Genomic DNA, 53,328 nt, shown 5'->3' with positions numbered 1-53,328 from the left:
TTGTTCAAATCGCTACTCTTCCATTCAGGGTGAAGTTTGACTTACAAGTAACACCCCTGTTAAGTTGGTACGCTCCGCTTTGGTTCCTCCCCCTAGGCATTTACAATACTCGTGCCTCCTGTGTTTTTCATAGTACGATTTCCATTGATGTTAAAAGTGCAAATTAGTGTTGATGTCTCACTACAACAAGAAAAAGCTGTGATTAGTCTAAATCAAAGGTCTCAAACCTGAGGCCCGAGGACCAGTCGTGGCCCACCAATCGATTTCAAGCGGCCCTCCGCTTCATATCAAGTTATAAAGAAGTATTTACAGATTAATTTTGCTTCATAAACTCGATTTATTGTGAACTTTTTATCGTCCCATATCAAAAGAAACACTTTTATTTTTTGGAAATGACATGAAGTATTTGTCACAAATTGCGATATATGGTAATTGAAATCGAACCCCAGCTCTAAATGGACCAGCTGACAAGTAAAGTTGCCAGTAATCAGTTAAATTCAAACTTTATTAAAGATAAAGACATGGTAATTTGCAAGTAAAATAAGTAAGAGAGGGGAATATTATTACATATTATTAATGGCATATACTTCATATGAAGGTGCGTACCTTTCAGGTACGCACCAAGAAAAAAGCAAAGGAAAAATTATTTCTTTGCACTTATTATTTTTTATTTACTTATGATAACAATAACGACAATCAATATATATATATATATTTTTTTTTTTTTTTTTTTTTATTATTATTTTATTAGACCCTACAGTATTACAGCTACAGGCCTCTTCCAAACGGTTGAGACGTCTGTTCATAATAAACCTGGTTTGCGTAATTCATACAACAGTACAACATTCAGAACAAGTGACATTAAGTGTTAGTGAGTCATTTATTTATTTATCCATTCATTCATTTATTTATTATATTGTCATTCACGGTCCTCTGTATATTAGTACTAATAATGTGTCAATACCTTTATTTAAAAAAAACCTGTACTATCACTTTAATGATCCAGTAAGGGTTTACCGTTATTTACCATCTGACCAAGGTAGCTAAAATAATCTCAAACAAATCTTTTTCTTAGTATAGTATAAAATACACTTTTGTATCAATCATACATGCACAGCATGTTCTTCTATAGTGCAAAAGCAGTTGTCACTGGTGAAATAAGGCAAAGTGAAAAAGGTGAAAAGTGTTGAAGCAGTAGGCGTCGTTCCCATGTCCACATTGGCACCCGTGCCATGGAAAACTCCACTGCTACATGGTGGAGTAATTCGCTCAAACGAAAATCCCATTAGGAGACCTTCAAATGTGTTTCCAGGGCGATGGAGTGAAAAAAATACATATAAATATTTGCAGTATCACACTTGAGAGGTTAAAATGAAAGTGTGGTAGTCATGCTGCTCGGGCAAAACCAGTGGGATATGGCAGCAAGTCTGAAACCATAGGTTAACATTATGAGTGGAATAAAAAAAAAAAGTACAGCTTCAAACATGAAACTGCTGACGGCTCAGTTCAACTCCAGCCAGATGCATGGGGTTTTTTGTTTAACTTGTCTTCGTGGTGGACAGCAATAAAATATGTTATTCGTAAGAAACAGTTCCAACTTCCTTTTTTTTCCCATATATATAGAAATGGGTCTTTTTTTTTTTCAGTAGGACAGTAAGTTTTGATTTCCTGAATGAGTCTACAGTCAAAGTCAGTGTTGGACAGAGATCAAGGTTTCATCCATCTTCTACCACTTTATCCTCCACATGAGGGTCACGGTGGGGGCGCAGGGTGCAAATCCCAGCTGACATAGGGGTACACCCGGAAAGGTAGTCGATCCATCACAGGGCCACACAGAGACAAACCACCATTCACTTTCACATTCACACAGCTACGGTCAATTTAGAGCAGGGCTATTCAACTAAAATTTCCGGAGGGCCAACTTTTAGGAAGGCTGTCCAGCCAGCCAACCCCTGTACTACTATTTTGTGTTGCATGTACAGTAAACGGATACAAATAGATACAAAATGTTATAAATTATTTCGCACTTATTTATTGAAATGGCCACTGGTTTTGTGCTTAAAAGGTAAGTAACAAAACCACCAACATCCAGTTACAATACAATTTGCGTATAGTGCAAAAAGGTTACAGTTACAGTACCAACAACATTTGGGTAGAACAGTCACAATTGGCTCTTACAAAATTAGAGGTAACAATATAAACAACATTAAGGTGCAATGGCCACAAAAGGCTATTTTTGCAGAAATATAAGTAACAGTACCAATAATATTCAGGTACAACTGCTACAGTTGGCGCTTAGTGCAAAATATTCTGGTTCATACAGTACATAGGCTGCCTACAATTACAGCTGTACTAGTACTACTACTTTGCCAAAAAGGGACGCAAAGTGTCACAAAGTGTTGCAAAGTGTTGCAAAGTGCCAGAAATGGGCGAAGCTACATTTTTATTGGCTTTTTAACAATACATTCATTATTTATGGGGTAATGGGCCCCGGGACGGTCCAAATTGCTTGAAGGGCCTGATCTGGCCCCCGGGCCTTAAGTTGGATAGCCTTGATTTAGAGTTTCCATTTGCTCAATCCCCAAACCTGCACACACAGGGAGAACATGGAAACTCCATTCAAGAAGGACCCTTGTTCCGACTGGGTCGCAAAGCTGGGTCTAATCACTACAGAGATCAAGGTTCTGTAGTTAAACATGAAATGCAGCGTTATACTACCCAAAGAGTTGAACCTACCTTCAGTGATCCATCTACACAAGGATCATCTGTCTGTCGGTCTATCTGTCCAATGGGTCGCTTGACAGGCTTCAAACCTCCTCAGGGCACCAGTGTGTGCACTTTGACGTGAGAATAGGTAAGGATACTGCACTAGTTTAACCAATTTTACCAACTTTCCAAAAGCATAAATATTTTTTGTTTTCATCTTACAGCCTCAAGGTCTCATGATATTGTCCAGACTAAGGGCCGTGTCATACTTATCGCCTTCCCGAGTGAGCTGCTTTGCATTTACACAAGTGCATACATGCATTCTCATGGTCCTGTTCATACTTAAAGGACTGTTTGCATAAATCTAGATGCATGATGTCTATCTCACATTCCATTCCAATCCAATAACAACAGTTTCTCACCAGAATAACAGCTTTGTTTGTTGGGGTACCTAGTTGTACAGACTTCCTCTCATAACCTCAAGCAAGTTTCTATGGTTATTGTCTTCTTCGTTATGTATTTTGACCAAAAAAAACATAATTGGAGTGGGTTTTGGGCTACGAGTTGGGTACATACACTTTAGCGTGGACTCAAAATGGAGGTGAACACATATTCACTGGTTGGGCCATCACAGAAATGGGTGATTGACAAAAATCATGCAGAACCCAGCGAACTTTTGCAGGCCAAAGCTTCCAAAAGGATATAAATGCCGATAACCACTTTTATTGAGTTTTGAATGGTTTATTCAGGTGTTCCAAATAGGCTTTAGTCTAGGCCCCTTTATCTCCAATGAAGGACAATCAATACTTCAGCATATTAAGACATTTTGGATCATGCTCTGCTTCCAACTTTGTGGCAACAGTTTGAGGAAGGCCTTGTTCTAGTTTAACAAAACTGTGCCACAGTCCACAAAGCAAGGACTATAAAGACGAGTTTGGTGCGGAAGAACTTGACCGATCTGACCTCGGATGAATAGACACAAATATACAAAGAAACGCAACAACAACATCTTGAGGAAAGTCTTCCAAGAAGAGTGGAAGCTGATATAGCTGCAAAATGGAAACCAACTCCATATTAAAGTTCTGTATTTGTATTTAAATACATCATTATAGTCCATTATAGTGTTGCTGTAATGGTCAGGCGCCCGCATACTTTTGTCCATATAGTGCACATTCAGTCGGTCATATTTGACCGCAGACTCTGCAATAAGAGTTTGTGGAACCCTGGAGCTCTTCATGGACAAAGCTTAGTGAAAAATAACATATTGCTGTATTTTTTTTTTTTCATTTTTTTGTAAGAGTGCAGGATTCACTATTACAATTCATGGAAAACCTGACCAAAATGAAAGTGTTGACTAAGGTAAACAGGAGTGTGGTGTAGTCCGTCTCCTAGCAACGGCCCCAGTGTAGTGGAAAGGAGTGGACCGCAGCACATTCAGGACGGTGACTTTTCATACATATATATACAACGACATTTAAAGACAGTGATGGGGACAGTGGACACATGTAAAGAGTGTGTGTGTGTGTGGGGGGGGGGGTGTTTTTTCTGCAGTGGAGGAGATTTCACTTCATGGGAAAATCTCTGTGAGAGTTGTACAAGTTGGGCATATTCCGCACATCCAGGCAGGATATCCAGCGCCTTGTAAAATTCCACGCAGTAATTCTCGTAAAGCTCGCATGTGTTTACTCAACAGCATGCTCAGCATCGAAAGGCTCCCATTGGGCCACTGGCCCAGCCTGCAATTAGGATCCAGGGCTTGGCAGTTATTAATGATGCCATTGAGAGAGGAAATGGCAGACAAGCTCCTCTGCTCACAGATGCCATGGCCTCTTGTTTATTCATTATGTCAGAAGCTCTTAATCATGGTCCTCGGGACCCCAGGCTCTGCTGGATTCTAGTTTAGCCAATTAGGCCGAGGCTATTTTTTCACATGACGTGAAAGACGGATGCAATTAAGGACGTGGTCGGACAGAAGAGTGGGTGTCAGGTCTGTGGGTCAGAGCGCCCCGACAGCGTCCTCCACAAAGTCATTTAAGAGGGTTTAGCGTGATTTATGAAATAGGGAAATGTGTTCGGCTCAATTTTTGTTTTGCTTGTTAAATAATCAGCTTAAAGAAACAAAGCCAAGGATCGCTGCCGCCTGGCTAGTTAACACAAATATCCTGAGGAAAGCCGTGTTATATTCAAACAAGTGTCAGCGAGTGCACAGAGACGATGAGGAGTTCACGTATTTGAGGTTTTTTAATGCCACAGGCATGGGAATCTATAGATTACATCAAAGGCCAGGGAGAAGTCTTGGTAATCAGAGGTAAACAGTTTCATGTGAAAGCTTTTCTCGTTATCCAAATTTTAATTTTAAGTGACCAAAGTATCAGTCGTTTCTGGACTAATTTACATTATGCACTTTTTTTTCCAATGTGAGATCAATAAACACCAGGAACAACTTTCTAAAACAGGTTTCTGTTTCAGGGAAAAGCAACAGCCAGAAACAAGAGTTGAATTCAGTAGCGATGTGAATCTTCGGGTGGCTCACGATTCGATTCCGATTCTTAGGCTCACGATTCGATTCAATATCGATTCTCGATTCAACCGATTCAATTCATACGATTCTCGATTCAAACATTGAAACAATGCATAGTGTGTTAAGGCAAATTGTGGCATCAAAACAATACAGTTTGTATAAGATAATGTGATAATGTGATCACACAAAGGCAAACTTAAGACAAAAGTTAACATTTATTCATTCAAAACAAATAAAAACTTACTTAGTGTACAAAAAATAATTGGCATAAATAAAAGCTTAGGCTAGCTGCCTTAGTTACAAAAATAAACGGTACACAAATAACACAAACTGGTGTTTTGTGTGTTTTTTCAAAATAGAAACTTAAATTTTTTTTTTATAATAATAATACATTTTTATTTATTTTTAAATATTTATTTAAAAATAATTATTTAAAGTTTTTTCCCCCACCCCTAGTGTTCAGTAAAGAAGCATGTTTATTGCACAAAAACAATCTGGAAACTGGATTTAACAATTGATTGTGCTAAATAATCTGCACAGATGTATTAAACATTTTAGTACGACACCATTTTACACATTTTAAAAAGAAAAAAGTCCCACTCACCTATCCATTAATTATAGATTTTTATTAGTCTGTTGCAATGCCAATATTGAAATGAATTTCCGAATTTACAGATACCGATATCAGACCAATATCGCCTTTTATCTGTACCAAATAAATTAGCTGTGAATAAGACATTTATGCTGATGCATTAACAAACACGTTAGAACAACCATATGGACACCTGATCTGAACCTGTTTCACTCTGGTTTGGGGTTCAGTTCACTTGTCATAGTAATTTCAAGATCTTTTATTAAAAAAAGAGATTAAAAGGGTGAATTTAAATGGCTTGTTTCCCCCCTCCAAAATGAAAATATGGCATACAACATTTAATAAATATACATCTTATGCCACCATTAGATTTGTTGTTGCTATAATGACCATACAGTGCAAGAATTTCTCAATCACTTTATTGAAATGAGGGAAACATGTATGCGGTTTTTAAAGGAAAGAAACGGCTTCAACAGGTTTGAGTGTCAAGTATTTTGGTGTGACCTACCCTTACACGTGAACAACAGCACAACCGTGGCTCTCTTAAACCTGGAGCCGAACCCTGTTATAAGTAAAAAAAAATCTGAGTGTTCTTCTATTTTATATCGAAAAATATCTGCTGTGGAAAAACACCAGGTTTATTAAAGACGTACTCGAGCCTTACCTGCACATGCTATATGAGTTAAACTCATCGACCGTTTGCTAATATACGAGACCAACTTTCAGTCACATGATTCCAATCTGGAGATGCCAACGATCACAGACACAAAAAAAACAGCAAAGCTTCTTGTGCCCAGGCTGTGACTTTGCACAGTGCTTTATAACGTGTAAGAAAAAAAAAAAAAAAAAAAAAAAAGCGATAACAAGAAGACACTGATAAGTGATTGACCTAATGTTTCTGATTAGAACTGGGGTTTACTATTTACAATGGCACATTGAACACAACACACAGACTCAAACTCAAACATGATGGTTGGATTATGTAAACAGTTATCAGTTCAACAAGAGTTTATAAAGAACTGATAATGACTGTTAATGGTGCCATTTCGCTGGTGATAACTCAGAAGGTGCGTGGCCTGTGTGTATCTGTGTCTGTGTCTACATCATCGTGGATGTATCAATAACTTTTGTCATTTGACGCAACCATAAACTATGGCTAAAACCACCGTGACAGGCAGGAGTAAGGTTTTGCTCACTTTAACCGTTACAATACAGGACGTGGGTCAGGTTTGTGTCGGGTTCAGACAAAAAATATCACACTCTACTCCGGATAATGTCTGGAGAACTGATCATTTGCTCTCTGATCATTCTCCTCTTCCTCACATATACTTCACACACACTAGTAAAGTGAAATAAGTTTAAGATGGAGCGACAGATATGGTGAATTCATCTTTTGTTATCCGTTTAATTTTCTACGCGCTCCACTCGGAACACATACCCTGGTATACACAGTAGAACAGTATTTCTGATTTTCCTCCAAGTACCACCAGAGGAAGCTCACGTGTCACTGGCGGTAGACGCACCACAGTTTGAGAAGCGATGTGTCAAACTCAAGGCCCGGGGGCCAGATGTGGCCCACCACGTCATTTTATGTGGCCCACGAGTGATTAATTGGTCTTAAAAATGCGTGCGTTGACCATAAACTACATTTCCCACAATGCATGGCGATTGTGTTACCCCGCAAAGTGACCGCATCCCGCCACTAGATCGCAGCGTATCATTGTATATGCATCACGCGACGAGTGAAGTTGAATAAGTAATAAATACAGAAAGTTATTTAGCAATATGTCACGGAGTAGTTACCTTTATTTTACATTATATTTGGTTACATTTAGTTACATGTATTCTGTATGACAGTTACATCTGGCCCTTTGAGGGTAACCATTATGCTGATGTGGCCCTCAGTGAAAATGACTTTGACACCCCCTGCTCTAGAGAATGTGTGGACTTCAGTTCATGTCTGAAAGCAGCTCACGTCTGCCTCAGTACTCCGCTCCAACAGCTTGTGTAAAAAAAAAATGTACAGATATAATAAAAGAAAACAGAAAATAATCATCCTCTGGGGACATGGAAATCATTCTACTCGCTTGAAGATGAGCGCTGACACACTGTTGCCCGTCTTGCCTCCAAATTGGAAACTGGGTGTCGGCAACTCCTGCACAAACTGAAATCCTGAGAGGCAACACAGAGTGGAAAAAAGGTGCAGGTTAAGACATGTGCATTATACCAGCAGCAGAACACATCAACACACTCTCTTTCTCGAACGCAGATTCCTTCAGTCTCGTCTTGTGGACTATGGCTACGGAGCGCCGAGGAGAAGATCTTTAATTGAAGAACTATCAATCCACCATCTGTGCTGCTTCCCGGGGCCTTGAAAAGACAGGCTGTCAGGGTGACGGATGAGACCTCACAGCCCTTTGGCCCCCTGCAGGCTCTCCGGAGCGACTACACTGGGGATGAGTTACAAGGAATGGAAGCTCGCCCAAAATTCTACTAAGTGACTTTACAAGGCTGCTGTTGCCCTGCAGCCTAAAAACTTGCCAGGTAGCTGTCATGCTTGTGGAGTCGTCTGTGTGTTCATTGATGGTCAGACGACAAAACACACAGACGTGTAACAACTCACGGAGACAAAGTATAAATCACAGTGACTGATGTCCCCCCCCCCCCCCCCCCGAGTGTTTTCACCAAATTACAACACTCAACACACTTAATGACTTAAACAAACACACCATATATTATAGGTTTTGGATCAAAGAAGAATCACATAAGCATTAAAAACCTCATGTAATCTCGTGGACATATTGTCGTCTAATTACAGAGACGCATCAGAAACTGCAACTAATGATTATTTTCATAATCGATATAATCTGTATTTTCTGGTAAGTACTTGTTTGGTCATCAAACTGAGAAATGATAATGTTCTCAAATGTCTTGTTTTGTCCACAAATCAAAATGATTCAGTTTTAATGATTTCTTATGGAGCAAAGAAACCAGAAAATATTCACATTTAAGAAGCTGAAATTACAATTATTTAACAAAACTAATTTAAAACGATGTTTAGAACAAGCTCCCACTTAATTGTTCAATAAAATCGGTTTAAAAGATGAATTAACAGACCAACAAAACATAAACATAAACTGTCAGTTTCCCCTCACCTTCACTGAATCTGTTTAGCAGCTGCTCTTTTGTCCAGTTACAGGAAGTGATGGCAAAGTTTCCTTGGGCCTTGAGAGCATCTTTTAAAGCTTGGATGTAGAGTTTTTTGCACTCCTCGGCGTTGTCAGGGTTCAGGCTTATCGCGTCAAACGTCCCTTTGTCGATGCAGACGTCAAAATCCTTTAGCTCCCCGTGACAGTTTAAGAAATCCATCTCCTGAATCAAAGGGGGGAAAAAAAGCTCTGAGTCACTTAAAACATGGCACTGAGTGTTTAGTTTCCTGAAGGCTAAGCTACGTAGTTTACCTGGGCAAAAGTGTCTTTCAACATCAGCCAATATTAAGCGTGTTACACCTCACTGGTTCGCCCTTTAAAAACTAAATTCCAGCTGTCGACATGACAGCGTTTCATTCTGAGAAAGTTGCTTTGCCTTGTCGTCAGTGAAAGGAGCCCTTCATCGGGCACAAGAGGGCAGAACACCAGATCTCTGGGGTGAGCTTCGAGAGCCACAAACTCACAAATCACGGGTCACTAAATTTATGAGGTGGGGGGATTAACAGTGATTCACTGGAGACAGATATGTTGATATATTGAAGCAGCTGACCTGGGGTTCAATTTGAATGTGACCCTTAAAAGCAGAAAAAAAAATATGGGGAAGATGTCAAGGGAACGTAAAAAGGGAAAGTGTCGGAGCAGAATTAGGTAGTGACGAATGGAAACTTGGCATCAGCTTGAGACCAAAGGATGACCTCTGAGGTAAAGCCTGATGAGGTGGGGAAACCTTTTATATTATGCGGCTACGTGGGCACTCAGACACGAGCGCACTCGCACAAATCATTTCTTGACATTCTGAAGAGCTGGAAAAAAGAAAATGTGCCAGCAACATACCAGCTCTTTCTGACACACAACAGCACTCTGTGCTCCCGCTGTCCGGCTAAGGTCAATATTGACCTCGATGGCAGGATTTCTACCCAAGCGAAAAATACACACCGTCATAGGAGTGTTATGCATAGAACGTATATGCAACCGTTTTCAAAGGAAAACTCACTCATCGCATCCATAATGGAACAGACAGCATTTTATGACCCATTTTTCTATATAAACACACACGTCTATATGTGTGTATGTATCCTGCCACCTCAGTTGGGATTTGCGGAGGGTTAATCTCAATGGTGGGCCGACTTCCAAACTCTTTCAGGGCCTTCTTACTATCCAACTCTCCCACATGGTAAACACACACCGGTGGAGTTTCCTCCAACCTTCCAAGACCCAGGGAGACTCACTCACTCATTCACTCACTCACAGCACGCTGAAAGCATTATTGTGTCACTTTCAAATATTATTTTACAACACTTTAGTGAGGGGAAATTATACATTTTTATTTGCGAAAATATGATGATTTGTCAATAAAAAGCTAAGAGACCTTTATCACCACTCTACTCTTGGGCACTTACAGGTCCAGTGTGGAACATTTAGCAGGGTTTATTGGCAGAAATTGAATATGCTACCAATGAGTTTGTTTGTATAAGTGTATACTCGCGTTAAAAATAAACACTGTGTAGGTTTGGTAGCCTTGGAATAAGTATTTTTATGTGCTTTAGGCGAGGGCCTACGGAATATTAATATATTTAAAGGAGATGAAAAATCAATGCTTGTTTTAATTATTTAAAAAAAACTGATTATCAAAATAGAGAAAAGAGTTGTGAAATTAGTGTTTACATGCTTTCTGGTGTGAAAAGGCCTAAAACCCTGCTTTGGAAAGGGAGACTACCACTACACTGTCCTCTGTGCTCTTTGCACTCCGCAGTCTCACCATTAGATGTCACCATTTCTCACACACTAGACTTTTAAACATTTCAGTGACATACCTTGACAACCCCATAAACCTTCAAATTCCAGTTAGAAAGTATGCAAGTATTACATACATTTACTACCGTCAGTCCCTTCCCACCACAATAAACCTGTGAACCTGTCGCCCCTGTGGCTGCTCAAAGTGTTGTAATTATATTGTAAACAATATCCGTAGAATAATACCAGAGTTTAATAACAGAAAATGCCTGAACCCACCTTCACAGTGACATCTGTCAAACCCTCTGCCTGCAGCACATTTCTGGCCAATTCTACAGATGCAGGAGAATAATCTATTCCCATCAGATTCCTGTATCCGTGTCTTGCCTGGGAGAAAGAAGACAGATAGACGGAGAATAAATGAAGTAGGTCATCACAGCTGACTGTCAGTAGCACAGACATATTTCCACTAAACCATCAAGTTTAGTCATGCAGATAATATTTGGCAAAGTTTATAAATTGCTAAGATTTCTGCTGTCATCCCACCGCTGAGGCTACATGCATTCAAACTGTAGCAGGACTAAAACTATTGATTATTTCCTTTATATCCGATTAGTCGTTTGGTGCAGAAAACTAAATTCAGATTTATTTTTCTTCTGGGTTTTTTCCTACGGTATGGAGGAGAAAAGACACCAGAATGTATTCACATTTAAGAGAATAGACCAGATCTTTCTTTTACTTTAGCGACTCATCAATGCTCAAAATAGTCTGATATAGATTATATATATATATATTATATTATATAGATTGTACCTTATCATTAGTTGCAGCCATGCATTCAACTCAAGTACCTAAATAAAATCTAATTTACTTACCAGTTCAACTAAAAAGGCTCCATTTCCTGTGCCGATGTCTAGAATGGAAGCTTTTTCTGGGATCTTCACTTTGTCCATCCATCGCAGCACACGTGTCATGCTTTCCTCACCAAACCTTGTAAAGAATATGGAAATAGGCAGACTTAAGTCACAAAATAGGACAAATAATCATGTAACCAGTGAAAATGTTTGGTTAATTTTGCCAGTGAGCACATCGGTAAACTGTACTGACCATATCTCACCAACATCTCCAATGTCTTTGAAACACTCAAGCTCTCTTTGGTACGTGTCTTCCCAACTGCAGAGAAGGAAAATCACTGACAGTTAGATGTATACAAACTTTAAACACTGGGTTGCCAGGTTTGTAGGTTGCAGTGAGCGATCCCAAAGCATGTAAACAAGCAACTTTCTAATAGTAAATAGCTTTGTTGTAAAGTGTCAGGCTCTGCTGTCTACAAGATGAACAGGTAGTTGACAGTATGTTTAATTTAATAAATATACAGCCAATTTATACTTAAATGTTTGTATATCATATTAATTTGCTGTAGTTAATGCAGCATCTTTTTCTGCCGATACACTGTATATTAATCCACAACCACATTTATTGTTGTGGCTCATCTGTATACAGTAAATGCATGTGACATAAACTCGTTCAAATTCATGTCATTCAGACAGTTGTTGGGAGGGCTGACTACGTCACGCAGATCTGGCAACCCCGCTTTACTTTTCATGACAGTGGAGTGAAAACATAAACACACACGTTGCTTGGCTTTTAGAGTCACAACATGAAATTTACTGCTGTCATACACACAGCCAGATGTACAAAAAGCTCCAAAAACAAAAGGCGGCTTATGGAAACATGGTCTTTACATTTAGAAAACGTATAAGATCTGATGTTGTCACTCGTGGCTGTGGAGCTTGACAGGAAACACGCGGAGTTCACGTAAGCAGCGGCGGGTCGAAACACATACTGTTGTTTGGTTCCCAGCTTTGAAGGTTCAAAATCGTTGTCTGAGCAGTTCTCTTCCTCCTGGTCTGAGATGTTTTCACAGACATGAGGGTCTTCTGGGGTGTCATCCATGCTGCTGCTGCTGCTGCTGCTGCTGCTGGACATTCGCCTACTGTAGTTCTTCTTCGTCTCGGAATGAATGTGGCATAGTGGTACATTACCGCCACCTACTGGTATGGAGTGCATACCAGACCATCTGTAAAACTCTGTCAAATCACTGCCATTCATGGGCTTTACTGAACTGGCAGTGGTTTTACTTCAGTTTATAACATTCAGCAATTTCTTATCGACAACGTTTTTTGTTATCCTTCGTCCGTTGTGGGCTTCGCCTACACTTCCCAGCAGCCCCCGCGCTCGAGGAGCGTGCTGCTTGCGCTTGCAACCGCAGGGGGCATCGGGATTGATAGGGATGTTTCCATCATGGCGGCGTACATTTCGGGCTATACTTTTAGTTCTGTGTGTTATCACAGCGCCAACAGCAATTCAGATCACGTGAGTGTTCGAAATTGTGCTGACTAACTCCGAAATGTGGTGTTTTAAGTGAACGTGTGCGGAGCGCGGCGGTGCGTTCGCCCGTTCACCGGCGTCATGAGTTTGTGTTGTTTTCCACTGTCATCATCTTCATCATCATCCTGTTGCTGGCTAGTTAGCATCTGCCCCCCCGTCTATTTACCGGCGACGAGCGTTTAATGAACCTGTGAAGACACGTGAGGGTGTTTTAAGATAACCTCGCGTTATTCGGCTCACACGGGTGTAAAATGTCAGGTTATAACATCTAATTCTGCGAGCTTCAGGAAATAGTCAGGTGTTAGCCACTTAGCATACTGGCTAAGCTAACAAGTCAAGTGACTTCCGTGTGTCGGTGTTGACCTGATTACAAGCGAAAGCAGTTAAGTCTAAACAAACCAGGAAGCACTGAACCTCTTTATTTTCGTGAATTTCCGTATGTTAATATGAGTCCATTTTTACGAAGTGACTGGTAAATGTCTGTGTAAATGCTGGCTTTATTTTGGTTGTTATGTAGACACAAACTATGAGAAATGTCAAGTAACCAAAGGGAGAGAAACGCAAGCATATGGCAAGGCTTTTAACATTTAATCGCCAAGTTTGACGGTCTGGACTTATCATTACAGATATCTGTGAAGTTATTTTGACTAGTCGTAATTTCATGTGTCACTAGTACAGTTAGTATTTATTAGTGACGTCATTTTGCTATTTATGTGTGAGTGGTTTGCCATTGTCGATATCTAGAATTCAGACTCGAGAGATCTACACTTCATTCTATATATCTGAAATGTAATTCGAGATATCTAAATGGACAACGTTGATATCTTCAATTGCGGATAATTGAAGATATCTTGAATTTAAATTGCAACTAGTCATAATCATGTTGTTATTGAAGATATCTGATACTGGATATATTTACCTTTCACAACTGAATTGTAGATGTCGACAATGACTAACTGTAGAAAGACATTGCAGATATCAGTAGTGAAATCCTGTCCACAAGTTAAATGTTAAAACCGTTTGCCATAATCGCAAGCCTCACCAAGCTGTTTACATCTGTTTTACTCTGTCAGTGCTCGAAGTGGGAAAATAAGTGGCAGTTCTCCCCTCATCCACATGAAGCATGTATGTCTCTCGGTATCACTGTCATTTAAGACTAAGTTATGAAAATCTTCACTAAGTAAAAGATAACACAAGAGGTTAGTGACGTTCACAACATCTATTTATTTATTTATTTACATTTTTAGTCTTTATTAAAATAGCTAAAAGCTGGACCCGTGCAAAATACACATTTTGCCAATGTGTATATTTAGATTATCTTTTACATTTCCAACAATTATCTAAACTTCAAGCACGTCATGTCTTTCATGTGGTGTCCTGTTATGATGCGTCCTCCACAACACAAATGTGGCAAGACGTCAGTGAATGTAACAAAACATTCATGAAAAATTTTGTAAAAGATATTGTCCTCCTTCTTCTCTTTCTTTTGGTTTCTCCCTTTAGGGGTCACCACAGTGGATCATCTGCCTGATGGATATTGTTCTTGTTTAACAATAAAAAAAATAAAACTAGCCACTAGAAACAAAATGGGTGAACATCAGGTAGTACACCCTAAAAAATGATTATTCTGGGCCATAATAATGCTGATATGCAAATAAAAGTGCCGGTGCTTAAAATAGTACAATTAAAAATTGCCTGTAATGTGTGCCAGACAGTAACTGCCCACTTCAAGCTCTGTTTAGAGTCAAACTGAGCACATGGATATTTCCTGCATTCCTCACATACGCGCCACCAGAGCAAAAATGTTAGATTCGCATTAGATAAATAAGTGTCTTGGTTGACTCATTGTCACTGTCAGTACTGTGCAATAATGGCAGCTTTGTTTTGTTTTTAAAAATGTGTTTGCACAGGAGGGCTTCCTGTTTGGTGAAGTAAGGCAAGAAGAGACTGTCAGCATCAGTGACGCACAGATAAGCAGTTCAGAACTGCTCCAGGTCGTAGGTAAGCCCCGAAGCAGACCAAAGAAAGGAATCTGTGGCATCTTTACCATGAAGTAACAGCTGGATTATGTCAGTCTGTGACTGGAGAGAGACGTGTCAGAAGTTCACAGTTTCAGTGGTTTCTTTCTCTCAGAAACATTTTTGTCACAGCAATGCTAGAAAAGCACAGGTGTCGGCAATAAAAAATAATGATGACTGAATTCCATTTAGCTGACATTTGAAATCAACACGGCATTTGTTTGTGTTTGAAAAAAACACCTGTTTTCTTCTTATAATTAGTTGTGTGCTGTTAAAAAAAATGTAGCCTGTGTGGGGAAAAAGAGACAAACACCAAATTAAAAAATGGTCCACCAACCAATCCTTTTAAGTTATTAATGATTTATTTGTCAAATGGAACAATGAAACCAGAAAATATTCATATTAAAGAAGAAAGATTGTTTTCATTATAAAAAGAAGTGATTCATTGATTCATTTAGTAATGGATTAATAATGGAATAATCGTTTCAATAATTCATCAGAAGGCTTTCACTTGTTTGGGGTTTCCTTAATTTGTCTTTGTCCCGTCAGTATCAGGAGAATCTGAATGTGAACCATAACTTGGAAAGAGATTTGCTGAGCTTTTATTTCTCACTGTAATGTTTACTCTGCCACAGAAGTCTGCCGATTTGTTTTGATAACCTCTTTTCAAAATGCTTACTGTGAGAAAAAGTCTGCTTGGTGTGCAGCGTTGTGTTGTATGTCAAGACAACTGAAATTTAAAGCCATTGAAACGTGAACAGTTAGGTTCTTTAGCCAATTACTGTAAATTACAGTTGACATAATGGTTATTGAAGTTTATAAAGCTGTGTAAGTGAAACATGTCACGATTTCTTTCCTACAGAAATCCATAATCATGACCCGTGTGCACAGTTGTTTAGGTAAGATATGAGCTTTTCATTCTGAAACGGCTTTTTTAATTGACAGTTATCATTAGTGCATGTGGTGTGATGTGTCTTAAGTTTCCTTATGTGCAGTAACTGTCGAACAAATGATGCTATTGGAGATTTAAAAAGGTCAGCCAATAAAATATGTTGTGTAATCAAAGAAATCCTGACATAATGTGTTGTAAAATGCTTGGCAAGGCAAGGGAGGATAAAGTGGCACTTTATGAGGCTTAATAAAATCTTCAAGCATCCATCATACAGTGAAAGGTGTATCTCTGCTGAGTTGAAGGAATTTAAATGGATAATGTCAGTTACCTTTATGTCCATGTTTATCACAGACTGCATTAGATTAACATTGGACAGTAGATGGCTCCATCTGACAAGACTGGGTAGGAACATAATGAATGAGTTTGATTTGATTTCTTGTTTCTTTTCTTCTCTCATCAGCTTTTATGACTACGCAGGCAAAGTCAGTGAAGAAAATCTCAACAGCATTCTCAAAGATAGACGGAAAGTGAGTGATTTTTTTTTTTTTTTCTTTTAGTCATCCAAGCATGCATCGATGCCCTCTTGGTGCGATTTAACAAATGCTACAGTTAAATGAACCCTAACAAATCAGACAGTCATTTCATATTCTATTTTAATTTCATTTGTAGTACTAATTTTTTAACTGACTGGTGTATTTTAGTATGTAATTGTGAAGTTTAACCTTGTAAAAAGATGTACCATTGTATTTAAATTAATACTTAATTGATAGCTTTTCTTATTGAAGCACTAATAATTAGCTATACAGGTTTCACAGTAATGAAAATAATTTTTTGAAGATTCGTTTGAACACATTTTTAAAGATTTGTCTCTTCTACTCGTATTGTAGAACGTCATTGGTTGGTACCGGTTCCGGCGGAACTCGCAGCAACAGATGTCGTTCAGGGAACAGATCATCCACAAACAGCTGATTCAGCTGCTCGGCGTGCCCGACCTCGTCTTCCTCCTTTTCAGCTTCATCTCCACCGCGAACAGCTCCACGCACGCAATGGAGTATGTGCTCTTCAAACCCAACCGCAGGTAATAACGCACACATACATGCACGCGTTTCTGATTCCTACAATTTGTTTGCTTTTGGCGGGGGGCAGACAATGACTTGATTGAGATAAAAAAAAAAATTCAAGAACCACTATTGGCGATTTTCTAAAACTCGTCTGTGTTGAGATGAAGAAGAATGGGAATTCTGAGAAAATAAAATAATTTTTTCAGGTGAAATTAAGATCAGTGCATAGGTTTGCATACATTTCTTATGTGAATTAGAACATCTGTAGCCATATTTCAATGCATGAGCATTAAAAGTTTTACCCTCTTATGTAAATGCTGTATGGTAATTTGCAACCTTTTTTGGGTCACCCAATAAATTAGCTGAATGCTTTTCCAGCCTTTTAAGTAAGAGTTATTTAATATCAATAATAGAGTTATAATTAATTTATCAAACCTCTCAAAACTCTTAGAAATGTAAATTATGCTATGTCTTACAGAACTTGTTATAAGTTACATTAAAAAACCAGTTGTGTGCATGACAAGTACTGTAAATAAAGAATCAATGTATTCATTTATTCATAAAAACACAGAATGGCAGCACATCTCACTGTATGAGAGTTCACAGAGTTCCAAAGTGTAGGACCATAGTGGCCAAAGTCACCGTAAGCTGATTTACAACGTATTCCTGGAATGTTAAGGAGACTTTTGTTTGAGCTCACTCGCTGAGCATGCCAGTAATGTAGAATGGAGTCCTGGTCATTTAAGGATTTAAAAACAATGAATAAGCATTTAATAATAAAACAAAAAAAAATCCTTTATTGTAGAAAGGCCAAAACAGTAAAACTCGGTCTTACTAATTAATAGACATTGGTAAAAGGGGAAAAGAGTAAACGTGTACCGTGTTGCAAAACGTTTGTATTAGTAGCAGTGAAATTGTAGTGCTAACCGTCATCATTTCCACACAGTAGGTACAACCAGAGGGTCACCCTCACAATCCCAAACCTTGGCAACACAAGCCAGCAGGAATACAAAGTCTCCTCAGTGCCCAACACCTCAATCAACTATGCCAAGGTCATCAAAGAGCATGGGTAAGGTTTTGAACTCTCAACTTTTGTTTTCGTTTCTGAACCTGTATCATTGCGCTTCTCCCATTTCAGCTCAAGGTCGTTTTAGACGGCCTCACGTATCCCCTCATCTGTGTGGATTTGTTGTAGCCACCTGTTTTCATCCTATAGCGTTCTATAGCTTCACTTTTCCATTACCCATGCTGGTGCCTCTACTAATTAGTTGATTCCCTGCCTCAAACACATGAAAGGATGCTCTGCTGGTGGGGATTTAACCTTCGTGGCTGTGCTGGTGTGCAGGAGCGAGCCCCAGCACTCAGGACATTCAGTGTCCTCTTGCTCTTCTGTCTGCTTGTATCTAAACATACACTCAGTGTTTTTGTCTTGGATAAGTTAAATACTTTTCCTTAGTGTGATTTATTTGCAGGCCTGTCAATCCAGCATCGAGCCTTCTTCAAGCTTTGAAAGGCATGCTATAATTTTTCAGCCCAATGTAAATCAAATTATAAAAGTGATAACTAGACATATTTACTGTGTAATGCATTAACCACCTCCCAATGTCTAAGACATCAGCTAAAATGCTGTTCCTGATTTTTATTTACATTTTTTTGTGCATAGTGAAGTGTGCCATATGTAAGATTTTTGCTTTACTGGATTTTAGATTTTTTTTAAATCTTTCCAATATCCGTCATTTTGATCAGTTCTGTTTCCAGCCTTGGAGAAATCTATGCTCTATTACGGGAGACTTTTTCTTATCAAAGGACAGTTCAGAGAGAGTCATCTGTTGTGGTGACTGTAAAAACCGCACCTCGCCTCATATTCAGACGGATTCTGTACATCTGGCTGTTAAGCCGCACTAAGTCAACACAAGGAAATTCCTTCACCTCATTAGCCCTAAGAAACAAGTGCACTCCTATTGGCACTATTGTCACTATTCTAGCCTTAGCAGTGACTACACACACACACTACAAAGCCACCTAAAAAGGGTAAATAAAATGGTTGATAATTGGACATAAATGCATGTAAAACTGGTCAGTCAGAGCATTTCTGAAAATGAAAGACTGCCTCGCATCACCTGTCACTTATGAAATGTGCGTCTGTCGCTGCTCAAGGAGCTCAGGTTAGAGAGCCTCCATCCCAAAACCTGAATGTTTTTTAAAGACTTAGCTGTCGACTATTTTTCTAGCATTCCTGTCTGCTGTACCTTTTTGAAAAAAAGAAAAGAAAGCAAACTGGGTGAGCTTGCACTACGTGATTTATTATACATTAACACAGTAATGTAAAATGTCTCCAGGGCTGAATTCTTTGACAAAGACGGTGTGATGAAGGATATCCGAACAATATTCCAAGTCTACAGCGCACTACAAGATAAAGTGCAGGTGAGCCAGAGGACAGGTAGCTGATGGATTTTACTTTAAGACATGTAGTGAGATTCATTTGAGGTGTGTGTTTTTCCCCTCTTTTTCACATCCTCTTTTTCCTCGTTTTCTTCCAGGCCGTGTGTGGTGAAGTCGAACAAAGTGAACGTGTGAAGGAGAAGATTCAAGACGAAGTAAACAAACTCAAACAACAAATTGCTCTCAGGAAACGCAAGACGGCAGAAGAGGAGAGGAGTATGTACCTGTTCATATCAAGATTGATGCCAAACAAGAAATGTTAAGCTTATATTAACGATAATAACTATTCAGACTTCTAGAGTGCCTTTCGAGGTACCCAAAATCATTTCACTAAGCCACACGGCATCCATTTTTCTTCTTTCCAAATGTGGTTGTAAATATTTGATCACTTTAAAAACATTTGGAGGCTTTACCAACAACAGTGACTTATTTTGTTCTCTATAGTGCTTCGTGAAGCCCAGGACGCAGACTCCCATTCCACTCCAGAAGAGAACACAGAGCCGCCTGAGGCTTCCCTTCTGATGGCGTTCCATACACCCTCTGCTCCTGAGCGACCCAGTACCTCACCTAACCCACCGCCGTATGCTGACCTCTTGACGCAGGACGACTCTTTGCCCTCCTCTTCCTCCCCACCCACCAGCGCTGCTCTGCTGCCTCGGCCACAGGCTGTGGGCTCACCCGGACACCCGACGCCTGGCCCACTGGGGATGGTCCTGGGCCTTGGTCTGGGCCTTGGCCTCGGCGCCACCTCCAATCCCGTCTCCACTCCCAGCACCCCGTACCTCGGCAATGGTGATGGCTCGAGCTCTGACTCATTAGACAGACAAGCAGCAGGGCAGGAGGATGATGATGATGACGACGACGAAGATGAAGACAGTAGCGAATATGAGAACTTAGTGAGCGAAGCAGCTCACCTGCCAATGGTCACTGCCAGCGTTTTAGCTCAAGGCCGACCAGCTGCCCTCAGTCCTGACGGGGACGCCCGTGGCTCACAGACGACATAGAGGCTTTGCCACAGGGTGTGGCAGGAACACAGTGACACACCTTGAGAGGTGGGCATCTCAAGCAATCAAAGATAAGACAAATATAGACAAAAAGAAGTGCCAGTCCTGGAAGTGAAAGGCATGTGCAGGTGGTTTCCCGCTGTGTGTATTTCTTCTCGTCTTAGTCTGAACTCCATTTTATGGAGAAACCTTGCCAGGCTTTGCAGGCTTAACAGGTGTGTCTCACCGGGGGGGAAAAATCATCTGTTTTCATCATTTTCTTTTTTGAATGGGGTTTGTCTGTGTCCTTCAGTGTGGATTTGTTTGATTCAGGGTCATAAATGGTTATGACAACACAGTGTATGCCAACTGGTTGGCAAACCGGCTCCCTGTAACACAGAGGCTGCTCCACTTTTGCTGTTTCTTTATGTTTCGCATCACCAACTCTAAACATCCACTCTTGCATTTTACCTCTTGCACTATATTTTTGCCACCTTTAAAACAAACCTTCCAAGAAAACCAATGGGAAAATATTCTCCGGCCTTTGTTTTGTTTTATTTTATTTTATTATATTAAATTAAATTGTCAAATGGTTAACTTTTTATTTTATGATGCAAAGAAAGAAATATATATTTGATTTTTGGAATTATGTTTTATTTAGAACCTTTTTTTTCTTCAGTCTGTAAACATACAGTTGCCTATTTAAATGAGGAAATTAATAGATTTTAAACAATCGTCACTTCTGTAATCGGTGCTACGTATATTAATACTTAATCAAATTCAATTGACAAGAATGTCATTGTCTAGTTTTTTTTTCTTGGGCAACACTGAAATTGTATGCGCTTTGCTGCGCTCAACGAAAATGTAAGATTTCTTTATCATTTTTGTTGCTATACCAATGCTGTCATGTTGTGCCACTTGACTTAGTCCCCATTGACCACCCTGAGCCAAACTCAGCTCAGCTTTTGTGCGTTGTACAGGGTTTACAGGGCAAACAGAACAAAAATGTACTATAGCTTTACTAACCAGATGCTTAAGATTCCCTTCTTCTTCTTCTGCTGCTGCTGCAACAATACGAGCTACCACTAAAAAAAATAATAACTGCATCCTTCTCATGTTCGTACAAAAACCTGGCTGCTACTTTCACTTCAGAGTGCTGGTTGTCTCTAATACTACTGACCGTTATCATCATAATGACCACTTCAAGCACACTTCTCACACGTCTTGTTCTCTATTAAAGTCACAACAAAAAGGCTGACACCCCCCTGTAGTGTGTGTGTGTGTGTGTGCATTGTAATTTTGGGTTAACGGAGCAGGCGCAAAGCAGCTTCCTGTCTTGGTGTAGTTGACAGCAGACCTCATGTATTGTGACCTGGTTGGGTCAGTGTTGTGTGTGTGGACCTGGATAATGTGACAGCGTTATGACCTTGCTTTGGTACATGGTGCCTTCCACTCAGGGCAGTTTCTAGCTGCAGGCACAACACATTTACACGTCTCTGAAAAGGTAACAGGCACTGTGTTGTGTTTGCAGTAACTGCTTATTTCTTCCCTCCCTGAAACCACCCCCCCCCCCCCCCGACTGCTTTTTAAACGCACTCTTTCCCTTTTTCAAATTTCACTGACCGCTTCAAATTGGGCTTGAATCTCACGGTTGCTTGCTGTGTTATTTGTTCGTTACCAGAATGATGTAGTAAAGTAAGCTAATTTGACCACATCCATACTGCTCTGTTTCCATTTAGAAATCTGCCCCAGATGCACCTGCTATGCACATTACCTTAGCATGTTTGAGCCCCAAAAACAAGAAGTTTAAAGATTCTCTGTTGTAATGTGAAAATGCAAAATTATTTTACATGGACACATAAATGATCCGATTGTGGTGTGTGTGTGTTTAGACATGTAGACGATTCTCCAGCAGCAGCAGAATAAGAAGCTTCACATCCGCTTCTGTAGTAAACAAACGCTGCATGTGTCTGCTCGTCCCCTCACTGTCCACTATCTGTCGCTACTATTTTCCTCCTCTTCTTTGTCTGTGACTTGTGGGCATCGTTTTCCTATTAGGGAAAATTAGCCAATTCTGTGTGAAAAGCTGATATGATAGAAAACTTTTGCTAATTCTCTCGCTCTCATGTGTATGGATCTGATACTGATACTTTTGAAAAACAATTACACAATTACTTGCTTTTGCACCAGGATTTCTTCGCAGCCACAATCCCACTATCAACTGTGTAGAGAATGTGCTGTAAGCACTTAGATTTTTATTTCACATTCTTACTTCTATAAAGGAAATAGCAGAGAATCGGACCTTCTTCTTTACACCGGCTCAGTGTAGCCGAGCAGTCGAGTAGAGTCTTTAGTATGGATGCGGATTTCTTCTGGTACAGAGCTGAAATTCTTGTCTGAACACAGCGTGGTTTTATCTGATTTTCAAAGGGTAACACAGTAGTGTGGATGTAGCATTGCGGTTAAGTGGCGGAAAACCCTTTAAACAGGGATGTTACAACAGGACATGTCCCTGATGTCTGTCCACAGCAATGACAGTTGACTATAAGCACAGTCTCTTCCTGGTTTTCAATAAAACTATTTCCGGTAAGCTATCAGCCAGATAGCAGCAAATCAGGGATGTTCTAGCGACAAATTATAGAATTAAACCGAGGCTGTGCTTGGAAGGACACAGCAGTGCGGCACATTTTTATCCCCTTATGCTTAAATTTAAACACCTTTTTTAATTTTAAGGCCATATTGAACCCCTCAGGACTAACTACTAACACAGCTACTAAAAGAACAATGTGAGTAAAGGAGCTGGCTTATATTTTAGTGGAAGTAGTCAGTGGTGCTCCATGTATATAGTCAATTGTGCAGCAAATGTCCTCAAATTTTATGGCCAACACCGACTAGTTCTCTTGCCACTTCACGAGGATGTTGCTGGCATGAAAAATAATGTTTTTTATTTATATATCTGGCACACTCAAATGAGGACTGATCAATTACTGGGTGTTGGGAACAACACCCTCCTTTGCATGAACTGGTCAGTTCCTGTCCAGACACTTTCGTATTCAGCATGGACAGATGTTTGCACCGCAGCTGAAGTGCGTCTAACGTTGTTGTGCGTCAGCATTTTGTTGTGAGAGACTGGATGAACACGCTCCGCTTTATTTACGCAGTCTGTTTGTACGTCATGCTTGCCTAAGGTTCATTTCAGTCGCCCTGATGCGTTAACGCGTCACTGATTGGGAACTGGCACTCAAACATGTCACTTAATAATAATAATAATAATAATAATAATAATCACAGAGAGAGTAACACAATGGCACCATGTTAATGAAATGACAAAATCAGTGTGCAAGGAATTTCCTTCGAGTACTGGAATATAATAATGAATGTATAGTAGATAAGGTGTGTGGGGGTGTAGCATTTAAACAGCACTTACTGTATAGGCTTGTCTCAGTCGAGTGTTGTGGTATAAAGCAGCAGTTCTCAGTGACGGTCCTCGCTCCTGATCCCGGTCCTCACGCTCTCTGGAACCCTGACTTTAGGGTCAGGATGGAATCCTGCTGCAGGACTCTGGTGCTGAGGACATCTGGTATGTGAGCAGAGGACTGCCATATCCCTATATCAAGTTCCAGCGTCATACAAATATACACTCATGTACTCTTACTGAATGGGGGTGACCCTTCCGTTCTGTTCCGTGCCCCATGTGGACTTCAGCAACATCAACACCTCCCTGAAGCATCAAGTCCAGCGCAAGGCTGAGTTTCCCTCTCAGCTTTCAACCTGGATTTATATACTTGACGGAAGTAGAAACGGGACTTTGGTTGGACGATCTCAGAGGATGTGGTTCTAAAACTGGGGGATAATAAACGAGACATGCATATGTGATATGACGTGATTGTGTTTTATTAGTGCTCTACACTCACATTAAGTTTTTTATTTTTTAAACATAGGTCTCAAACTCAAGTTATAATGACTTTTTTTTATGTATGTTTAAAAAAAAAAGTTCCATAGCCACACAAATGCTTTTACTTTGAAATTCTATGAAGCATCATCACAAATACTGTTACTACTATATCATGATGGAATATCATTGTATAATTGTGATGTAAGTCTTTTTGGGACATCACCCAATAAATAAGCAGAAAATCTTGCAGGCTTTTACTCAAGATTTGTGTATATACATAATGAATGACTTGCCAAAATGGAGTTGTGAGTCATTTATTGAATAAATAATAGTGTTTGGGTGTTTACAGGAAAGATAGAAAACATCAACACCTCAACATAAGGAAATTGCAACATCTTAAAGGTGCATTATGTAATAAATCTAAAGCAACTGGCCATAAAATCTTCTTATATGTCACAGAGGCTGAAGAATAATGTTCATATAACAAACTGAACTCACCAACAACAACAGTACAGACAAAATATTTGAATTAAAAAAAAATATTTTGCAGACTGCAAATCCTGTTTTGGCATGTGGCGCCACCTACCGCCTTCTACCAGTCATTGCAGTCAGTAGAGTCTCAGCTGCCGAGCAACCACCGGTTGCCAGTTACGTCAGAAAACGTAACCTAAAAGACCTCGGTATTTTGAATTTGAATGTAGTAACTGCTTTTGGCCACGTTCTTACATATGGCACCTTTACATTTAAATCTAACAGTGACTCGTGCATTGATTTTGTGTGTATGCCCATGAGTCAAACCTAGTGGTTCTCGTGTTGGTGACATCATCAGTATCGTACGACTGTCTTTCTATTCAATGAGTGATGAACATTTTTTTTTGTGAACAAATTATTTTCTAGGGCAGTGGTTCTCAAACAAAACATTCACAAAGACACAATGTGAATCTAATAAGTTGTTTACTCTTCTCCTCAGCTCAATTTTCTCTTTTCCTCCCAAGTACCACCAGAGGAAGCCCACGTACCACTGGCGGAACACGAACCACAGTTTGAGAACCATGGGGTCTAGAGCATTAATTTAGTTACAAACGTGAATGTAATTTTCATGCTTTCAAATATTTATATGTAATTTTTTTTTAACTATATATAAATGGATAAATAGATATTTTCTTCGCTTAGAAAATTCCCCCAAAAAAGTGTAACTACCTCCAGCATTTATTTGTGTGTATCTCTGTAATGTTGGTGACGTCACAGCACAGTGGGACGGACTTCTATTACATGAGAGCTGCAGAGATGCATAACAAAAATCCACCATAATTGAATTATATGGTCACCTTCATTCGGTTCGAGTTAAAATGATGTGTACAAATATCCATAAATTATAAAAAAGACGCTGTCATGTTAATTGTACAATCCTGGCTTTAAACTGTGGCTCCAGCTGTCATGTATTACTGCAGACTGCTTGCTGCAGTATTTTTACGATGACATCATCCCCTTTGAAAAGACACCACGTGGTCACCGGCCAGAGATGCAATAAAATACGAATTTCGAATCCCGAAGTGACGCGTCATTTCGTGGCCTAATGCGATTCCAGATATTGAGAGAGAATCGTCTTTTTAAAAAAATAATCTAATTCCAGTGTGACTTTCCAGTCTGTTTTGGTTCCACGGAGCCTTTTAACAGTGACAACGTGAGACGTGGAATCCGATTGGTCGCCGTCGGAGGATAAACAAAAACCAACCAATCAGGTCGGTGAACAGATTCAGGTGGTAAATTCTGACTCCGCCCCTCTGAACAGTAACGGCCCCGGAGCTCTGTGCACTCTCGCCCTCTCGTAGTGTATTTTCTTGCCTCCCCCTCGGCTGCTACTCTTCCCACAGCTCCGCCATTAAAGCCCATCAGCTCGGTGTTTTGGGAACCGGGGAAGAAGAAGAAGGAGCAAAAATGGTTTAAAGCGTCAAAGGAAGACGGCCGAGGGACGGGACTTTGGGGTGGGGGGGGAATGTACGGACGGACCTTCGACTGGCGACTAATATGCGGCTTGTTTTGGCCAAGTGAGAGAAGCCTGAGTTCGAATTGGAGTGGGTTTCTCTGGTCGGGGGGGCGGGGGAGCTCCGGGGAAGCTCCGTTTGTTTTGGCCACCGTGTGAAAGTAAGGAGTGTAAACACAGCAGAGCTAAGGTAAGGATTCCACCGACCGTACGGCAGACTTGTTACGGGCCTCTCGAACTGCTACGGGCGGGCAAACATGATCCCCTTCTGGGTAGCGTTCAGCCACAGCTAGCTTGTCTGTAATTTTCCGGCTGACAACCGAACGAACCGAGTTGTCGTGAAGCATAACTCACTGTTGTTATAGCTCGTCCTGTTCACACAGGATATAGCGCTAGTATGCTAGTATGTTGGTATCACTTGTTTGTTTGTGTCACAGGGGCGTCGCTAGAAATCATGAGCACCATGACAGAATAATGCACCCCCCCCCCTCACTCACACACATACAACATTTGACAAAAGAACATTTCCATGTTTGTTTCCATCCAGTTAGTTCAGCAGTAGCTTAAAAGTTCCAGTCACCACAGAGTGTTATGAAGGTGCAGTGTTGCCAGATGTATGATAACTATTGTATTTGTATGATAGCTATCATATCTGTACGACCTGCTGTATGGTGTATGATCGATAATTTAAACATTTTATAAAAAAGGGTCAAATGTATGATAATTTGGACGTTTAATTTAACAAATCACAACTTGACTCTTTGGGAGTTACTGTATTTATGGCTCCGAGTTACCTCCATTCTGTAAGTAGCAATGGTGCCGTGCCCTTTTTGGCTTTTGTATTGGTTACATATATATATTTATATAGGGTTACCGAATGTGGTTGCTATGAGTTGACGTGTGACACATGGACAGTTTACTGTGAAAAGCAATGACAAATTGTTGCGTTCAAATTACGAAACCTCTGTGTTAATAGCTATGGTGGAGTACACAAAGCATAGCTACAGTGGAGTACACATAGCATAGCTACAGTGGAGTACACATAGTATAGCTACGGTAGAGTACACATAGCATAGCTTTGCTATTTAATGTAACATCCTGGCACTTTTGCACGTTGTTTCACTGATATACGTTACTGCTGTATAGTTTTTGTCCAGATTCGATCATTTTAAAGTATAAATGTATTTTCCATCTGGCAACACTGAGAAGGTGCACCCTGTGGTGTGTTCCATTTACATCAGAGTTATGTCACCTCGGAATACTATTTAAATACCATTTTGCAATGCCGTTAAAAAGAAAGAAAAAGCTTGAAAAACTCACCTCAACCTCAACTCAGAAATTCCGACATTCACAGATAACTGGAACACGCCATAAATATAAATATAAGGTGCATTATGTAATAAATCTTAAGCAACTGGCCATAAAATCCTCCTAATATGTCACAGAGACTCAGGAATAATATTCATATAACATACTGAACTCACCAACAACAGTACAGCCAAAATATTTGCGTTCAAAAACATCTTTTGCAGACTGCAAATCATGTTTATGTTTTGAAATCATGTTTTGGCATGTGGCGCCACCTACCGCCGTTTACCAATCATTGCAGAAAGTAGCGTCTCAGCTCCCGAGCAACCACGGGTTGCAAGTTACGTCAGAAAACGAAACCTAAAAGACGTCGGTATTTTGAATTTGAATGTAGTAACCGTTTTTGGCCACATTCATGGCACCTTTAAAAAATGAAAAACTCTAGTAGCTGTTGATTCATGGTGGCATTTCATTGCATTGTATGTGGACGTGGAAGGATATATCAGTCTAGTGATTTCTAAATGTCTTCTTTTATTCACCAAAACCATTTTTATTGCGCTAATTTCCATCCTACCTCAATCATAAACGATTAAATGCAATATTTCAATACTTTTAAAGACTTTCTAACCCTAACCCAACACGCATAAAAACCGAAAAACGCATAAAAATAGGCTGATGGAAACCAACACAGGGTTGTGCATGAACTATGGTTAGTAACAAGGTTATGTTGAGACTGATTTCACATATATTTGAATTGTATAGATGACAGCGATTTGTCACAAGTATATAAACAGGTTGTATGTGTCTGCACTAGCCGACACCTACTGCTCCCTCACAAATGTGTTGAATTTCTCACAGTGTGTTGGTAAACTTTGAGGCGTGGTGTAAACACAGCAGAGCCAAATATTTTCTGAGCCTCCCTTCGGCGGGCTAACAATAACTTTTTTTTAATCTTTTGTTAAATAATACAACATGAGCACATGAAGTCTTGACTCTTTACTTTTATACAAAGGTAAACGGCTTTGGGACAAATTCAATTTCAGTGCATTAGGAAGTGTCTTAACCAGTCACGCACCTCCGTGCTTGGTGTCTTGTTTCATCTGCCCTTGTCTCCTGTTACCTAGCAAGGCTGTAGGGCACACTTGCCCACTGTATATGTTTAAAGCCAGTGGGCATTTACAGGTTCATTGTTGTACTCATTGCCTTGGCACTGTATGAGCGTCCTTTTGAGTTTTTGCATAGTTAAGTGCCAGACCAAGAGCCACGGCACTGTAGATTATTGCAAGTGTCACATCGTGAATGGCCCAACTGCTGAATGGCACAGATGGCTGTAATAAAGGCGGCTTTGTTTGTATTTTGTGTAACAATGGATTATCTGAGAGTTTTACTTCTAAAAAACCTTTGAAAGTTAAGAACTGTCTCTGGGGCATAATATATTTTTGGATGGCATTTCTGTATTTGTTTATTTGGTGTAAAATTTAAGCATTTTGCTAAAACACCCTGTGGTTTTTTTCTATCTTTGATAACTAGTGCTGTGTGATCTCCTTGAGAGTGGATCTGCCGTGCTGAGTGCCCCTCTGAACGGCAGGAAGCCTCCTTCAGCGGCGGTGCGACGATGACCGAGCTGGTTGCCAAGTGGGCCTGTGAATACTGCACATACGAGAACTGGCCGTCAGCCATCAAGTGCACCATGTGCCGCGCTCAGAGGCCCAGCGGGGGTGCCATCATTACTGAGGAGCCCTTCAAGAGCAGCCCTGCACTGGATGCTAGTCTGCACCAGTGGGACCCTGCAGGCCTTAGCAACAGTCCACCCCAGGGAGGCTCCAGCTTACTCATCTGTCCAGACTCCAGTGCCCGGCCCCGTGTTCGCATTGCTGATGTACCTGAGACCAGTAGCAAGTGGTCGTGCCATATGTGCACCTACTTGAACTGGCCTCGGGCAATCCGTTGCACCCAGTGCCTGTGCCACAGGCAGCACGCTCAACAACAGCAGCATGGGCAGCATGCAACACATCAAGGACTTCACACCCACCAGCCACGCAGCCCTACTGAGTCACCCCAGACCTCAGGCTCTGGATGTCGCCCTGCTCCCCTGGCCACCACTACAGACCCCTGTGAGGAATATAATGACCGAAACAGGCTTAACACTCACGCACAGCACTGGACCTGCACTGCCTGCACATATGAGAACTGGGCAAAGGCGCAAAAGTGTGTGGTGTGTGACCATCCCAGACCCAATAGTCTGCTAACAGAACCCATCGAACTGGCCTCAGAGCCTGAGAGTCAGCAACCTTCTTCAAAACTAAATGAACAGGACAGAGACAACAGGAGAGGTGTGGTTGGGCAAGTAGTTGGGAACGTGGTAGGTAGTGTAGGGGGTTGTAGCAGCAGCCAACGGCGATCTCCTCCGACATCGAAGCGGGAGTCAGAGCTGAACATGGACTTTCAGAGAATCGAATTGGCCTCAGGAGCTGGAATTGGGAGTAAAGAGGAGCTGGAGGTGGATTTCAAAAAACTGAAGCAGATTAAAAACAGGATGAGGAGGACTGACTGGCTCTTCCTCAATGCCTGTGTTGGTGAGTCTCAAGAATATACAACTTCCTGAAGCATATTAAACACTTTCCTTGGTTTTTGCTGTATTAGAAGCAGAGGGGGAGATGAGTGAACTTGGCAATTTAAGATTCGTCAACAAGGAACTGGGTTTCCCCCAAATTTATAAGGATGGTTTTTAATCGTTTTACTAACTATGAAGTTGGTGTTGCAATCCACTAATCAGCACCAAGTGCAGTTATTCACAATCACATCCTGCTGATGCTGATTTACTATGTGACTTTAGAAATTCTCAGCACTCAGTGGGTGTAAAACCACCGTACACATGCAGCAACTGTCCTGCCTCCCACACTGTAGACTGGTGAATGCGGAGTGGGAGGAAAGATGGACGTTTTAAGAAAAGCTAGTGATTGCCTTTATCTCACTCTATCTCACTCTCATTTCCTTTGCCATGTCCATATAGAGTGTATTCTGTGTACCCACTCAGCCATTATTCCTTCTAGCTGTTTTGTTTCTTTTCACACAAGATTTTTCTCTGTTGCACTAATTTGACAGCCACACATCTATTTGATATTTTCAGCTAAGCCCTTTTACTCATTGGTAAATAACAGTTACAAGGTTTTTCATGCAATGTCATTCCTCACTCCGAGGACCGCGTCTTAATGTCATAGAAATATCACTGGAGCCGAGCCCCTTACTGCATGTGGCATGGTGAACTCCCTCATGTCTGCGCCGTTTGTCCCCTTGAGCCCAAGTCTAATCTGGTTAAATTTTTATGATCTGGGTTTTATTTCTTTTTGGCTATTCAAATATTCCCTCTCCATATCTGCACTCCATTGTTCCCTGAAGGAAATCCTTCTCCAAGCCACTGCTGAAATCACCCAATCCCTATTTGCCACAAAGTTTATTATGTCCACATCAAATTTGCTTGATGGTCCCACAGGGAAAACACAAAAGTAGGAATAAAAATGAATGCACCTGCCTCAAAATATTCAAGTTTAAGTAGTTAAACTAGTTGTTTTGGAAGCAAAACCTGTAATTCATAACACTGTAAAAACAAGACTTTAAAAACCTTTAAACCAAGGAGCAAGAATAAAGTACCAGGATAGAGTATTGGTGCCTATCGAGAGACGTGTCAGATTCTGACTGTTTGCTTCAGGTCTTCAGCTAAACCCCAGCTGAGTTTACTGCAATACAAGTAGACATATGCATGTTGTTTGTTCAAAATCAATACATAATAAGCCAATTGTGACAGAAAATTACGAGCACAAAACAAAGGAGCTGCAACCAGATAGATTTTGCTTGATAAATGTGCTTAAATGATTAATCAGTTGCAGATTCATTGACAAGTTGTCTCCACTCGAGAGCTTGTGAGTGTCTGAAGAAAACTCAGAAAGGAATTTCATAATGCGACATAGCAGCTTTTGCATGTTTGGCCCGAGGTCAAAAAAGTTTCTTTAATAACAGGTTTAACCACTTAGAATGTGTTTTGTTGCGCATCTCACATTGAAGAATATTCATTACAAGCAAATGCACACAGGTGGGACAGTTCACAATCAAACATGATGCTCCTGAAATATTAAAACTGCCTTAATTGACTTCATAAAGTCTGTCCTGATGTAGTGAAGTGGTAAAGTTTAATCTCCTGAATCAAGCAAGATCTGCTCTATTCAGTGTTTGCTGTATCGAGGTCCAGTATTGTGCAAAATCTTCAAATTGTTGTGGAAATGTATGTATGCAAGTTTTTAAATAGATTTTTTTTTACAAGTATCATGCATAGTGTTGCTAATACACACCGTGTAGTTGAATACTGTTGATCTGCAGTTGTTTGCTAGGTATGACAACACTGCGGTCTCAAAGGACATAGTGCATAGCTCAGTTGAGTCAGAGTCAGACAAGGGAATGTGTTGCTAGGTGGATTTCCCTGTCATTGGCGTGCAGACGTCAGTGTTTGTAAACGATTGCCCCAAAGTTCTGCTTCATGCCTTTGGTTTTCTAAGGGACTTTTGGCACTTGAAATAGCACGAGCTGTGCAACTCTTTGGCAACAGTATTGACCTTTGCCCAGGCATTGTGCCTGACCCTGGGTCAACTCTGTGTTCTCAACTCATGTTGCTTACGTCTCAGCGACAGTGCATCACAATCTTCCCTATTTATGAGGTCATGACCTGAACTATGATTGGTAACCTGTTTTCAGAGAGTGGTTTTCACGTTTCACGTCGACCAACTTCGCTGCTCTGTCAACCTTCTTTCACAAAGTGAATTTCTTTAGAAAAGAGCGTGGTTTCATATTATGTTATGTCTGTGTTTGTGCAGTTTTATTGGCCTATTGTCCCAACTTTTATTGACCAAAGATATCTGGCAAGGTGCCTTGGATAAGGTGTGTTGGATTCTTAAGACCCGTAGCCAGTAAGTAATGTTTTTCTTGAGATAAACATGTTTTTTGTAATTTTGATCAATCCTTTGTTTGTCCTGTGTCTGACATATCTCACGGCTGGAAATTTCCCAGACATGTTGTCAAGCCATCACAGTGAAAACATAGACTCACAGTGCCTCTCACAGCTCATGAATACCTGCATGAAATGCATCTCAAAGTGTCTCCACCAGTGCTCCTGGCTCAATGTAGTGCAAGGAAACAGGAGCCATGTCAAAGGAAGCGCAGGGAGAAAACACTCAAAACAAACACCAAACATTTTCTGTGTCCTACTTTCAGAAAGGCCACGGTACTAAGTTGGGCTGAGTGATTTGGGACAAAAAACATATCTCGGTACTAAACTTATGAATATGTATAGGCACGCAGTTATGAAGCATATATGCTCAAGAATTAGCAAACACAGTTATTAAATAACTAAACTCAAACTCCTGCAAAGTGCAAATGCTACTGGGTTAGCATTGCTGAAGTAGACATTAGCTGTGTCCCATTTAAGGGACTGGATCCGGAAGTCAGGCGCTGTCAAACATTACGTCACAAATTGTCCTTCTTCTTGTAATAAATTGCGGCAGGCAGTACACTACATTAAGCCTTATTGTTCTTCTCTTAATTTGTAATTATCAAATGAATCGAACAGTTGTAAAGAGTTGCTTTACATCGTTAATATGGACTTAAAAAGTGTAGTGAATTGCACAATTGTGATTAAAAACTATTGATCTTCTGCAATTACTTTTGCGATTTAAGAAAAAAATGGTGTGTAAGCCACAAAAAGAGAACTTCTTTCGCCAGCACACCTGTAATTGTACGCCTGTTTGCTTGTTTGCACCTGTTGTGTTTTCCAAGGGATCTATGAATGTGGTCCTGACTGCAGCGCCACAGACACACCCACACTAATGGAGTGTTGGGTGGAAAGTGGTTGCGATCCCTTTCTATCACAGTGCACGGCCATTGTGTAGCTCCGGTCTTGTTCTCTTACAGTGTGAGCCAGCTCCACATGATACAGCGAGTCCTTCCACCCACTCCACGTCTCTCTGTGTCTCACGCTCACACAGATTATGCAGCGCTGCATTGTGTGTGGTCTTTTGACATGAGAACAAAATCTCAGCGGCGTTGTAATGCTGTCAAAAGTACGAGAGAATACTACACGCACATGAACTGTGTTTTGCTAGAAATGGAAATACTTTTTTTTTTGTGTAGAACTGAAATGTATGCATGCTTTGGACACACTTGTCTAAATGGTTCATTTTCATTCAACGGGTAAATACGGGTTTCATTATTTTGGAATTGTTTTTGTCTTTTTGTTTGTCTGGAGCTGATTAGACAACCATCCAAATTTCATTCTTCATTCTTGTGTTTAGTGGATTTGCTTTGGTTTAGTCGTTGGACTAAAAATACCGGCCGTTCTTTCGCCTCTCAGGAAAGTTTACTGTTGCACAGGCACACACCAGCCACATTACGTCACCTTTTCCTTCTCCATTAAAACATAATTTATTTTTAATTATTTGACTTTTCTCGAATGCGTAAAAATCCACAGACAGAATATCTAAAGATAAGAGTTGTTGATGAATAAATGAATATTTATAATAGCTTAAAATCAAACAACATTGGTCAGTAACTGCTTGATCTTTATGTGTCAGTTGGTTGTAGTCGTCGTAGTAGTAGTAGTAGTATTCAATATTTGTGTCATAGCAAAAATTAAACACCCACGTCTTTTGTATATGATTCATCACAACCCTCCGCCCTCCTGCTAAGATCTAAGCTTTAAGACAAACATGACAGAAAATAGATGACATAGTTGGCCTCTGTTGTCCTTTCCCCTCGTCTCAAAGGTCTTGAAGCGAAAGTGATAAACTACATTTTGATTGTATATTATATTTATATTTATATATATATATTTATTTGTTGTTGGGCACAGAAAACGCGAAAATGTGTGTACTGTCCGACCGGTTTAAATGTTTTCTGTGTAAACAAACGTCGAGAGGAAGATAAAGTCAACACAAATGTTATCTTAATAATGGGACCGTGCTCTTTGTCGGACAGGTGTTGTAGAAGGCGACCTGGCAGCCGTGGAAGCCTACAAGTCGTCAGGAGGAGACATTGCACGGCAGCTAACGTCGGACGAGGTGCGCCTATTAAATCGGCCCTCGGCGTTTGATGACGGCTTCACGCTGGTTCACCTCGCCATTCGCTTCCAGAGGCAGGACATGCTGGCTGTGTTGCTCACAGAGGTCAGTAGAGAGTGATACAAACGCCTATTTTAGACCTTTTTTAAGTCATAACTAATGTTACACCAGTCTCATTCTCCTGTTCCACCTGTATTTGAAACAAAATTCAGTGCTTCATTTACCCGTTTGTGTTTTGGGGACAAATTCAATGACGATATGAAGAAAAAAAGTCACCTGGCGTCCACATCCATGGACAACAACTTAATTCATCATAAAATGGGCCCGATGACGCTAGGTCTTAGGAGACTCTTGGAACATATCTGCTTTTACGTGAAATTATGCTGTGATTACAGTCAGTCACAGCTTTTTTTTATGAGTCAGACTAAATGTAAGAGTTGATTTCCACATTTTTTTGAGAAGTCTGTCAACGCCCAATGAGCTGAGCTAAGAGAATATCTCACTGGAAGTTATCCACACAATCTGTGCCTCCTCTAGTTTTAAACTTAAAATCAAATTGAAATGTGATTAACTTCCAAATTAGTCTTCATTGTTTGTGATTTTTTTTTGTATCGAGTAAATATATCAGGGAAGCCAAAATAATGGCTTTCCTGTTATGTCAAATAGAGCTCACTGAGCTGAACACTGTGAGCCCAGATCATCTGTACACACACACACACACACACACACCCCCACACACACACACCTCTCCTCCCACACAGTCCCTGCCCCAGTTTGCTCTCAGAGGAGGTCACTGAGCAACCACTGGATGATTCTGCTGAAAAAAAAAATACTGCTTACAACTGCTTCAATATCAAACACAGACAAGGCTCTTTTCACACTCTTGTCCCAGAGGCAAACTGGATTAGTTCAGTAAAAAGATAAGTTAAAAAAAAAATCATATCACAATCACAGTCACCTACCCAAACACACACAAAAACAACTACTTTTATTCAGCATTCAGGCTTCAACTGTGCTTTAAATTCAGGTTCAAAGAGACAATGTTGTATTCATTCCACTCAACAGTCCTGTGACTTTTCATATTTATCTCACGTCAACACAGCAGTTTCTTTTGGTGTAGTGGTTACAGAGTTCATACGGTTGCTTGAATTTTAACGTGGTGTTTTCAAGGCTTGTATGAAGTGTGTGAAAAGGTTTGAAATGTTAGCTGTATTTCAGCTATCTGACTGAGCTTTTAAGATTAAAGAGAGAAATTAAAATGAGTTGTAAAATGTAAGCCGTTCTTTCTGGAGAGTCTGGAGAATTTATCTTTCTGCTAATACAAAATTAAATTATGGATGCTTAGAGGCTTAGAGCATAACTATCACTGACTTTTCTTCTTTTTTTTTTTTTAAACTTATACTTTTGATTGTTTCCTTCAGAGCCATAACAAGGTAAATCACTTGTCCGGTATAATTCAAAGAGAAATTGTAAGGTATGAAGTAAAGTCAGAAATCAAAATGTCACAATACTAAAATGACCATTATAACAAAAATAGTAGACTTATTTGACTGAAAGATTGTTAAAACTAAATGAAATAATGACCAATAAAATTAGATTCTAAAACAAAACTCGTTAGGTAAAACTACATAAGAAAATAATAATAAATAAGATAAAACAATATAAAGAAATTCATCTATTAATAACTCTCTTTTAATGTCACTGTGTCACAGCAGTCAGAGGCTGAAAAAGCTTGAAAATGGACATTGAAAGTGCTTGAATTTGACCTTTAGAAAAGGTGAATGCACCCTATTGTTACTTGTGAAATGTGACCATTAGAAATGTAGACACTCTTTCTTAAACTCAGCATCTGTCTCCCTTTTTATCTTCTGCAGGTGTCCCAGCAGGCGGCCAAGTGTATACCAGCCATGGTGTGTCCAGAGCTGACGGAGCAGATCCGTCGCGAGGTAGCGGCTTCTCTTCACCAGCGCAAGGGAGACTTCACCTGCTATTTTCTCACTGACCTGGTGACCTTCACCCTGCCCGCAGGTCAGCACTTACTTCATCGGCAAATAAACGAACACAGACACATTCCAAAATCTGTCAGTGTGTACTTTCAGGGTTTTGTGTAAGGGTAACTTAAAACTCAGCAGTCATGCCCTGTGGCTTACCGAGTGTGTGACAGATGCTTGTTTTGTTCACTTGTGGCGTATGAAATGACTTGTTGTTCAGTTGTTGGGACATAACGCCACTGTCGTCTCTCATCTGCCAGGAGCCTCAGGCTTCTGTACAGTTTTAAGTATTGTTTTTGCAATGCTGACTGCAGTAGCCCCCAACAGTCCATGTCTCCTTCATAACAATATTTACCGTTTTCTGTAAAATGTGCTGTTTCTTTTGAATTTCATTGTGTGGAATGTTACTATGGTTCACTCTGTTGCCTGTAGCTAAGCTAAGGATTTTTGTGGTGCCGAGTGTTCACAACAATGCAGACCTTGGCTTCGGGCCACTATAGAGAGCCATTCTGTTTGGTTCCACAAAGTCAATGCATCCATTTATTTTAGCAGAAGAATGAGCTACTGTGTTGACAAGAGTTCGGAGCATGCAGCGAAAGCCAGTGGCCATTGTGCAAAAGACAAAAACATGATGGCTTGAGTTGAAATGAACCACAACAGGGGAAAAAAAAAATTAGATGTCAGATGAATGCATTCATCAAGTGAAATATGTGAACAACTGAGACATGACTTTGCCTTCACCCCTTTATTGTTGAATAACCTCCCACTACTTTGATTTCTGTCATTCATGTATTTTTCTTTGTTTCAGACATTGAGGATTTGCCTCCTGCTGTTCAGGAAAAACTTTTTGATGAGGTGCTGGACCGAGACGTACAAAAGGGTAAAATCTCCTCTCTGCTAAATTCAGTGTATCAAATGTTGTACTTAATTACATACTGTACTGTATATGTTTACATGCAACTGCTTTGAACTAGAAACCAAATCTAAGAAAACAAACACATGCCCCCCCACCCCCTCACAAATGGTATAGTATAACAGGAAGGCTGCCAAGTACTGGCAGTGTTATCTTACTTGTATTTTCCTTCTTGGTAATGCAGACTTTGCTGCAGTCTCTGCCAGGAGGTTTATCTTTATCGTGTGCACCAGTTGCATTTACTCTAATCAGCCTAATTGAGTTTTAGGGATTTCTCTGAGCCGTCCTGAATTATTGCAACTCCGCTCAGCCCAAAAATACACACACACACACATTCAAAAGGCATCGTATGTCTGTGACACTTTCTTTCCTATGCGCTGGTTATTTATGTGTCACATACTAGAGCAACAGGGAAAACTTATTTCACCTTTAGGGTCCTTTATGCGTGTGTCTCTCTATTTAAATGTGCTCTGTGCAAGAATTAGGGCTGCAACTAATGATTATGTTCTTGTTTTGGTCGGCAAATATCAGCAAGTATTGATCTGTGTTTACCAAACCTGGAAATGATGATGTTCTCAAATATCTTGTTTTGTCCACAGACCTAAATTATTCAGTTTTAATGATTTATTTGTTGTATGGAGCAAAGAAACCAGAAAATATTCACATTTAAGAAGCTGAAAAATCACAAAGCTGTTTTTAATTCTAAAAAAAACAACAACCTCAAACCGATAATACGATTATCAAAATAGTTAACGTGATACAAACTCCTCAGGGAACGACAGTGGCCTTCACATACCAGAAATGATGCTGTTTGTTTTGATTTGTGTAGTGAGCTTCCACTTCAAAATGAAAACATACACTTCTGCAGGAACATACATGGCTCTGTAAACAAGATCCTTGCCTAAAGTACATTATTATTATAAGGCTAAGAAAACCAAATCATATTCTAAAGTATTTCTACTACACTTGACATTTAAGAAAATATGTTTTGTCAGAAATGCTGTATCCCTTGTTAAGGTATTAATGGTGTGTTCCAGTTGGAGGTTCCAACTGGAACACCCCTTCAGGTCGCTCATTCCTTTCTCGTCGAGTGGGAATAATCTCACAAACCCTGAAATAGGATTCCAAGATGGCTTTGGCATCAGTCGTAAAAACACTCGTGTTTGTGATTGACTGGCATCGCGATTAATGTCTAATAATGTCTAAGCCCGAGATACAATTGTAACCATGTTTTTTTTTCAAACTTCTTTACGGGAACACGTTCAACTTTGAGGTGACGTCACCCCAAGTTCTGACTCTCAATTAAAATGGAATGCACCATAAGACCAGATAATGCAAATTAAACCCTTAAATGAATGGCCATTATAAACCACTCACTGTCTGAAACTCACAGATCAAACACTAAGCTCCACAGCAGTGTAGTGTCACGCCGTAGCACGGCCAAATGTCAAAATACCGAATGTGGTTTTAATGCGACTTAGATTGAACACGAAGACTGATTTTTGTTTTGTTGTTGGTTCCGCAGACTAAAAAACACCCAAATACCAAATAAATCACTCCAGAGCTAAACAAAAGGTCATTTGTGAATTTCAAACACATGCTCACAGAAGGAAAATAGTGTGTTCCCATCAACTAAAGAGCTCATTTGTCTCAGCACTCCACCAGTCCCAGAGCCCTAACATTAAAAAAGCCTTTTTTGTGTGGTTGCAGTATATTATTAACAAGCTTCTTTCAGCAAACTGCAGTAAACACATTCAAGTAGAACAGAGCTGGTCCCAATATATTGTATGGGTTTGGGCAGATGTCAGATTAATGACGATGTATAGGCATTTAAAGTCAGGAGTTTCAGTTTCACAGTGCATTCAATACTGACTTCCACTTGTACTATATAAATACAAATAATGTTTTTGTGATTGCCTAGTAAAAAAAAAAAGAAGAACAATCATGACTGAATTGTCAGCAGAAATGGAACTTTACACGACTGGTCTTTAAAAGGCAACAGATAATGTTGTGATGTTGAATGTTATTAACTGTCTTAAAAAAACAACATCCGCAGACTCTCTATAATTTGTGTTTCTTAGTGTGCTGATTCAAGGTCAAACTGAGTGTTTTTAAGGTTGATTAATATTACACATGTGCTCTCTTCTTGCCCCAGAACTTGAAGAGGAGTCTCCCATCATCAACTGGTCCCTGGAGCTCGGGACAAGGTTAGACAGTCGACTGTACGCCCTCTGGAACCGCACGGCCGGGGACTGTCTGCTGGACTCTGTGCTGCAGGCCACGTGGGGCATCTACGACAAGGACTCTGTGCTGCGCAAGACCCTGCATGACAGCCTGCACGACTGTTCTCACTGGTGAGTTCTCTGTTGTCTTACAGATTCATTTGTTTTACAAAAACACGGTCATTACAACAACAACAAAATCATCGGAATCAGAATACTTTTATTATACCGAAGGAAATTGTTTTCGTTACCATTGCTCCGTATCAGACTCAGCATGTACAGAAGGAGCACACAAGTTAAAAATTAAAATTAAAAAATTAAAATGAAAAAACAGCAACAACAATAGAGTGCACAAAATTAAGATTAAATAAAAAAAAATTAAAATTAATTTATTAAATAGTACAAAGCCCTTGTTTAAAACAAGAATAACAAAAATGTATAATGTGTACAGGATAGACATTATCAATATGATAATTAATAAATTGACCGGATGCCTGTACAGATGGGATGTTAGCTTGTGTCAGTATTAATTCAACATATTTTCTGTAATTCTCACAATTATTACAATGAGAATTATTGTCAGAACTGGGAGTGACGTCACCGCCGAATGCAAACGAATCCTTGTCCAGTCAATGTTATCAACTCAATAATTTAATAACAATGCTCTACGTGGTATTTTTAAATTCAATTAAATTCAGTTTTATTTATATAGCCCAACATCACAAACACAAATTTGCCTCGAGGGGCTTTACAGTCCGTACAGCAAGTCAAACAGACGTGCAGTAAAAATGTCACATTTACGGAGAAGAAGAAAATAGAGAGCATAATTTGCACACGCGGGCAACCATAGCAACGTGTCCACGGATAAAACAATTGATTTACTTTGAAACAAATAAGACAGACGTGCAATTAACAGTAAAAATAGCAGTTGGGGTTTGTGAGGCTGCTCTGACTTTCTGAGTCCCGGCCTTCCCCTCAGCTAGGATTTTCTGATATCTGACTTAAACTGGAACACACCATAAGCACAGGTCTGTGTCGCCACGTTCTTTACCGTTTATGAACACAATCCCACTTCAGGATGCTTAAGGAACACCTCCTCAGCTGCAGTTTCACTGTAAAACTAAAGTATTTTTACACATCTGAAGGCTCATATGTTGATTTATTCCCAGCCAACACATGCTTTCTTTTTTTTACTAATGTTCAAAATGCTCCTCTGCAGTTGTTTCCTCTAGAGTGGTCACAGGAGACTCCAGGTGCAAACACTTGTATTTGATCCAGAATTAAGTTCCAATAACAAGATATAAAAGTCCCTGACTTTTTCCTGTATTTCTAGCATTTGATCTGAGACTCAAGCTTCGCTCTGTTTTTCTCCGTCATGGCACAGATGTGCTGGAAACAAGGCCGTGGTTTATAAGTTTATAAGAGTCCAAAAGCTTGGATTGTGGGCGTCAGACTTTGATCTGGAAATTTGAAGAGCTGAAACACTTCAAGGCCAGCGAATTTTCTGCATTACCGAAACAAGCCGTCTCTTTCTGAGAAGCTGTGAGCTTTTTCGGTGACTAATTTGAAGAAAATAACTTTGACTGCAAGAAAAGATCTCAAATGTCATGAACAAACCAAGCGTGTGTCTGTGTGGTCTGTAGGTTTTACACGCGCTGGAAGGAGTGGGAGTCGTGGTATTCCCAAAGCTTCGGTCTGCACTTTTCACTGCGGGAGGAACAGTGGCAGGAGGACTGGGCTTTCATCCTGTCCTTGGCCAGTCAGGTACGTGCACATGGAAGCAAACAACACGCCAATATGGAGGACTGATGTGCTTAAAACACGACACACTAATGATACATGAATTATGCAACAAGCTTTACTGACCCCCCCCCCCCCCCCCCCCCACATGGTACTTACTTAATCTGCGATGCTCTCTGTGAAAGTGCATCCTGGTTGTCTTCAGCACTCCTCTGCATCTCTGTGTGACCTCACAGACTAAGTATTTGGGCGGGTTGTTATTATACTCGGGTGTGAAAGTGCAGTAATTGTGTGTTTTTCATGCTTCAACACTAGGGAGTTGTCTGGCTAAAGTATACAGTATATATTTATACAGTATACTTCTACAACTGCGTAGCGCGTTATCCAACTGCGTAACTACGGACACCCCTCGAGCCTTCATAGTTCTCCGTTGTGGTGCCAGATACCCACAGCAGTTTCCCGCCCGATCAGTAGGTGTCGCTACGCAAAGGTTGCTGTGCTTTTGGCTACGGTGAGCAAAGGTGTCCAAGAGAGAAAGACTGTTGTTGTTGTTGTTGCAGCTGAATAACATTGAAACAGTGGCCGTTTCTCATCTTTCTGTGTCGCGGAACGCAGTTTTAAGATCATTTGAGGCGAGAAATAAGCCATTTAGAGTCTAAACATGTGCTGCGTGTATGGCAGCGACGTTGTCGGCGGTGATCAGCTCCGCCTCTGTGGACGCTCGGTGCACACCGTAGCCGTCAAAGAGCAGCGTTATCTTGACCTGTTCTGAGGACCAATCGCAGCCCTTGCCGTCTCTGTTGTCCCTTGACGGAGTGACAGACACTTAAAAAATATTTCGTGTAGCCGGGGACGAAGGAGAGGCTCTCCGACAGGCTCTCCGACAGGCTCTCCGACAGGCTCTCCGACAGGCTCTCCGACAGGCTCTCCGGCGATGTAGAGGGGTCTCCGTAACCTATGTAGAGGAGTCACTTTACGCAGGAGTATACGTTGGGCCTAACTTGGTGGAGGGTAAAGCTTTCTAAACATTTCTCTTACCTGTTTCTGTCTCGTTTTCTCTCACAGCCGGGATCCAGCTTGGAGCAGACCCACATTTTTGTTCTTGCACACATACTTCGTAGGCCTATCATTGTCTACGGGGTGAAGTATTACAAAAGTTTCCGTGGAGAGACGCTCGGATACACCCGTTTTCAAGGTGAGTGCTCCGTCGCCCGTTTGTGCTGATGCATTGTTCTGGTCAAACATCATGAAATGTCGAGTGCAGCTCCCGATCCAGTGGGTGTAGAAGGACCAGGCTTGGTTTATGAATAAGCTGCAGCCTACATGTGTCTGCATAGCTGACATAGCTCTGTCAGTAATTGCTATTTACAATGTGCATGAGTCAAAAAAAAAGTGGTATTTTAGAACACGGGGGAATCAAAATAAAAAAAAACACAGAAAACAAAGCCCCCACTTTGTCATGAGAACACACAAGTGTGTGTGTGTGTGTTGTGATGCAGGGAAATGTTACACACACACACACACCCTCACAAACCCAAGCCCACTTAACCCTTTAAGGTACTACTCAACCATTTGGTCGACCACACTTTAAGTCACTATATCTCATTGAAAAATGCATCAAGCTGAACTCACTAACACTAAATGTCACTTGTTCTGAATGTTGTACTTTATGAATTATGCAAACCAGGTTTATTATGAACAGATGCCTCAACCGTTTGGTAGAGGCCTGTATCTGAAATACTGTAGGGTCTAATTTACAAAAAAAACATATTGATTGTCGTTATTGTTATCATAAGTAAATAAAATAAAAAGTGCAAATAAGTAATTTTTCCTTTGCTTTTTTGGTGGCGCGTACCTTAAGGGGTTAAACACGTGTAAACGATCAGAACTTAGAGTCAGACAAACCTATGGATCCACCTTTATTACCAGCAATAAAAAACAGTCTGGATTCAATTTGCCTCGTGAGCGACGCTGTGCTGGGGATGATGAAAGTGCTGTGCAAGGGCCAACTGCCTGTGGTGAAGCCTGTCTGATGGATCCGTGATTTACTGTTGCCAGGAGCCGACGTAAAACAGTCGGGGAGGCGGGCATATGGGCACTTATAACAACGGGAGGAGGAGGGGGGGAGGGGGAGGGGGAGGGCGGCTCCAGCTGAAGTGGTGACCAAGTGAACCCTGTAAAAGCGCAATGGTTACGTGGTTACTGTAGAGGAGAGTCAGCTGCACGGAGAGAGCTCATCTGAAGAAATATGAGACACAGATGCTGTCTGTGTTGTGTTTTCTGCACTGTTTAGTCTATAAACAGCGTCTCCCCATTAATGAAGTATACACTCACCGGCTGCTTCTACCAGTGCTTTAAGGTTTGCTGCATACTTCGGTTTTAATGAGTGCGTGTTTGAGATGCTGTTGCCTCAGTCTGGTCATTCTCCTCTGACCTCTGTTATAAACAAGACATTTTTGTTGCCCAGAGAGCTGCCACTCACTGGATGTTTTCTCTCTATTTTTGGAGCGTTTTCTGTAAACCGTCGAGACGATTGTGACCATGCAGGTACATTAGACATGCTGGAGTAAACAGGAAGCAGACATTCCTCTCTTCAGTTGTTCACACACGGAACAGTCGCAGCCACATTTGTTTGATTTAAAGGCGCCATATGTAAGAATAATGGCCAAAACCTTCAAATTGAAAATACAGAGGTCTTTTAGGTTTCGTTTTCTGACGTAACTGGCAACCCGTGGTTGCTCGGCAGCTGAGACTCTACTGACTGCAATGATTGGTAGACGGCGGTAGGTGGCGCCACATGCCAAAACATGATTTCAAAACATAAACATGATTTGCAGTCTGCAAAATATTTTTTTTCAATGCAAATATTTTGTCTGTACTGTTGTTGTTGGTGAGTTCAGTTTGTTATATGAACATTATTCCTGAGTCTCTGAGACAAATTAGGAGGATTTTATGGGCAGTTGCTTTAGATTTATTACATAATGCACCTTTAATTTAGCCGTCTATAGGTAGACGGACAGATATCATCGTCTTTTGTTCAACCGACATGACTTTTGTTCCTGTAACAGCTGCTACTACATGACCGACATTACATGTCTTGTCTGTTCTTCAGGTGTGTACTTGCCCCTTTTGTGGGAGCAGAGTTTCTGCTGGAAGAGCCCCATCGCTCTGGGCTACACGCGGGGCCACTTCTCAGCGCTGGTGGCCATGGAGAACGACGGCTTCGACAATCGCGGCGCGGGCGCCAACCTGAACACGGACGACGACGTGACCGTCACGTTCCTGCCGCTGGTCGACAGCGAGAGGAAGCTGCTTCACATCCATTTCCTGTCGGCGCAGGAAGTAAGCGCCGTAACCAAGTCTTATATCGGGTTTTATGGCTGATATTTGTTGTTTGTTGAACATAGCATTTGTTTACTTGAAAGATTCTCTGTGTCAACTGTAGTTCAGAGGGACAGTTGTAGTTTTGTCAAAGGGGATTGTGTGACATAGTACATGCAGATGATTGTGCCTATAACATAAAGTAGCCAAGCAGGTACACTTCAGCTTAAATAGTTAACTGTGTGCCACTTGTTCAACATCTCACTCTCTCACAGAAGGTTCCATAGAAAAAAATCAGCATTTATAATACATATGGACAGAGTAGCTGGTCTACTGCTGCTTTATTTGACTCATTTGTGTCACTTAAAGCGGACCTAGACCGGAAGTTCCAATAAACGCTGTTTTTTTGGTGTCTATCTGTGTCATTACCTCGTTTATGAAGCCCTGAAGGTTCAAAACAAACAGTTCAGCCACTGCTGAGAACGCAGTGTTGTATTGTAATCTCAGGCTCAGCGAGATCTCTGGAAAAAAACCCTTCTGGTTACATAAACAGCAGTTCTCCTGAACAGCAGATCATCCTAGTCCGGGCACATCCGGTTGCGTACATTGAACCACAGAAGAAGAATAACAGAGGTGTTTCACAAGCGACAGTGTCTTCTGACTCTGGGTCAAAGTCATAAAAGGGACTACGGTGGGGAGTCGTGACGAAGCTATTTTTAAACATTGTTAAAACAATGTTTTGATAATGAGTCGCAGTGCATCCACCGTTCCAGAGGGGGGAGCTGCGCTTCTGAGAGCTGGTGTGCCGATTATGGTACTTCTGGGTATTGGCCAATCATAAGACAGTTGGGAAGGCTCTACGCTGGCTGGCCAATCACAACACACTCTGTCTTTTGGGTGTGAGATTTCAGTCTGAAACACCGCGGCCGACGAGAGCTTCAGTAAGGAGAGATTTCTATCGGCTCGTTTACAGCAACTAGGAGGTTTTTGACCATAAAAACAAGTTAATGTATGTAAGTAGACCTCCATAACTAACATATATGTGCAACAGGACCACTCAAACTCAGAGAGTGATGGAAGCAGCTGTGGTTCAGCAATTTATCTGTGCCATGATGCAAAATCGCTGATTTCTGAGGCAAAACATTAAGAGGCAAACATTCTTATTAATGCTCATTTAGACGTTACTTGCTGAGCCTCCTGTGCAGTCACTGTGGGATTAAACTGGAAAAACCCACATGCACGTGCACACACCGGAACATGCAAACATGCCCTTGTTCCGACCAGGTTGTGAACCTGGGTCTTTGTTGCCGCTCAGACAAGAGAGTTCTAACCGCTCCACCATCTGTCCTGTTCTGAATAAGAAGTGTGTGCAGGCGACACAGAGAGCACTCGGCTGTATTTAAGATGCGGCTCATGCGTCACTACCTCATACAACAACCTCCTCAAAACACCTTAACTATCACTTTAAGAGGAGGAACGTGATGTACTGAATATAGACGAGTGATGTGGCTCCCTCTGATGGTTACCCATGTTTCCCCCCTCCCTTCCCCTCTCCCCTCTCCCCCTCAGATGGGAAATGAAGAGCAACAGGAGAAGCTGCTGCGGGAGTGGCTGGACTGCTGTGTGACCGAGGGCGGAGTCCTGGTGGCTCTTCAGAAAAGCTCCCGCCGACGCAACCACCCACTCGTCACGCAGATGGTGGAGAAGTGGCTGGACGGCTACAGGCAGATCCGGCCCTGCGCCTCTTTGTCCGACGGCGAAGAGGAGGAGGACGACGACGACGAGTGATTAAACCGAAGCAGAGGGAGAAGGTTGGGGGTGCAGGACTCATCCCTCTCTTCTCTATTACAGAATTTTATTTTACTTTTTATTTTTTCTTTCTCCCCCCCCTGACACGGACAAACTGTGAAAGCCTTCAGGAGAGGACAGGAAAACCACATCCACCTTTTACCAGACAAAACAAACTCACACCACAACTGAGACTGCTGCAAAACATAGAATCAAGGGGGGGGAGGGGAAAGAGAGGTTTACAAATGCTAAGAAATTTGATTTGTTGTGAAAAATTTAAAAGGAAAAAAGGAATCTTTATCTGTAGATGTAAAATGCATGTGGTTGTAATAAAAAAAAAAAAAAAAAAAGAGTATAAGGAAAATATACCAGCATTGATTCAAATCAACTTTATATCTGTTCAGTATGGGCACTGACAAAAGCACACTTACAAAATAAGGTGTTTTTTTTCCACTTGTACAACAGTTTGCTTATCTTTTCTTTTGTTTTGTTGTTATTTTTAACGGGCAGGGACAAAGCCAATATCATTATCTTAAGTGAAGCGGAGGTTGTGGAATAGAAAATGACTTTAATCCTTCTTACTAAGCACTGCACATTTATTAAAAAAAACAAACATTTCTATATAAATACAGTACCATTGCTTGAATCAAGGTCATTATATGAAGCTCTTGTGAAAAGGAGACGAGTCAAATCTCACTAAGGTTTTAGCACACAAACAAACATCATGTTGGATATTATGGTTTACCTTTTTTTTTTTTCAGACTGAGCTGAGAGTGTGTGTGAGAGAGAGAGAACGAGAGAGAGTGTGTGTGTGTGTTTGGGGTTGTTTTTCTCTGAACTTTATTCTACATATTTATTGTTTGGAAACTTATTTGAGCTAATAAGAGCTTTCTGTATATTTTCTTCTTTTTGTTTTGTGGTTTTTTTGTTAATTATTCTTAATCTTGATGAAGACATGTTGCACAGAAAACACTGTTGCTGTGAGGAAAGGTGTTGTGTGCGATTTAGTACCTCATTTGGATGCCTAAAATCTGGTGCTCTTGTTTGTTTGTTTGTCTGTTTGTTTGTGTTGAGGTTTTTTTTGCAGGAGCGGGATTGCGTTTCATTGTCGACATAAACCCAGAGTTTTTTCGCTCGCGTCACTGAAGTCTGTTGTTTTCTCTGTCGCCCTCATGGTACACGTCAACTTCACTTTCCCTTTAAGTTCACGATTAAGGTCGTTGTGAGACTGCAACACATAAAAACCAAAGCTGACAGAAAAAAAAAAAAAAAAATTGAGTTTTCCTTAAAACGTTAATTTCTTCTTCTTTTTTTTGTTGCTGTGAATGTTTGCAATTTTTGTTGTTCATTGCGTACTGTAACCTCTTCTGTGTGTCATTCGAGTCATAAGCATTTTGAGCATCACCTGTATGTTGCTTTATATTTATGCAATAGTTGCAGTTGTGACTGATGGTTTGTGGATTTAGGCCTGACTTCACTATACGGAGTATAACGCAGAGAAAAGGTAAAATACGAGAAAAAAGAATAATAATAATAATAATAAAGGAAAAACCTTTTTTTGAATGTCCAACTCATTTGTTTCCTGTCTTGTATTATTGTTCATATATTAGAGCTGATGCTGTTTTAACGTGTTTTCAGCTTAAAAACACGTCACAACAGAGGCCAATTTAAGGTCACATAAACTCTGGTGTGAACAGACACTAGGACATAAATTCAATAATTCAATAAGAAAAACTAGCCTACGCTGTTATATTATTATGAATATTAAAATGCTAACCACACCTGCCATATCTTCAAAGTGTCCAAATTTCATGAAAAAGCGAACACTGTTTATTAAATTTCATGAAAAAGCATACAATATGCTCAAACTTTCCATTCAATGCATAAATAAAGAAATGGAGGCTTAACTATTTTTTATATGATAATTAATACATTTATATTATAATGTAATAAATATTATGAATAAGTGCTAAATAAACCCATGATATCCTCAATGTGTCCAAATGAGCTCAATAATAAAGAAAAAAATGCCATAACAATTTTTTCTGTGTTCACTAATAAGTTAACCAGTTAACTTATTATGTAACTATTACCAATCATAGCCAAAGTAATAATGATTGTACTTGTAGATAGTTGTTACATGAATCATTGTACAACATTTGAAGGCAATATCTCCATCAGTCTGGAAGATGAAGCCGAAAATGTGTTTTTAGCATAATAAATTAATTAATTTGCTAATTAAAAATAAAGCTACAAAGATAGGGATAATTCTCAGGTGGTATGTGATGCCCATGCAACATTTGAAGCCAATACCTGCAATACTTTGGAAGATACAGGCGAAAATATGTTTTTTATATCATTAATTAATTAATTAATTAATTAATTAATTAACTAATTAATAATAATGGTAGACAGCTCAAAATCAAAAGGGATCATCTACAGGGGGTATGTGACCCATAAAAAAAATAAGAAAATTTAATCTCAAACGCCTTTCCAGTTATCGCGTTAACGGCTAAAATCGCGTGAGACCGATTACATAATATCCAAATTTCTCGTGGATATAATAACCGTAACAGTTATACATTTTAAGTTTTGAGTCACTGAATCAAGTGTTTTTTTCAGTAACTAAAATAACATTTGATTTTTCAGCGTCTTAAATGTGAAAATTTGATGGTTTCTTTGCTCCACAAAAAAGTCATACTATAGTGTCATCCAAAATTTTGGACCAAAACATTTTTTTCAAAAAAAAAAGTCAAATTTTGGACCACATAGTATAGTAGTATAAGTATTGGACCACATAGTATGACGTTTTTGTCAAATTTTGGAGCAAAAAATTATTTTCAAGAAAATCTTCAAATTTTGGACGACATTATATAGTATGACGTTTTTGTCAAATTTTGGACGAAAAAAACCTTGACAAAAACGTCATACTATGTCGTCCAAATTTGACCATTATTTTTTGAAAAGCTTTCTTTTGGTCCAAAATTTGACAAAAATGTCAAAGTATACTATGTCGTCCAAAATTTGACAAGATGGATTTTTCAAAAAAAATGGTCACATTTTGGACCACATAGTATGGTATGATGCACTACATAGTATAGTATGACGTTTTTGTCAAGTTCTGGACCAGAAAAATGATTTTCAAAAAATTTGTCAGATTTTGGACGACATAGTATAGTATGTCATTTTTGTCAAATTTTGGACCAATTTCTTTTTTTCAAAAAATGGTCACATTTTGGACAACATAGTATAGTATGACGTACTACATAGTATAGTATGACGTTTTTGTCATGTTTTGGACCAAAAAACTGCTTTTCAAAAAATTCGTCAGATTTTGGACCACATAGTATATAGTTTGTCGTTTTTGTCAAATTTTTGGAACAAATTTTTTTTTCAAGAAATTGTCACATTTTGGACCACATAGTATAGTATGACGTACTGCATAGTATAGTATGACGTTTTTGTCAAGTTTTGGACCAAAAAACTGTTTTTCAAAAAATTCGTCAGATTTTGCATGACATAGTTTAGTATGTCGTTTTTGTCAAATTTTGGACCAATTTCATCTTTTCAAAAAATGTTCATATTTTGGAGCACATAGTATAGTATGACGCACTACATAGTATAGTATGACGTTTTTGTCAAGTTTTGGACCAAAAAAATGTTTTTCAAAAAATTTCAGATTTTGGACGACATTGTATAGTATGACGTTTTTGTCAAATTTTGGAAGAAATTTTTCTTTCAAAAAATGGTCACATTTTGGACGACATAGTATAGTATGATGCACTACATAGTATAGTATGACGTTTTTGTCAAGTTTTGGACTAAAAAATGTTTTCCCAAAAAAATGTCAGATTTTGGACGACATTGTATAGTATGACGTTTTTGTCAAATTTTTTCCCCCAAATTTTTTTTCCCAAAATTTACATATTTTGGACGACATAGTATGACGTTTTTGTCAAATTTTGGACCAAAACATTTCTTTCAAAAAAATTTGTCAAACTTTGCACGACATAGTATAGTATGACGTTTTTGTCAAATTTTGGAGCAAAAAATGCTTTTCAAAAAAATTGTAAAATTTTGGACAACATATTATATATGATGTTTTTTGTCAAATCTTGGACCAAAACATTTTTTTCCAAAGAATTTGACAAAAAAGTCATAGTTCAGTATGTATATATAGTATATAAAATAGTATATAGTATGACGTTTTTGTCAAGTTTTGACGAAAAAACTGCTTTTCAAAAAATTCGTCAGATTTTGGACCACATAGTATAGTATGTCGTTTTTGTCAAATTTTGGACCAATTTCATTTGTTCAAAAAATGTTCATATTTTCGACGACATAGTATAGTATGACGCACTACATAGTATAGTATGTTGTTTTTGTCAAATTTTGGAACAAATTTTTTTTTCAAAAAATTGTCACATTTTGGACCACATAGTATAGTATGACGTACTGCATAGTATAGTATGACGTTTTTGTCAAGTTTTGGACCAAAAAACTGTTTTTCAAAAAATTCGTCAGATTTTGCACGACATAGTTTAGTATGTCGGTTTTGTCAAATTTTGGACCAATTTCATCTTTTCAAAAAATGTTCATATTTTGGAGCACATAGTATAGTATGACGCACTACATAGTATAGTATGACGTTTTTGTCAAATTTTGGACCAAAAAAATGTTTTTCAAAAAATGTGTCAGATTTTGGATGACATTGTATAGTATGACGTTTTTGTCAAATTTTGGAAGAAATTTTTCTTTCAAAAAATGGTCACATTTTGGACGACATAGTATAGTATGATGCACTACATAGTATAGTATGACGTTTTTGTCAAGTTTTGGACTAAAAAATGTTTTCCCAAAAAAATTTCAGATTTTGGCCGACATTGTATAGTATGACGTTTTTGTCAAATTTTTTCCCCAAAAAAGTTTTTACCCAAAATTGACACATTTTGGACGACATAGTATGACGTTTTTGTCAAATTTTGGACCAAAACATTTCTTTCAAAAAAATTTGTCAAATTTTGGACGACAGTATAGTATGACGTTTTTGTCAAATTTTGGAGCAAAAAATTATTTTCAAAAAAATCTTCAAATTTTGGACGACATTATATAGTATGACGTTTTTGTCAAATTTTGGACGAAAAAAACCTTGACAAAAACGTCATACTATGTCGTCCAAATTTGACCATTATTTTTTGAAAAGCTTTCTTTTGGTCCAAAATTTGACAAAAATGTCATAGTATACTATGTCGTCCAAAATTTGACAAGATGGATTTTTCAAAAAAAATGGTCACATTTTGGACCACATAGTATGGTATGATGCACTACATAGTATAGTATGACGTTTTTGTCAAGTTCTGGACCAGAAAAATGATTTTCAAAAAATTTGTCAGATTTTGGACAACATTGTATGGTATGTCATTTTTGTCAAATTTTGGACCAATTTCTTTTTTTCAAAAAATGGTCACATTTTGGACAACATAGTATAGTATGACGTACTACATAGTATAGTATGACGTTTTTGTCATGTTTTGGACCATAAAACTGCTTTTCAAAAAATTCGTCAGATTTTGGACCACATAGTATATAGTTTGTCGTTTTTGTCAAATTTTTGGAACAAATTTTTTTTTCAAGAAATTGTCACATTTTGGACCACATAGTATATAGTATGACGTACTGCATAGTATAGTATGACGTTTTTGTCAAGTTTTGGACCAAAAAACTGTTTTTCAAAAAATTCATCAGATTTTGCACGACATAGTATAGTATGTCGTTTTTGTCAAATTTTGGACCAATTTCATCTTTTCAAAAAATGTTCATATTTTGGAGCACATAGTATAGTATGACGCACGACATAGTATAGTATGTCGTTTTTGTCAAATTTTGGACCAATTTCATCTTTTCAAAAAATGTTCACATTTTGGACCACATAGTATAGTATGACGTACTACATAGTATAGTATGACGTTTTTGTCATGTTTTGGACCAAAAAAACTGCTTTTCAAAAAATTTGTCAGATTTTGGACCACATAGTATATAGTATGTCGTTTTTGTCAAATTTTGGAACAAATTTTTTTTTCAAAAAATTGTCACATTTTGGAACACATAGTATAGTATGACGTACTGCATAGTATAGTATGACGTTTTTGTTAAGTTTTGGACCAAAAAACTGTTTTTCAAAAAATTCGTCAGATTTTGGACGACATAGTATAGTATGTCGTTTTTGTCAAATTTTGGACCAATTTCATCTTTTCAAAAAATTTTCATATTTTGGAGCACATAGTATAGTATGACGCACTACATAGTATAGTATGACGTTTTTGTCAAAATTTGGAAGAAATTTTTCTTTCAAAAAATGGTCACATTTTGGGCGACATAGTATAGTATGATGCACTACATAGTATAGTATGACGTTTTTGTCAAGTTTTGGACTAAAAAATGTTTTCCCAAAAAAATTTCAGATTTTGGACGACATTGTATAGTATGACGTTTTTGTCAAATTTTTTCCCCCAAA

At 39.6% G+C, this 53,328-nt stretch overlaps 3 protein-coding genes across 3 annotated transcripts; 2 read left to right on the top strand and 1 right to left on the bottom strand.

Annotated features, from left to right (window-relative positions):
* Positions 1 to 7,712: 7,712 nt before the first annotated feature.
* On the bottom strand, positions 7,713 to 12,743 carry eef1akmt2 (EEF1A lysine methyltransferase 2). The gene is made up of 6 exons (XM_083897803.1): positions 12,609 to 12,743; positions 11,870 to 11,935; positions 11,638 to 11,752; positions 11,042 to 11,149; positions 8,975 to 9,191; positions 7,713 to 7,991 (listed from the first exon to the last, which is right to left on the bottom strand). The coding sequence occupies exons 1-6, from the start codon at positions 12,716 to 12,718 to the stop codon at positions 7,894 to 7,896; spliced, it is 714 nt and encodes a 237-aa protein (XP_083753929.1). The 5' UTR covers positions 12,719 to 12,743; the 3' UTR covers positions 7,713 to 7,893.
* Positions 12,744 to 13,054: 311 nt separating this feature from the next.
* abraxas2 (abraxas 2, BRISC complex subunit) lies at positions 13,055 to 24,321 on the top strand. The gene is made up of 9 exons (XM_083897785.1): positions 13,055 to 13,138; positions 15,064 to 15,154; positions 16,034 to 16,070; positions 16,524 to 16,590; positions 16,951 to 17,141; positions 18,071 to 18,193; positions 19,464 to 19,548; positions 19,665 to 19,782; positions 20,011 to 24,321. Exons 1-9 carry the CDS (start codon positions 13,067 to 13,069, stop codon positions 20,568 to 20,570), a joined length of 1,344 nt encoding a protein of 447 aa, XP_083753911.1. The 5' UTR covers positions 13,055 to 13,066; the 3' UTR covers positions 20,571 to 24,321.
* Positions 24,322 to 26,505: 2,184 nt separating this feature from the next.
* On the top strand, positions 26,506 to 48,377 carry zranb1b (zinc finger, RAN-binding domain containing 1b). Its single transcript, XM_083898187.1, has 10 exons — positions 26,506 to 26,618; positions 29,267 to 30,312; positions 34,757 to 34,944; positions 36,714 to 36,867; positions 37,639 to 37,710; positions 39,899 to 40,097; positions 41,609 to 41,729; positions 42,771 to 42,900; positions 44,818 to 45,047; positions 46,596 to 48,377. Exons 2-10 carry the CDS (start codon positions 29,352 to 29,354, stop codon positions 46,812 to 46,814), a joined length of 2,274 nt encoding a protein of 757 aa, XP_083754313.1. The 5' UTR covers positions 26,506 to 26,618; positions 29,267 to 29,351; the 3' UTR covers positions 46,815 to 48,377.
* The last annotated feature ends 4,951 nt before the right edge of the window (positions 48,378 to 53,328 follow it).

Source organism: Microchirus variegatus (genome assembly GCF_963457635.1).
Source record: "Microchirus variegatus genome assembly, chromosome: 11".
In the NCBI taxonomy this organism is placed as follows: Eukaryota; Metazoa; Chordata; class Actinopteri; order Pleuronectiformes; family Soleidae; genus Microchirus; species Microchirus variegatus.
This window is presented reverse-complemented; position numbering and strand designations above follow the sequence as displayed.

Coding starts and splice junctions, on each gene's coding strand:
- eef1akmt2 (XM_083897803.1), bottom strand. CDS start 12,718: ATGGATGACACCCCAGAAGACCCTCATGTCTGTGAAAACATCTCAGAC. Junction 11,753..11,869: donor GGAGATGTTGGTGAGATATG/GTCAGTACAGTT, acceptor ATTCTTTACAAG/GTTTGGTGAGGAAAGCATGA. Junction 9,192..11,041: donor TGACAGATGTCACTGTGAAG/GTGGGTTCAGGC, acceptor CCTTTGATTCAG/GAGATGGATTTCTTAAACTG.
- abraxas2 (XM_083897785.1), top strand. CDS start 13,067: ATGGCGGCGTACATTTCGGGCTATACTTTTAGTTCTGTGTGTTATCAC. Junction 13,139..15,063: donor CCAACAGCAATTCAGATCAC/GTGAGTGTTCGA, acceptor GTGTTTGCACAG/GAGGGCTTCCTGTTTGGTGA. Junction 15,155..16,033: donor AGAACTGCTCCAGGTCGTAG/GTAAGCCCCGAA, acceptor TCTTTCCTACAG/AAATCCATAATCATGACCCG.
- zranb1b (XM_083898187.1), top strand. CDS start 29,352: ATGACCGAGCTGGTTGCCAAGTGGGCCTGTGAATACTGCACATACGAG. Junction 34,945..36,713: donor TGGCTGTGTTGCTCACAGAG/GTCAGTAGAGAG, acceptor TATCTTCTGCAG/GTGTCCCAGCAGGCGGCCAA. Junction 45,048..46,595: donor ATTTCCTGTCGGCGCAGGAA/GTAAGCGCCGTA, acceptor TCTCCCCCTCAG/ATGGGAAATGAAGAGCAACA.